A 58,313-nucleotide genomic window follows, 5' to 3' on the forward strand; every position below is an offset into this window, starting at 1 on the left:
CTAGATTGTTCCTGCAAATACGGAATTCTATTGACAGTGAGGTAATTAGCTTAATTAATCACTGTGAATTTGTTAAGGAGTTAATGGAGTATTTAGAATTTTTGTATTCTGGTAAAGGGAATATTTCTCGCATATATGAGGTGTGTCAAGCCTTTTATCGTGCAGAGAAACAAGATAAGTCCATTATGACTTATTTTATGGATTTTAAGAAAACTTATGAGGAGTTTAATCTGTTATTACCGTTTAGTTCTGATGTGAAAGTTCAGCAAACTCAACGGGAACAGATGGCAATTATGAGTTTTTTGGCTGGTCTTTCACCTGAATTTGAAGCTGCTAAATCTCAGATTCTTTCCAGTCCTGAGATCTCATCCTTGCAAGATGTGTTTAGTAGGGTGCTTCGCACAGAGAATACCCAGTCTGTTCAGTCCAGCAGTGCTCTTGTTGGTCTTGGAAAACAGCAATACAAAGGTGGTGGTAAAGGAATTGACACTCGGGGACAGAATGTAGAAGTGGTTGTGTGTTACTATTGTCATAAGCCGGGTCATATGAAGCGTGATTGTAAGAAATTGCAGTACAAGAACCAGAGAACTCAATCCGCACATATTGCTTCTACCAATGATGCTATTAACCATGAAAAGTCTGTTACGATCTCTGCAGATGAATTTGCTAAATTTTCTCAGTATCAAGAATCATTAAAGTCTTCATCTACTCCCGTAACTGCCATCGCTGAGTCAGGTAAACCAAACACATGCCTTGTGTCCTCATCCTCCAAATGGGTAATTGATTCTGGTGTCACAGATCATATGACAGGTAATTCTAGTTTATTTTCTACCTTTCAGCCACACACATCTGCACCTACAGTTACCTTAGCTGATGGGTCAAAATCTCGTGTTCTTGGATCAAGCTCAGTTAACCCCACTCCATTAATCTCATTGTCATCTGTCTTAAGTTTGCCTGAGTTGTCTTTTAATCTAATTTCTGTGAGTAAACTTACTCGTGCCCTCAATTGTTCTACCCAATTGCTTGTTTCAGGATCTTACGACGAAGCAGATTATTGGTAAAGGGCATGAATCTGGAGGTCTTTACATTCTTGACACACAGATACCAAAGTCCATAGCTTGTTCTGGAATTGTAACTCCATTTGAAGCACATTGTAGGCTGGGTCATCCTTCTCTCCCGTTGTTAAAGATACTTTGTCCACAATTTCAGAGTTTGTCTTTATTAGATTGTGAGTCTTGTCAGTTTGCTAAACATCATCGTGTTAATCTGAGTCCTAGAGTCAATAAACGGGCGGATGCTCCTTTTGCATTAGTTCATTCAGATGTCTGGGGACCTAGTCCAGTCATTTCTAAAACTGGATTCAAGTATTTTGTTACTTTTGTCGATGACCATTCTCGTATGACTTGGTTATATTTGATGAAAAATCGGTCAGAGTTGTTTTCTCATTTTTGTGCTGAGGTTAAGACCCAATTTAAGCGTTCTGTACAAATATTGCGAAGTGACAATGCCAAAGAATATTTATTCGCACCTTTTCAATCTTATATGGTGCAAAATGGCATTATTCATCAAACCTCTTGTGTGGATACACCATCCCAAAATGAGGTCGCAGAACGAAAGAATAGACATTTGCTCGAAACTGCAAGAGCCTTATCATTTCAAATGCATGTTCCTAAACATTTTTGGGCTGATGCAGTGTCCACAGCTTGCTTTCTAATTAACCGTCTGCCTTCATCTGTTTTGAATGGTGGGACTCCTTATAACACTCTTTTTCCAAATAGACCCTTGTTTCCCATCGAACCTAAAATCTTTGGGTGTACATGTTTAGTTCGCGACTCTCGTCCCCAAGTCACTAAATTAGACCCCAAATCATTGAAATGTATTTTTCTTGGTTATTTCCGTGTCCAAAAAGGATATAGATGTTATTGTCCTAGTCTCGGCAGGTACATTGTGTCAGTTGATGTTACTTTTCTTGAAAATACACCTTTTACCCCATCCTCATCTCATTCATGTCAGGAGGAGGATAATGATTTGTTAATCTATACTGTCACATCCTCAAGTTCTTCCCCTGCTAAACCTCCAATTACTCAGGTATATTCTCGACGACAAAAGTCTCCTGATGCATGCCCTGAACCGGTTCCTTCGCTACTAGATCCTGTCTCAAATGATGATCTTCCTATTGCTCTTCGCAAAGGTAAGCGTCAATGCACTTATCCTGTGTCTTCGTGTGTATCTTATAATCATTTACCCACCTCTTCTTGTTCCTTTATTACATCTATTGATCCTATCTCCCTTCCTAAAACTGTTCATGAAGCCCTATCCCATCCCAGATGGCACAATGCTATGATAGAGGAGATAAATGCTCTAGATGGTAATGATACTTGGAACTTAGTAAATTTACCTGCAGGGAAGAAGGCCATTGGGAGTAAGTGGATTTTTGCAGTTAAATTTAATCCTGATGCGTCGGTTGCTTGGTTAAAAGCTCGTCTTGTTGCCAAAGGCTATGCCCAAATCTATGGAGAGGATTATTCTGATACTTTTTCCCCTGTTGCTAAGTTAACATCTGTCAGGTTATTCATTTCTATGGCAGCCACTCATAATTGGCCTTTGCATCAACTAGATATCAAGAATGCCTTTCTTCATGGAGACCTCCAAGAGGAAGTTTATATGGAGCAACCACCAGGGTTTGTTGCTCAGGGGGAGTCTGGGAAGGTTTGTCATCTTCGGAAGTCCTTGTATGGACTGAAACAAAGTCCTCGTGCTTGGTTTGGAAAATTTAGTCTAGCAGTTGAAAGGTTTGGGATGCAGAAAAGCAAATCTGATCATTCTGTTTTCTACAAACAGTCTGAAGTTGGTATTGTTTTGTTGGTAGTATATGTGGATGATATTGTTATCACTGGGAATGATGCTGCAGGTATTTCATCTCTTAAAACTTTTCTTCATAGTCAATTTCAGACAAAGGATTTGGGGCTGTTAAAGTATTTTTTGGGTATTGAGGTAGCAAAGAGTAGGAAGGAGATATTCCTGTCCCAAAGGAAATATGTTCTTGACTTGCTATCTGAAACGGGAAAATTGGGGGCTAAACCAGCTAGTACCCCAATGATTCCTAACTTGCAGCTCACAAAAGAAGGTGAATTGTTAGAAGATCCTGGGAGGTATAGAAGATTGGTTGGAAAGTTGAATTATCTTACAGTAACTCGTCCAGATATCGCGTATTCAGTTAGTGTTGTTAGTCAATATATGACTAATCCTACTGTTAGAATTGGAATTGAATTAGAATTGAAATTCTATAGAATTTGAATTCTATGAATTAGAAATCCAAATCCTTGCAATTCTTTCGTTTGGAAAATACATAGAATTGATACGGAATTTATTTGGAATTCCAAATCTTTTGTTTGGATGAGAGAAGAATTTATTAGGAATTAGAATTGTTTTCATAAAACATTTGCTTACATAAAATTTTTCTTTTTTTTATATAATAATTTCTTTTTTTTCTTACATTTAGCTAATTTTTACTAAAAATTTAAAGGAAAAATGCAAATTACTTTCTTTTTTGGCAAAATATCAGCCAAAACCCCGAAATTTACAGTTGAAGAACGGAAAAGAAAGAAAATTTTAAAAGAATCAAGGAAAGTAGTGGTAAAATGAATCAACTACTACTAGTATAGAACTGAAACGTCCAAGTTCCTTTTCCTTTTTCATCCCCCCAAGACACCCTCCCCAAACGCGTGTCATTAACTCTCCCATTTTCCCTTTCTTTGTTTCCTTTTCTCTCTCTCAATCAACACCACAACCACTTCGTCGAGGCACCACCTTGACCACAACTCCGTCGGCACCTACGCCACCACTGAAAATTATGGACTGAATTCCCAAAACTCCTCACCACCCTTCTTATAAGACCTATACATAAACTCCTACTTAACTGGAAAATTAAGATACTAACTATAAAAGAACAAAAATCAGTGAGCCAAAACTCAAAAGCCTTGTATGATGGCGGAGCTGGCTCAATCCGCCGACGTCTACGCGCCGAAGACTATACAAGTTTGGAGAGCACTATTAAACTGGCTGGCTTTCTTCTTCCAGATCTTCGTTCAGATCATCAGAGGCACGTCGTCGCTGACTCAGGTCCTGTCTTACGTTGGCCTGCGCCACTCCTCTCTTCTCTCTTCTTCATCGCCTCAGTTCAAGCCTTTAGTGATGGGTGAAGGCAGCACAAGTGAAGGAGGCGGCGGCAGGAATGCTCCAACAGAGCATTAGATATGGCGATTGATAATGGAAAGAGAAGAGAGGTTTGAGTTTTTTCCATCACTTTTATAGTTGACCCATTTTTTAGATTTTGCCCGTACAAGACCCGCGTGTTGACCCGATTGGGGAGTTCAGTCGTGGAATTAGAATTGGAATTCTTTGGTCCAACCAAAGAATTGGAACCATGGAATTCGATCGATTTGGAATTGCAATTCGATTCTAATTCTACAGAAAAGATAGTATCCAAACACAAGAATTGAAATTGGAGCTCCAATTCCAATTCTACACTCCAATTCTATGGGAACCAAACGTACCCTAAGTGTATTTGGTAGGGAAAATGATGAAAATGTGTAAGTTTAGTCATGATTTGATTTTGATCTCTTTTTTTTTTTTTTTGCTTTTGATTTTGATTGATTTTTTCTTTTCATAATTTTCTTTTCTTAAAATAAACCTACAAAAAAAATGAGAAAAATATACATTAAAATGAAAGAAAATAAATAACTCATCACATAAAAATTTGACAAAAATTTGATGTCTACATACATTGAGTGGAAAAATCAATTTCCACTAGTATTGCTATTAAGGAAATTTTTTATTCATATATGCAATTTCCTAAGATTTTTATTAAAGCTAAACAATGGAATGGATTTTTCAATTCTCTGTAGAAGGAATGTGTGGTTAGAATTTGTAAAAACTAAAGGTAGAGGTAAGCAAGATCATATTCCAAAGTTGGAAAATATTTTCAAATGTTAAACAAACACCAGAAAATGAAGTTAGAAAACATTTTCAATAGGCTAATCAAACACCCAAAAATGATGAAAAAGAAATTATTTTCCTGGAAAAATACTTCCATGGAAAATATTTTCCCATGGAAAACATTTTACTCCCAACCAAACAGACCCTAAATGATTCCAATTCTACATTGTGGAGAAGGAGATGGAAAGCACAATCCCACAAGCCTAATTAGGCATCTTATTTATTCACCAATCTAATTGAACACCAGGGAGCCTGGAAACGGTGTGAAGAACCAAAACAAAATAATCATTATACCAGTACAGTAGTAATTGCACTACTTTTAAATTGAATATCTTAGTTTGCCCTGATTGCAGAAGTCAAAGAATAAGAGTTGCACATAACAATGACTGGAGAAAACTGGGATCCATGGTGACCCTAATGTTTGGGAAGAAGCAAACAAGTTTAAGCCGGAAAATTTTGAAGGGATTTATGATGAAGGGGGATGCAATGAAGGGTACAATTTCTTCCATTTGGAAAAGGGAAGAGAGCTTGTTCAGGAGCTGCTTTGGCTATGAAGTTAGTTGCCTTGTCATTAATGGTTTGCCGTCGCGGGTCGCGGTCGTGGTTGTTTCACATCTGTCACGGCATATCGGTTGAATAGCGGGTGATATACACATTATAGCACATAAAAATTTTCAAAAAATCTGAAAAAATTACTAAAATTAGAAAAAATAAAAAAAAACACAATCTAAAAAAATATCCGAGTGGATTCAGATATATTGGCCGATACCATGCATCACGAATATAGTATTATCCACGATTCGACAATCGGTATCGTATTAGTCTCCTCCGTTCTGATTACGACTCGACTAATTCACATCGTAATCGGCCGATATTGCTAACCGTGTTGCCATTGGGCACTTTTATTTAATGCTTTGAGTGGGAAAGAGTAGGGCCTGCAATGAAGGATTTGGAAGAAAATCCAGGCTCAACTAGGCCAGGGCCAAGCCTCTGGAGTCATTATACAAGCCATGTGAGTGTATGATCAACTTGATCTCTCGGCTTTGGTTAAGTTAGAGATCTTTTTTTTTTCAAAACGATAGGAATATATATATAAGTTAGAGATCGATGTAGTATAATCCGTTCTTCTTTTCACTGAAAAAAAAGATTAAAATATTTCTTTCCAGAATATAAAACTGCAAGTGGGGTAAAAAGAATTAAATGCTCGAAAGCAACGGTGGATAAACTAGACGAACATCCTATGCTCTGCAGTTCAGGCTTTTCAATTAGTAGATACAACAAGCTCATGGAATCCCTTCCTATATTGACAGTTTCATGGCTTCTCATATCAGTTCTTTGCAGGGACTTGCTAGTGGTCACATATTAAATATTCTTAGTATTTAATGTCGCATTCAGACATTCCAATCTACTAAAGGCTTGTTCTAAAATTGCTTGAATTTGAAAATTAATAATGTATTCCCAGTCAGCTTTAAATACACACACACACGAGAGAAAAGGATTGAACAAATATTTCTCTGCAGGGACCTGCCAATGGTCACACATTGATTATTCATAGTATTTTCTCTAGCATTCATATATATTCCAATACACTAAGGGCTTGTTCTAAAACTGTTGGGTGGTAGTTTATATTAGTTTTTGGTGAAAAACATCACCTATTAAATCCAAAATTTTTATGGCGATTATTAAGAAATAAATTAATAGTAAAATTACGAAAGCGTATCTAGATTCATGTTGACAAACTGGCACTTGAATCCTTGAAGGTATTTTTGGGATGGCCTTTCAGGTTAACACGTATTCGCTGATTCTTAAGAGAGCACTTTAGTTTCTCTCTGGTATCTCTCTTGAGGATGGAATATCGAGAAAGGCTATTTTGTGGTACTAGAAAATATGACAATAAGATACGTATGACTTGGGGACCATAACCCTATTTATAGATAACTTTTCTGTTATCTTTTAGATTCCTATTTCAACCCATCATAGAAATAGAAAACACTCTTAAGTCTCTACACATTAAAAACTCACATCCTATTAGATATATTAAAGTGCAAACCATATTTGATCACTTTAATTGGATTTAATCTTATTTGACAGTCTGCAACATATAATTATTCACATATAAATCCAACGTTGGATTAAAGATCCAACAATTTTTAGTTGGACTATATGTGTAACCTTATAATTATGTTTTGCTATTAACTGTATGAGTTCAACTTTACTTTCATTATCAAAATGCATCTACAACCAATTTGATCTATCAATTACACCAACATAGGATCAAAACGGCCTTTGTTATACTTTCATAACTCGACCCATCAATAGTCACATATGATATGATCTGGATCCCCCACTCTAGCCCACAACTCCGTTCAAGTGGTCCAATCACAAGAACTCGTGCCAAGAAGATGCGCGAAGCTCCTCAAGCTCTTGTATGCACTATCTAAGAGAGAGTTGGAGACAATTTGAAGATCATTGAAGGCTTGAAGAATGAAAATTCAACAATATACACCTTACTCCATGTTGAAGAGTCAAATGAAGAATAGTCTTACAAAGTGCCTTAATCAAAGCCGAGGCTTATTTGTCATTCTTTTAGTTATTTATTGTACAATAAATTCGGCCAAACAGCCTTCTACTTGGCCAAATATTAGATAGCCCATTGTTAGTCCTTATCACGGCCCAAAGCCCTAACCTAGCCTAATTTGCTTAAAGTATTTTTAATTTAAATGAATCCAATTCACCTTAAATCTAGTTTAAGTGAATCCAATTCACTTTAGGTTGTCCAGTGTATGGCTATATAAAAGCCAAGGCAAGAGACCTTCATAATCAGTTTTTGAATCAATAAAATTGTGAGTTTTCACTTTTCTCTTTCCAAGAGAGGTCTTTGAATATTTGATAGTCTTTCTCAAGTTATTCAAGTAAACTTATCAATCAAGTAACTCCTTAGTTGTGGCGTTCCTCTACCTATAGTTTGGTTCGCTAATTCGTTAAGTAGTGGGTTGAGATAGTATCAATATTATTCGCTATTTCGGGGATTATATTGGGTCAAATTTCCGCTGCCAAACCGTTGGTGTTTGTTGTCTAGATCGCGTGTCAAGTGTAGATCACATCAGTTGGTAATCAGAGTTAGTCGACAACCACCAGGTTATATCCTTCTTTTCTTTTGTGTTTGGAGTCACATACTCTTGTTCCAAATCAGTTCACGTGTCAATTCAAAAAAAAAAAAGTACTGTAGTATCGTACTGTTCATAGCTACTGTAGCGATACTATTCACCGAGTCGTACTGTTCATCCGAAATATTGTAGCGACACTGTTCATCCGAAAAAAAATTTTGTTTTGCATAACTTGTGTTTCTTTCTTGTTTTGGTGTCTTGTTATATTGTTCTTGAAGTCCTGTGCTGGTTTAGAGTTAAAAAAAAAAAAATCTGGTCACTAGTTTTGTTCTTGAAAGCCGAAATCAAAAGTAGGGTTTTTTTTTTTTTTTTTTTAACAAAGAGGGTTGGGAATTTTGTCGTGTCTTGCACTAAAAGAGACTGTTATATTATTGCTTGAACCTCTTGACAAATTTACCTTGTTTCTTGGGATTCTTGACATCTATCTTGAAGTAGTGGTTTGGTTCTTGAAATTCTTGAAGCCAAGATTGACCAAATCAAAACTTAATTCTTGTTTCTTGAAGTTGGGACTGATCTTGTGCAAAAATCACAAACGAAATTCTTGTTCCTTGTTGTGATTCGAATTGACAAAAAAGAAAAAGAAATCTGATTGCGTTTAAAAAAAAAAAGGAGAACGCAAGAAAAAAAGAAAGTCGGATTCATAAGGAAAAAGAAAACTAACTTGAATTTGGAAATCAAGTTGACTTGGGTTTGAAAAACAAATCCTAGTTGCACTCAAATTGTCAAATTCTGATTGGTCACCTTTGCACACGTGGGATACCAGAAAATCAGCACCTAAACTACCCAAAAACAACCCAAGAAACCTTGTTTACAACTCCCAAAAATACAGCCTAGTGCAATTGGGTAGAGTCCATCTAGGGTTCCAAAAAAAAATTCTGCCATTCTTACCCTTGTTTGAGTCGAGTTGTGCAATCTGTCTCATTTCAATTTGTCTTTTTTTGAGTCTTTTCCACCTTTAAATTCGTGTATAAGGGTTCCACAACAAGTCCAAATCAGTCTTGACTTGTACCTAGTTACTAGTTTCCAAATTGAGTCCTTGTCAAAGTCAAATACTACCAAAGCTTGAGTTACCTTTTGCGGACTAAAATCAGTAAATTTCCAGCATGTTTTCTTGTGTTCTTTGCTACCTTTTGAGTCATTATTCAGTTCTAAATTTCCAGCTATTCATACACTACTTTTGGGGAGAACTTGATTGAAATTTGGTTGAACTACTTGGAGGAAATTTCTGATTTCTTCAAAGGAAGCAATCAAGGGATTTGAGAAATGAGTGGTGAGAACATTAGAGTGTTTTAAACACTTGAATGATACACGAGAGTGAGCGAAACATGTAAGGGAGTGAGTGAGGCCTTTTCTACTAATGTTTGTTGAGTTTTGCAGGTAATATAAGTATGAGACAAACGAATGCTCAACTAGAGATCCACCATCTTGTGCCTAAAGGAGTAAATGTTATGGCCTTGCGTGAGATAACTGAGCAATTGAAAACTGTCAAAGCTCAAAAACATGGCTGGTTTTATACTCGTTATGGTGTCAAAGATAAAACCTGCAGCTTGGCCATTGATAGGAGTTGTGAAGTCAATCTTGCAAGTGCTATCATGGTTGAGACATTAAATCTGCTAACCATTGATCACCTTCAACCGTACAAGTTGTCGAGTGCTCATGGTGATGTTTGGGTTACTAAGCACACACTTGTACTCATTCAAATTGGCAAATATATGGATGAGGTGTTGTGTGATGTAGTCCCAATTCAAGTGACACATGTATTGTTGGGCAAAGCATGGATGTGGAGACGAGAAGTTAATATGATGGACATACTAATAAGTATTCCTTCTTATTTAATGGTCGTCGTTCTGCACTTGTATTACTTACTTATGACCAGCTTTATATTGATCTAGAAAACATGAAAAGTGAGCATGAGCATTATAGTATGAAGAAAGAGCTAGATGAGGGAATTGTAACTGACGAGGTAAAATCTGAGGGAGTTGAAAGTAATGAGAGGAAAAAGTCAGCTATTGAGCGTGAGAAAGAGATTAAAAAGTCTAAGAGTGAGCTGATTGTGAGAAAAGATAAGAGATCTTACGTTTTTTCTAATGATCTTAACTCTACTTTATTTAGTGTTTCTACTTTTATGCAGGTTAAGTAAGGAAAAATTGAGTTGATCTTGGCATGTTCTATTTCTAAATCCATCGGTCAATATCAAACTTTTCATGGAATTTGGGTCTTAAGTGTTGTATGTCTTTGTTATCCATTGATGTTCAATTTCAACCATGAGCCTGACTTTCTTGTTGGGAGGAATAATGAAGTTTCAAAGGGAGTTTCTATACTTGAAAATTGTTGTAAACCTCCTTCTTATTTCGTTGGTGATAATCCTTTTCTCATTGTTTCAAATGTTGATTCCTTACAACCTGAATGTATTTTTCAATTTGAAGGTACAAAAGCTGCCTGTCTGGATCTTGCTCCATTTGTGCAAGATAAGCCATACCAACAACGACTTGCAACGAAATTTGTAACTTTACACAATCATATTCGGGACTTTTCTAACCTGATTGCGTATCACTATAAAAATCCTTATCTTGTGAATGTGAATGGTAAGCTGTCAAGTGATTTTATACCTACAAATGCTAATTGTGTGATTTATTGTGTAGGTCCAAATTCGACCATTCATGACAAAAGGTTGATTAGAGAGCATTGGAGTGGAACCTGAAATTTTCACAAGCTTTATACAAGATGTTTCTTGTCTTGGAGAATGTCTTTGTTCAAAAGCATCATAAGGCTGACCAAACGACATGCAACATGGCTCGTAGTTATTCATCTATTTCCAACCTTATTGTCCTTTAAGCGCACTGTCGATTTGTGGACAAATCGCTTTCAAGAGGAGGGGAACGATATGATCCGGATCCCCCACTCTAGCCCACAACTCCGTTCAAGTGGTCCGATCACAAGAGTTTGTGCCAAGAAGATGCGCGAAACTCCTCAAACTCTTGTATGTACTATCCAAAAGAGAGTTGGAGACAATTTGAAAATCATTGAAGGCTTGGAGAATGAAAATTCAACAATATACATCTTACTCCAAGTTGAAGAGTCAAATGAAGAATAGTCTTACAAAGTGCCTTAATCAAACCCGAGGCTTATTTGTCATTCTTTTAGTTATTTATTGTTCAATAAATTCGGCCAAACAGCCTTCTACTTGGCCGAATATTAGATAGTCCATTGTTAGTCCTTATCTCGGCCCAAAGGCCTAGCCTAGCCGAATTTGCTTAAAGTATTTTTAGTTTAAGTGAATCCAATTCACTTTAGGTCTAGTTTAAGTGAATCCAATTCACTTTAGATTTTCCAGTGTATTAGCCAAGGCAAGAGACCTTCAGAATCAGTTTTTGAATCAATAAAATTGTGAGTTTTCACTTTTTTCTTTCCAAGAGAGGTTCTTTGAATATTTGATAACCTTTCTCAAGTTATTCAAGTAAACTTATCAATCAAGTAACTCCTTGGTTGTGGCGTTCCTCTACCTATAGTTTGGTTCGCTAATTCGTTAAGTAGTGGGTTGAGATAGTATCAATATTATTCGCTATTTCGGGGATTATATTGGGTCAAATTTCCGCTGCCAATCCGTTGGTGTTCGTTGTCTAGATCGCATGTCAAGTGTAGATCACATCAACATATATTGATACAATTGAATGACATGAATCATAATGTGTATGTGTAACATGAAAATTTCATGTAATATGATCATAACATGCCTATTTCTAACTGATCCACCTTAAACATTCATGAGATCAAACCATACAAAAATTAGAGTGTAAATAAATACAAATTTTATTTATGCATAAAATATTCTTAAAACTTTAATAATAAAAAATATTGTAAAAACATTTAAAATAACAAACTCCCATTAAAACTGTACATCACTTAATAACATGACATCCATACGAGCAGTATGCTCATGAAACACTTTGAGTGGCAGTCCCTTAGTAAGCGAATCTACAACCATAGAGTTTGTCCCAATATACTCTATCCATAACTGTCCACTCTGCACTTTTTCTTTAACAGTCAGGAATTTGATATCTATATGTTTAGGTTTTGTTGAACTCCTATTGTTATTGGAATATAAGACTGCTGATTTATTGTCACAAAATAATTTGAGTGGTCTTTCAATATTATCCACTACACGTAATTCTATGACAAAATTTCGCAGCCAAATTCTATGGTTGGATGTCTCATAGCAAGTTATAAATTCTGCAGCCATAGTAGAAGATATTATAAGAGACTATTTAGCATTCTTTCAAGATATGACACCCCCAACTAGCAATTAGATATAGTCTGACATTGACTTCATACTATCTTAGTATCCAACATAATCGAAATCAGTATACTCAATGATCTCGAGTTTATCTGACCTCCGATACATGAGCATGTAATTTTTTATTTTCTGTAAATACCTTAAGACCGTTTGGTTGCCTTCCAATGATCTAATCTAGGATTGTTTTAATATTTACTCAACATCCCAATAATGTACGCAATATCCGGACACGTACAGACCTGAGTATATATTAGATTCCCTACTACTGATGCATAGGAAATCTTTTGTATTTCCTTTTCTTCAAAAGTATTTTTAGGACATTGGTCGAGACTAAACTTATCTCTTTTAGTTATAGGAGTGTCACCTGATTTATAATTTTGCATGCTATATCTTTTAAGAATTTTTTCGATATAACACTTTGTGATAGTTCAAAAATACCCCGAAAGCGATCCCGATGTATTTGTATGCCTAGCACAAAAGATATATCATCAAGATCTTTTATCTCATAGTTCTTAATTAGAAATCTCTTGGTTTCATGCAATAAATCTATATCGTTGCTGGCAAGTAAAATGTCATCAACATACAACATCAGAAAAATATACTTGCTCCCACAAAACTTATAATATATACAATTATCTATTAAATTCATTTCAAAATCAAATGAGATGATTACTTGATGAAATTTGAAATACCATTGTCGAGACGCTTGTTTGAGTCCATAGATGAATTTTTTAAATTTGTAAACCACATTTTTTGGATCTCCCAATACAAAATTTTCTGACTGCACCATATAAATCGTCTTATCAATATTACCATTAAGAAATGAAGTCTTTACATCTATTTAGTATAATTCAAGATTAAAATGCGCCACTAATGTTATAATAATTCTAAAAATCTTTCGAAAAGACAGGAGAGAATGTTTTTATATAATCGATATATTCTTTTTATGTAAATCCCTTACAACAATACGGATTTTGTATTTTTTTTACATTATCTTTCGAATCCCTCTTAATTTTAAATATCCATTTACAACCAATGGGTTTCGCTCCTTCTAGTAATGGGACAAGATTCTAGACATCATTGTCTTTAATAAATTTAATTTCTTCATTCATGACATCGATTCATTTTTAAGAATTTGAATTTTTCATGATTTGATGGAAGTTATTTGGATCATCTTCCATCAATTTAATGTCATTCTTATATTTTTGGAGAAAAATAATGTAATCGTCTGGCATTACGTTTCTTTTTTTTCTAGTGGATCTTTTTAGTGACACTGATTCTTGAAAATGTAGAGTTTGCTTTTTTATAACAGTTTGCTCTTCAATATTATCTTGATTTGTTGTATCATAATCAATTTCAGGAATGAGATCCTGAACAAGATCAATGACACATGTGAAAATATTAATATATTTCTCTTCAAAGACAAGATTTTTAACTGTATCTTCTCCCCCAAACTCAACATCTTCGAAGAATCGAATATTTTGTATTTTTTTTACATTATCTTTCGAATCCCTCTTAATTTTAAATATCCATTTACAACCAATGGATTTCGCTCCTTCTAGTAATGGGATAAGATTCTAGACATCATTGTCTTTAATAAATTTAATTTCTTCATTCATGACATCGATTCATTTTTAAGAATTTGATTTTTTCATGATTTGATGGAAGTTATTTGGATCATCTTCCATCAATTTAATGTCATTCTTAGATTTTTGGAGAAAAATAATGTAATCGTCTGGCATTACGTTTCTTTTTTTTCTAGTGGATCTTTTTAGTGACACTGATTCTTGAAAATGTAGAGTTTGCTTTTTTATAATAGTTTGCTCTTCAATATTATCTTGATTTGTTGTATCATAATCAATTTCAGGAATGAGATCCTGAACAAGATCAATGACACATGTGAAAATATTAATATATTTCTCTTCAAAGACAAGATTTTTAATTGTATCTTCTCCCCCAAACTCAACATCTTCGAAGAATCGAATATTTTGTGTCTCGAAAATCGATTTAGTAGTGGAATTATAAAACTTGTAACCCCTGGATCTATCAAAATATCCATAGAATAATAATTAAACGTCTTTGATTTCAGTTTCTTTTCATTTGTCCTATATGGTCTTGTCTCAATTGGACATTCCTAAATATGTAAATGTTTCAAATTGGTCTTTTTTCCTATCCAAATCTCATAAGAGATTTTGATAGTTACTTTAGTTGAAATTCTGTTAAGAATATATGCGGCAGTTTTAAGTGCTTCTCCCTAGAATGATTTTGGTAAGGTAGAATGACATATCATACTCCTTACCATGTTTTTAAGCGTTCTATTTCGTCTTTCAATTATACCATTCATAGTGGGTGAATCCGGTGTAATATATTGTGGGATGATACCATATTCCTTTAGATATTTGACAAATGGTTCTGGACGTTGTTTACCTGAATCGTCATATCTACCATAGTACTCATTACCACGGTCAGATCTGACGCTTTTAATTCTTTTGTTAAATTGGTTCTCAACTTCAACCTTAAAATTTTTGAACACGTTCAGTGATTGTGATTTTTTAGAAATGAGATATATGTAACCATATTTTGAAAAATCGTCTATGAACGTTATAAAATATTGTTAACAATTTCAAGCAGATGTAGGAAATGACCCACAAATATTTGTATATATAAATTCTAAGACGTCTAAGGACCTATTGATTTCAAATTTCCTCTTATTGGTTTGTTTTCCTTTTATACAGTTAACACAATTACCAAAAACTGTAAATTCAAGGGGTCGAGAATTTCATTTGACATAAGTCTTTTCATTCTTCGTTTGAAAATACGTCCTAATCTCTTGTACCATAATGCAGCCGAATTCTCATTGGTTAATTTTCTCTTTACTCCTCTAGTACTCAAATACAAATATTCATTAAATGAGACAATTGTATCAATTAAATATAGATTATCGTAATGCATTAAAGAACAAGAACTAATCAATTTTAAATCATGAAATAATTTAAAATTTTCATTTTCAAATGAACAAAAATAACCAAATTTGTTCAAAGCAAAAATAGAAATCAAATTCTGTTGAACAGACGGTACAATAAATGTTTCATTAAGATCCAAATAAAATTCGATTTTTAACAATAATCTAAAAACTCCGATTAACTCAACTTGAACTATTTTGCCATCGTCCACATAGATATAGCTTTCCTTATCATTAGGTTTTCGACAATTCAGACAACCCTGCATAGACACACTAATATGAGTTGTTGCACCTGAATCTAACCATCATGCGTGTCTGAGTATCGAAGTTAAATTAATTTCAGAATAAACCAAATTAAGAAGCATACCTTTCTTAGTACGCTAAGCATGATAGTTGGTGCAATACTTCTTTCTATGCCCTTTAACTCCACAGAGGAAACAATTATTCTTTCTCGGATCAATCGATTTTTTCTGTTATTTCTTTTGCGGTACCGTACCTATAGATTATTTATCATTCTTTCTCTTAAATTCGTTATTTTTATTATTAGTGGTTGAGACCAGATAAATACTCTCTGTCTAGTTTTGTTTCAACCTTTCCTATTCCTCTATACAATATGAAATGAGTTCATTTAGAGATCAAGCCTTTTTTTGATAGTTGTAACTCACCTTAAACTGATTAAACTGTGTGGGAAGAAATATTAAAATCAAATGCACTAGTAACTCTTCAAAGAGTACCAATTTAAGTGCATTTAATTTCAAAATAAGATGAGACATCTTCATAATGTACTCTCTGATATTACCTTTACCACTATATTTTATTGAAACTAAGTGTGTCAAGAGTGTACTAATTTCAGTTTTTTCACTCTTGATAAACTTTTTTTTAATGTTTTGAAGGAATTTCTTAGCGGTAACTATCATTTTTGACATTGTTTCTTTGAATGCTTCTGAAACGGCCGTTTTAATGATCATCAAACACAAGTGAGTTGATCTCTCCCACCTTTCCTTAGCTCTCTTTTCATTAGAGGTACTTTGATCTGTAAGAGGTGGAAGAGAATCAACCCTTAACGCAAGGTCGAGATCCATTACTCCAAGTACTATTAAGAGGTTTTTTTTCCAAGACTTGAAATTTGTGCTATTCAACATAGAAATATTATTGATGTTGGTAATAATATTTGTAAGATCATTCGCAATTGAACAGAAAAACATAAAATAATTAAAACAATCTCACATAGAATAAAATAATAATAAATTCAAATAAAGGTAACCCCATCTCAAGATACCAATGTTCCATTAATATTTTATTTTTGATCAAAATATTAACTTCTAAGTGATATCTTGATGCAATAATAAACACTGATAATAATAACATGTCAAAAAATAAATTTTCCTTTAGGTCAATTTATAATTCACATGTAAAAAGTCGAATATTTATCACATGTTTATTACCACAAGTGCACGTGTAATTTTGTTAAACATTGATATTCCTTTGGGCCAATCAATATTCATAAAAATTACAAGTACCCAATTACTTATATTCTAGAATAAATTAATTTTCACAAGAGAGGTCACTTTGGTAGCATATTATTTTAATTAATTTATTCTAAAATATATATAATCATACCAATATTCAAATTTAAAATTACACAAATTACACAAAAATTTTGATCAAAATCAACTTTGGTCAATTCCGATCAAAACGTGATCAAACCTGGTCAAACCAGTCAAATTTGGTCGAACCAATCAATTAGATCAAGACTTATTGGACCAAAAGTCCATATCTAGAGCTTGATCCAAATTTATCATTTAAGTCCAAAATTTTTTTAAAGTTCATAATGCCTTATACGACTATATATTTAATGGGCCAACCTTATGGATTTTATAAGGTTTAAATGTCTTATTTAAATTTATTAGGGTTCATTCAAATTAGAAAAATCCTAATTTTCTTAACATAAATATGTGTATATTGGCTCTTAAACAAGAAAACAAGTCCAAGAATTCAACTTAATAGTCCTAATTTTATAACCAAAGGCATACCCATAGCTGGATTGAAGTGATATAAACAAATTAAACAATTTACTAGGACAAGTAAACTTGATTCGTGAAACACATGCTAATTAGTCATAGTTTCAATCAAAGGCAAATGTTTGAGATTAGGGCTGCAAATGAACCGAACCGCTCGCGAGCGGCTCGAGTCAAGTTCGATTCGAGCTCTTACCGGCATTTACCTTCTGCCCCGACCATGATATATATATTTATTTTAATAGTAAAATTACATATATATCCTTAATATTTTATTATTTATTAAGAAAAAAATATTATTTTATTTATTTTTTAAAAATAAAATAATTATTTTTTATTTTTTCGATCTCGAACTCGGCTCGAATCAAGTCGAGCTCAAGCTGGAGCTTTAAATTATCAGTTCGTCGAGCTCGAACTCGAACTCGAGTTCGAGTTCAATAAAATTAAGTCAAGACTTGGCTTGATAAGGTCAAAATTCGAATCGACTTGACTCGTTTGCAGCCCTATTTGAGATGCAAAAGTAGACAATCGGCCAACTAAAATAGCATAAGGAAACAATGGATCGGCCAAAACAATAATCAATGAAATCAAAGTGGGTTCCACTGAATTCAATGTTAAAACAATGGATCGTACAATTTGTGAATTGACTACTGTCATGAAAACTGCATCATAACATATGCAAACAATCATGATCAGAATAGTATTTAACCAGAATTTTCGTGAATCAAAACTAGAACCACGGAATAATTATGACCAAAAGACTAGAGACAAAACTAACAATCAATTAGGACAAGCCAATTCACACGACATAAATGAGTTTCAATACAATTCGTTTCAACCAAATTCACGCGATTTCCAAATTTGAACAATCGGCCATTACCAGGAGTATTCTTGTTTAAGAGCAGGCAACCATATAACCAAAATTGAATTCGCGAGACAAAAAAATACAAATTACAGAATCCAATTTATTTCTTAATAATTAACCATATCTAGTTCACCACTTATTGAGTGGTAGTTTATATTAGTTTTTGGTGAAAACTATCACCTATTAAATCTAAAATCTTTATGGTGATTATTAAGAAATAAATTAATAATAAAATTGCAGAAGCGTACCTGGATTCATGTTGACAAATTGGCACTTGAATCCTTAAAGATTTTTTTGGGGAGGTCTTTCAGGTCAACACGTATTCGCTAATCCTTGAGAGAGTTCTTTAATCTCTCTCTGGTATCTCTTATGACGATGGGATATCGGAAAAAACTATTTTGTGGTACTAGAAAATACGATAATAATATAAGTGTAATTTGGGGACCATAACCCTATTTATAGATAACTTTTTTGTTATCTTTTGGATTTCTATTTTAACCCATCATAGAAAGATGAAATACTCTTAAGTCTCTACACATTAAATACCCACATCCTATTAGATACATTAAAGTCCAAATCATATTTGATCACTTTAATTGGATTTAACCTTATTTGACAGTCTGTAACACATAATTATTCACATATAAGTCTAATGTTAGATTAAAGATTCAACAAAAACTGCTTAAAATTAAAGGTTAATAATTACTTCACAGTCGGCTTTAATTATTAACAGAAAATGGATTGATCATACTTTGTCCCCTCAAGGTATGGATTAGTCACGCTTTATCACCCCAACTTCACAACTATATAATTTACCCCTTCTTGACCAGTCAAAATATTAAAAATGCTTAACACTGTTAAGACAAAATAAAGTGCTGAGGAGATTAAAGGATCCGTGATTTGTTAGTGAAGGTACAATTGTACTCTTGTATTGGTGCATATGGCCTGCGAAAAAATAAAAGAAAAGTTATTGACAAGTGAAAAAAAAAACTGACAATCGACAACAACTATGATAAAAAAACTCTTGAAAAGGCCCTGATGTACACGGGAGAAGGAGTCAGAGAATCCGCAAGTTAAGAAAAGCACTGCCCGGTAAGAGATGGCATCACCACTTTAATTCAGCCGGTGATCACTTTTGAAAAACATTTATAGAGAATGTTGCAACAAGCAACATGCCTAACATCTTTCACAGTGACAGGGGAACATTCAAATGAAAATAGAGATTTTGGGATGAGAACCACGACTGTACAGCGCTAAAAACTCCTCCCCAGTTGTCTTCGAATTCAATATGGAAAAAATCTACTGCAAAGCCATGAGGACCAGGGCCTGTACCTCTTATCATTTTAAACAATGTGCTTTTATTTTCATCCTGATTGACTAGAGCTCTGAACGTCCTCCTATGACAACTGCTTGAGCTTCAAGGATCTAAGGGCCATTTACCGATCTGTAGATATAAATTCCGTGTCAGCAAACAAATCCATAAGAAACATGAGAGCTTAACTTTGATTCGTTGATAGTGATTCAACCGTGAGCCATACTAATAGTACGAAGTCTATTTCTTTGCAAAGGAAGTTTTCAATTTGATTATATTTTTTTCTTAACGCTCTTTTCCTAAATCCTCTTTAATGCTCCACCTTCTTCCATGAACTCTAGTGGACTCCATTCATGACCTCAATTAAAATTTTGCAGGTACTAGGCTTCAAGCATATTTTATCAGATAAATAGAAATAAGTGGGAGCAATTCATGCCTGTCAATGCTGCATTGTAAGAATACTTCTCATGTAGTTGGCTTATATTAAATCTGTATGCATTTGGATACCATGAGTCTTAAACACAATAACTTGATTCAATCAAAATCCCCTATGATATGCGGTCTGAATTTAGATCCACTACCACCTGGCTGGCGGAAAAAATGTACTGTTTTGTCAGTTTAATCTTCTACTCCTACTCCTATCAAGCTGTGGTTGTTGGCACAACATTTTCCATGGCTGTGATTTTCACCTTTCCTTAATAGACATTTTATCTTGCTGAATCCATAATTATCAACTGCATCTAATCTCTTCTAGATTTTCCTTTGCATATGTCAAAGAGGTACTTCAGGAAATATTTAAAGCTAAGATGGTAGATAATAAATGACTACTTTAAATTTCATTAAAAACACAAATATTTTTATTAAATATAGCAATTGTCACAATATTTTTTCCACAAGGACAGGAAAGGAAACTAAATACCATATCATTAGTTCATGTGAGAAATGATACACCAATGAATGTGGGTGATACATGGTGATACGATTACTTATCACTCTATTCCCCTATTTAGATTTTTTTAACATATCCATAATGAGCACTCGTTAATACATTTAAATTATATTTAACTTATCATATTAATATATACTGTCACACTTACTCTACTCCCATTAGATAATTTCCCATATGAGCTACACTTATACAATTTTAACACTTGAATCCCCTCTTAATGAGTACCCAATGGGCATTCGTTAATCAAACCGCTAAAAATATTTTTGATTTAATTTTACTTTTGCGAATGACTTAATGACTGTCAATATGGTAGTTCCTAAATGACCAAAGTTTGAAAGTTCTCTGACTAAATACACACAATGTAGTCTTTACAAATTTGGATATTTCTCCAATGTAACTTTCAGGAAGGGAAAGTATTTATTAGTGGGTCCAATTATTCAATTGCTAGATATGGCAATCCTGACCTAATGTTTTACTAATTTATCTCCGTTCAGCGTGTGAACTAGCACATTTGCAAAACGTATTGAAGATTATTCTTTAAAGCAAATTTCTTGGCTTTCTGACTTTTTATTGTAAAGCATTTACGTAGACCAATTCACGACTCACTTGTAAGCGAAGATTTTGGGATTTCTCCAAGCCTTTTTGTTGTTTCGGATGTTAAGAGCAACTAGAAGTCTAGGATTTTACATACTTGGACATTCTTTTTTGTGTAACTGGCTTCAACTTCCATCCATCTCTGTTCATAACTTGTCAAGATTCTGTTTTTAAGGATTGGCTTTATCTCTGTTATAGTATCCAAACATGGAAAAGTCCCATGTTGTTGTTTCTCTTCTTCTGGTTCTACTGTTTCATGTTGGCATAGCCACAGCAGTTATAACTGAAGATGGATCAGAAGCGTGGGGCTATGTTCCAGTCAGGCCAAGTACTCTAAATCTTTTCTACAATCTTTATCCCAATTTAGATATTTAAAGGGCAGAGATATATGGATTTAGTTGTCAATGACGAACTTGAATTGTTGTGCTTGTGGCAGAGGTTCACATGTTCTGGTGGTACTACAGAAGTCCAAACAGGATTCATGATCCAAAAAAGCCTTGGCCAATAATTCTTTGGTTGCAGGGCGGACCTGTAAGTATCAGAATTCTTGTGGGATTCTCTCTAGTTTCAATCTTTATTGCTTGTTCATACAATCAACTGTAATTTGTTTACTGAAGGGTGCTTCAGGAGTTGGACTTGGTAATTTCGAAGAATTCGGGCCTCTAGATGTGTTCCTAAAGCCAAGAAATTCGACATGGTTGCAGAAAGCTGATCTTCTGTTTGTGGTAGGTACAAGGTTGCATAACGTTGGTGAATAATCACATCAGCATCAATACTGTTTTACAAAATAAAATGGGAATTCCCTGCAGGGTTTTTCTTGTATCTGCTTATCTAAATTCATTTTTGCCCGTTTCCAATGTATATAGGATTATCCAGTTGGGACTGGTTACAGTTTTGTGGAAGACGTTAAAAACACCACATTGTTTGTGAAGAGTGATATGGAGGCTGCAAAGGATGGAACTAAATTCTTGACTGAGTTTTTCAACAGGAATCATACTCTCCAAAAGAGTCCTCTGTATATTGTAGCAGAGTCTTATGGAGGCAAATTTGCTGTTACTCTGGCATTATCTGCTTTAAAAGCTATTGAGGCTGGAAAGCTGAAGCTAAATATTGGAGGTAACAATTGCTTTTTCATTCTCAAAATTAAAATTTTATTCTCTCTCTTCAATCCTGAAGTCTTGAGCTTGCTGTTACCTTTTCTGCATAGGAGTTGCATTGGGGGATAGTTGGATTTCACCAGAAGATTTTACCGTATGTAGTTTCTGTTCTTCATTCGTCTCATGATTACTTAGTTGGAACAGCTGAATTGAGTTCTGGTGATCAAAATACAGTCTTCATGGGCTCCTCTTTTGAAAGACGTCTCATTGCTTGACAGCAATGGTTTCCAGATATCAAACAGGTATTAAGTTATTATACTTGAAAGATGGCACTATCCTGAATCCACGCCTCAAATGCGTCGATGCTGTGTTTTTTTAGTATTGAAACTTGCGTGAATTTAGCATTTCTGTCTAACCTAATCAAGCTCGACAATTTTAAGCTGTCTAATAAGCCTATTGTTCAATGCAGGGTTGCTAATCAAATTAAGAAGCAAATTGCAGCAGGTAAGTTTGCGGAGGCCACAGACACATGGAATGAATTGGAAGATCTAATTACCAAGTACAGTAACAATGTGGTATGAATTTGAAGAATTTATGTTTAATCACAACAAATTGGTAAGTTTGTGCTTGACGATTCCTTTTGTGGATAAATACAGGACTTCTACAATTTCCTCTCATTTGCAGAGGACGACCCTTCATCGCTGTCAGCTGCTTCAGAGCTAAAACAACGTATTGCAGTAAAAAGGTCCTGTCCTGGAGGTGATGGAGATCTTTATAGCTTGATGAATGGAGATATTAAAAAGAAGTTGAAGATTATACCACCAAATGTTACGTAAGTTTTCTCCTTAGAAAATTTTCAGACTTTTTCAGAGTTCATTACTTATTTGTTATTAAAGGATTAGTATGGTATCAACAGATGGGGAGGGCAGTCCAATAGTGTTTTTGAAGCCCTGAAAGGTGATTTCATGAGACCCAGGATTAGTGAGGTAACTAAATCAGCTGCATTTTTTTTTGGTTAGGAATTAATCACAAAGTTTAGGAACTTTCGTTTTTAGTTTGAGCTACACCAAGAATGTTTTTTGAATTTCTGGATCAGCATTCTTTGACACATCTCAATTGCGATAAGAGCAGTTACCCAATTATATGCAGTAAATTCTAAAGCATTTGATCAACTACTTTTGGCAGGTTGATGAGCTTTTAGCAAAAGGAATAAATGTGTCTATCTACAATGGACAAGTAAGATTCTGTAATGCTTTATGTTGTTTCTCACAATATTCTCCAAAGAGGAATGGAAAAATAGTGTATTAACATTTCTGGAAGAATGGGATTTATACAGAAGCAGTCGATAGATATTCAAGGAAAAACTTGATTTGACTTTCTGGTTGTACTATGATTCCACTGCATAGCATTTGTTTTCAAAAATTGGCAATAAGATAATATGGCAATAATGGAACATAATAATGGTAATCAGGTAAAGGATGATATTTTGGAGTAATCGTACTTGTAATTTGATATTTGCTCACAATAAATTGTGAATTCCAGTGGATAAACTTGATCAGGGCAGCTTTAATATCCATGCTACAAATTTCACTGTTTTTTTTTTTTTATATTTTTGTTTTTGGCTAAGTAGTTCAATTTAAATGTTGTTTTGTTGTTGCTTGTAGTTCGATCTAATCTGTGCAACCAAGGGAACCAACGCATGGGTTGAAAAGCTCAAGTAAGAAAAAAAAAATCCCATAAGTAAATAAGCACCAAAATTTCTTCCCCTGATCAGTAATTTTTTTGCCTATTTTCACAGGTGGCATGGGATAAAAAATTTCTTGAACAAGGATAGAACGCCTCTCTATTGTGGAGGTGACAAGAGTATTAAGGGTTTCACCAAATCGTACAGAAATCTTCATTTCTACTGGATTCTCAATGCTGGCCACTTTGTAAGTCAACAAACCATTGTCATATTTCTGCTGCATTTGTTTGTTAGTTTAAAATTACTGTTACTTTTGCCTACTTGACAAGGTTGAGAACACAACACACACACTTGTCTCAATAGCTTTAGTATGTCATAGCCAATCTCCACATTTGAGAAATGCTAAAGTTTGCATAATATTGTCTTTGTCCAAGAAACCATCAAAGGTAGAAAAAAAAGTAATACTCCCTCCGTTCTATTGAAACGTTCACTTCTCATCTTTGCATGTGCCAAAATACTTGTCATGTCCAAAAGCTAAACATAATTTTCGCTCTCATTTCAAATACTCTTGTTCATTGTCATTTTGGGGAAGACATTTCAAACAATTGAGATTTTACTCTGGGAGCATGAAGCTGAGAAAGCTTAAATAATTATCAGTATCAGTTCCATTGAAAGGTGGATTGCCAAAAAGTGGCAAAACTATGGGATTGAAAGTAGTAATTGCCAGACTTATAATGAAACTTTAGATTATTGAGACAAAGATGAAACTGTGTGTGTATGTGTGTGTCTGAAAGAAGAATTGAATGAATTTGACAAGCAACATCACACTGTATCTACTTGAGGACAATGAAACTGGTTCTGCTGCCACGCAATAACTACCATTTAAGTTAGGGTAGATTGGACTTATACCAATATGTCTGGCATTTATTGGTGGTAAATCTACCAAACCCTGTGGGAATATCCGAATATGAGATGATTAAGAACAAAAGAACATTATGGAACATCTTTGTGAGAGAAATTTTCCATAGAAATTATTTGTTGAAGCTGTTTATTGGTTATAGACATGAGAAGGGCAAGCAGAATGGACATTAAGATTTGCGGCAAATATGTTCTCGCTAAGTAAATACTATATTTGGTAGATTTGTAAGAAAATTTATTTCCCCTTTTCGATTTCTCTATAGGTCCCTGTTGACCAGCCCTGTGTAGCATTAAAGATGATAGGAAGCATCACACAGTCACCTGCTGCTTCAGGGTTGGTGTCGCTTTCCAACTTAGCCAATACAGAAGACAGATACTGAAGAAATATGAACCGAAGAATAACATAGAATTCTCTTTTGATTCTGAAAAAACCATCACAGGAATGAGAATTATTTCAGAGGAAATTGGAAATTATTTTTTAGTATTTTCGTCTTGTGGAGTCTTTATGACATTTTTTTTAGGGCAAGTTTTACTTTATCCCCCTGTGATTTAGCGTTTTTTTTTTAAATAACCCCCCTATGGTTTCAAAAGTTATATATAACCCCCTCATGGTTTGGATTAAAGTGTCAAAGTGACAGGAATGATCATTCATAACGGAGTCACCTAAAATGCCAAAATTACCCTTATATAAAGTTGAAAATTAGGATTAATCACATTTAATCCCGTTAAGGTATACCCTATTTCTTAGTTTACCCCCTAACCTTTTATTTTGCTCACTTAACCCCCTATAGGATAAAATTGCCCTTGCATAATTTTGACTTTTCATTTATCTTGTTTTCCTTTCTTTTATTTCTTTTTCTCTTTCTTCTTTATTTAATTCTTCCTCTTTCTCACAAAAATCTTCACCTTAATGATTGAAATTGAAAAAGAGGAATTGCAGAGATCTATCTTCTCCTTAAATGATTAAAAAAATATTCAAATCACTTTCCTAAAATACAATTTTTTTAGCCTTTCAATTCTTTTAATTTTGGATTTTCCTCTTTCCTTTCTAGTTTCTCATTTTATTCCCAAGAAAATATCTTAAGATGAAATTGTGACTTGATTAATAATCATCAATTGAAATTTGTGACACGTGGCATCATAAAAAAAATCAAAATTAGTTTTTGATGCCTTTTAAATCTTCACCCAAAAATATGCAATTACAAACTCAAAACAAAAATTTTCGTTGAAATGGAATTTTCTATTGGGAATGATGAAAGAGAGAAGAAAAAGAAAAAGAAATAAAAGAAAGGAAAACAATTTCATCTTTTGATATTTTCTTGAGAATAAAATGAGAAACTAGAAAGGAAAGAGGAAAACTCAAAATTAAAAGAATTGAAAGGCTAAAAAAATTGTATTTTAAGAAAGTGATTTGAATATTTTTTTAATCATTTAAGAACTGCAATTCCTCTTTTTTAATTTCAATCATTAAGGTGAAGATTTTTGTGGGAAAGAGAAAGAATTAAATAAAGAAGAAAGAGAAAAAGAAATAAAAGAAAGGAAAACAAGGTAAATAAAAAATGAAAATAATGCAAGGGCAATTTTGTCCTATAGGGGGTTAAGTGAGCAAAATTAAAGGCTAGAGGGTAGACTGAGAAATGGGGTGTACCTTAAGGGGATTAAATGTGATTAACCCTTTATTTATTTATTAACCAAGGGAGGGTTATGTGTATATTTTGAAAACCATAAGGGGATTATATGGTAAAGTATTAAACCATAAGGGGGTTATATAGTAAAATATAAAAATCATACGGGATTAGTGTGTCATGTATTTATAAGGGTAATTACGACATTTCTAGAAGTTCCGTTACAAATGACTATTTCCGTCACTTTGACACTTTAATCCAAACCATGAGGGGGTTATGTATAGTTTTTGAAACCATAGGGGAGTTATGTAAAAAATGCTAAACCACAGGGGGTAAAATGTAATTTACCCTTTTTTTATATAGAAAAAATAGAATTTCATTACTGAATTTGCTAAAAATCATCCAGCAGATTTTGTTTAAGAAAGTTAGGAGGTCCATTTTATAGATATCCATCAAGTTACTGGACTTGACACGATTTAATTTGCATGTCCTTATAGTTGGTGAATAATTCGAGACTTGATATTTGACAAGCTAGTGATGCCTGACGTCGAGAGATACAAACCACAGGTGCTCAAACCGTTTCATTAGGTTTGCAATTTAACCAGAATCAAAAGCTGCAAAGATAATACTTTACATTCAATTTGCCACAACATATAGGCGGATGCATCCTAGACACTCAAGCTAGTTCCTACGGTTAAGATTTGAGGAAAAAAAATTGCAGAAAAAAGTAGCCTACAATTTTGTGCTACATGTCCGAGAAAAAAAAGAAAAAAGAAAAAAGAAAAAAAAATATATATAACTCCTAAAATTCACCTAAAATGCCTTAGATTCAACAGGGTAATTTTTGTACCTTAAAACATCCAAATTGAATTTTAAACATGAAAAAATAGCATTTTGGGAAACTATGAATATTGGAAATTGAGTTAACTATACTAATCCAAATTCTAGGGACCAAAATGCAAAATTAAAATTTTTTGCTAATGTAAATTTGATTTCGACTATTTGTCAAGTTTTCCTTCTGTCTAAAAGAAGAAAATTTTAGTACCACATTTATTTTGCGTGAGACTTTAGAAATTAATTTTGCTCATAAACCAAACATTAGGAATCAAAAGTGCATTTCTCCATTTCTCAGAAAAGGAAAGTAAAACTTCCTTTGCCAATTTGATGAAAATGCTCGGCAATTTTTTCATGCCTTCAACCAATTTGAATTCTATTTTAGTAAATCATTCTAGTATAATTTCATGAGTTTTGTCATAATAACAAAAACTGCCTTGCCTTTCTTTTTGTTCAAGGATAAATTCTAAACTAGTAAAAAGAGGGATTCAGAGTCGAATGAAGGGATCTGACGGTTCCCTGACTAATGTCCTTGCCAACTAGTTTGGGTCTTGAGACAATATAGAGAGACTTATTGTGTAAAACCTATTTTCTATGCATTTGAAATCAAATGCAAAAAGTAAATAAATCAGTAAAGTGTTATCGCCACTGTGCAATTTATGGTGGGTTAGTTCAATTTACTCTTTTTACCTACTTTTAAACAGCCTAACCACTACATGGATATTTAAAAAAATTAAACTAATCGATTTATTGAAAAAAAAAACCTACAATTAGTTAATAGTAGCATGAAATTGGACTCAAAAATAAATAATTGATTAGCAATGCCTAGGCCTCAATTTCACAGCCAATGTGGATTGATCCTTGCTTGGTCATTGGTTATTCGATTACTAGAGTTCCGTTAATATTTGGTTATTTTCAAATAAATTAAAAAACCAGATCCAATACCAAACCAAAATTTACTTCGGTTAGCGGATAATCGATATTGCTATTATCAGTCACTAGTTTAACCGGTTAACAAATCTTAAATGCCTTTTAGTTTTAGGGAGGGGGAGAAAGACATCTCAAATACTCGAACAATAATCCATCCACAATGCAATAAAATGTGTGCCTCTAAAATATAATCAAAAAATAAATAAGAAGTTAAATTTTCACTAGCCTTGTTAAAATATCATAATATCATTTGTCCCTATAGAAACACCTTCCATTATTATCTCTCTCTCTCTAGAACTCAATTTCTCTTTCTTCTCTGCAATTTCTTCCAACCAAAACCTCATTTGACTCTTCTTTGGGAAAGAGATTAGATAATTTGGTCTTTTCTCATGGGATGTAACTTTTCTCTAATTTTATTTCTTTATTTGAATAAATTCACTTTTAAGTTTTCTAGTGAAAGATTATTCTCTTCTAGGGTTTCCTTGTATGAAAATCTTCTATCCTAGATTTTTATGATAAGAGTTTTATTTTCTCTTAAAATATTCTTATGAGAGTGTGTTTTTTTTTTTTTTAATGGGTGAGAATAGAGATTTGGTAGATCTCAAAAACCAAATCAAAAAATCAATTCTAAATTATTTTCTTTGGACTTGAAGTAGTTTTTATCAAATTTGACTATTTAAAGACATGCTTAAAGATATATTGGATTGCAATGATATTCATCTAATAGAAAATACTCTTGGATTGCAATATTATGATCAAGTTTATTGCTTTTTATATTTGTTGTGTCAATTGATTTTCAAATTTGTATGTTTACATCATATTTGATGTACTTGCTATCATGAATGTAGATATTACATTGAAATTATCCTTTTTATCCAAAAAAAAAAAGGTATCATTTGTTCCATCTAGCATGATGAAGCCAACTAATAGCCAACAATAGGCCAGGGGGGCTCTTGGAGGGAAGGAAGGATTGAGGTTCGCCGGATTGTGATGAGATGTGATAAAAAAGGCTGTTCGGTTGTGAAACTCGAAAAAAAAAACAATTGGGCTTAACTTTGAAATGTGTGATTAACTTTGGGCTTAATTCAGATAGTCAATATGCTAGTAGGATACCACTGGTAAAAGACTAGTACTATTTTGGTCGGCCGGCTATTAATCAATAACCAAATAAAAAGTTCATTCAACTATTCGAATATTAAATTTCGGAGTCTAATTTGGTATTATTTAATCCAATTCTTGAGATTCACTTTAGAATAGACAATCCTAATAAATTTCCAATAACTAAGGGTGTGTTTTGAAAACTAAAATTTGAAATTTAAATCTATTAAGTTATTGAATTATTAAATATTAAATCTAATACATTTGAATATATACCACATTTAGTGATGAGTGAATAGTTTATCACTTATTTTTTGGAGCAAATTTTGCTTAGTAAATTAATCCAGATGTTCAATTTTTGGTTATCAAACGCATCTAAATATATTAAAATCTGAATCTATTAAATTTAAGTGCAGAATTACATTATCAAACAGTTGATAATGGTGCAGTCGGTTTTTTTTTGGTTTATTCAAACTGCCCTCCAGATGTGTCGTTCTTATCTTCGAAAATGTATTACATTGTCAAAAAAAAAAAAAATTTTACTTTGGAACTCTGGGGTTGCTTTCTTCCAGTTAGAGAATGTGGAAAATCATGAAGAAGAAAGGGAGGACAGAAACAACTATTTTTTATAATAAAATATTTCTTAAAATTGCTTCGAAGTTGTATACACATAAAGTATGTTATAATCAGTAGTATTTGCTTACGAGAAGAAAGATGGTTAAAATTAAATGTCAATTTGCTACTGTATTGGATAACCTTGAAACTCTAGTCATTGGATGTTTCAATGTTGCACGAATAATATTTGGGTCTTTCTTAACAAGACATTTGGTGTTTCATGAATAGATGAATTGATATCTATTATTCTGCGATTAGTATATGCAAGTTCACTTAACAATCATTTTCTAGGTATAAAACTAGCAAAACATGAAGGAAACACAAACAAGAACCAAGTTTGTATTATAACTAAACATTATAATTAACACAAGAAATAAAGTAATAGGAGAAATGTCACCATTTTCACATGAGTTTCGAAACCTCTATCTTCATCCTCAACTTCATCTAGGCTTAGTTACATACAAGGCTTGAATGAAACAAACTATACTAATCTACACTACCAAACTAATGAACTAAGAAAACTAATGAAGATTACATTTTTTGTGGTATTTCTAGCCTTCAAAAGTTGTTCAAATAAGCTCTCCAAAGGCATATATTTATAGAGAATTCAATATCCAAATGAGTTGTTAAAGTTGATGTAGATTGCATCTTGAAATCATCAAAAGTTACTTCTTGAAGTCTCTATGCTTGCTTGCTCATATCCAGCTGAATTTCTTATAGAAAAATTGGTCAAAAAACTTGTGTAAACAGAGACACAAGTTGTAGAACAAGTTGCAGCCGCAATTAAAGAAAATGCAGGCTCAGAAAATGTGGGCTGAGGTCACATATTTATCCCATGTTTTCCTCTTTTGTGGGTTTTCTCATTTTTGGTCAGTCTTCAACTTTGCTCTATTTTTGTATCAAATTCAACTGATATTTTCTAGATCATAGAACCTGAACTAACTCTTGCACGAAACATGAAAGTTGTAGTCCTTTGAATGAGCTTTCCAATGCTTCAAGAATCATTCAATTTAGAGCTCTGTGTACTGAGAAATGACCAAAATACCCTTAATTAATCAATTCCCTATTTCAGCTTTCAACAACAAAAATGAATAGAGAATTTTAAAAATTTTAAAAAATGAGTGTAAAGGAATCTAAAAAATATTCAATTTAACACTAGAGATAAAGCATGTGTTGTGGATGCACTCTATTTATTTGTTTTGAATACTGTTTTAACAAAAAAATTAAGCATTATAATTTGTACATGCACTTTTATATACTATTATGTACAAATTATGAATTCTTATACCTACCAAGTGTTTTATTTGATCAAAAGTGAATATCTTATACTTATTTTATAGAGTTAGCAAATTTTTTGTCAATTTTTCTAGAACGTTTCTATAATTTTTATAGAACTTTTGTATAATTTTATCATATGATAATAAATTTTATAGATTGTACAAAGCACTAAGACCCAATATGGTCAATTAATATATTTTAGGGGCTACCTTTTTTCAGATTGAAAATTAAGGCACTAATTTGATCAAAATTGAATACGTTAAAGACTACTTTTCTTTTGTCTAAAACTATGAAAACTAATTTAGTCTAACCCATAAACTTTGAGAACTAAAATTGCATTATAAGACAAAAGAGTTGATGCATTTGGAAAAGTGTAAGGGTCTATTTGTTTGGACTGAAATTGTTTTCCAAAAAATGTTTTCTGAAATTTCTGGTGTTTGGCTGTCAAAAAGGTCGCAAAAATTTTTTCTCGTATAAAATGTTTTGCACATGCAAGTGTAAAATACTCCCTCATCTAATTAAACGTATCATACTTTCAATTTTGATTTGTCCCAAAATTAATGTCACTTATCACAATTAGCAATGAAACTTTTCACCCATTTCCATCTCATGAAACGTGTCATACTTTCAATTTTGATTTGTCCCAAAATTAATATCATTTATCACAATTGGCAATGAAAATTTTCACCCATTTCCATCTCATACCCTTAAATATACCACATTCTTTTAATCTTTTGATGGGCCCCAAAAAATTAAAAGAATTATGCTTGGTACACGTGTGTCCCACAGCAAGTGCAACCAATGGTTGTGCAGGATACTTTCCCAAGTGCAACCAATGGTTAGGAGACATTCTCAATGCTTGGATCCCAGAGTCTTGTCACCACTACTTTATCTTTCTAAACATCCAACAAGTTTTAATGCATAGAAACTACAGAAGGTATTGCTAGAAGTTAGACCAGAATCATTTGAAGTCTTAGCACTATTGAAAATAAGTTCTGAGTCTTGAGTGCGACAAATATTTTAGGACAGAGTAACTTAGGGTCTGTTTGATAATATAAAAAAGTGCTAAAATTGAATCTTTTCAAATATTCGGATATTTTAAATATTTGATAAATAAAAATCTATCTGCTGAACTTGTGTCTATTCTTTTCAGCGCTAGAATTCTAATTGAATGTTTAATTCTGATAAGAATCAATAAAATTATTTTAACTATCTTATCTTATCTAATTCTTATCTTATCTTATCTTTTCTACCTAACCTACCATTGTTTATTAATTATGTTCAAAATTCTTATATGATTAAACAACCTAATATTCTCTATCTAACAGTTTTCCATTTCTCTTTTCTCCCTTTTTAATGACTTTCATATCTTCGCCAAACTCCTCATATAATATACTTCATTTTTTGTATTAATTTGATTTAAAAATATATATTATCATTTTCATACCTAACAATTTTAAATTAATTAAATCATAGGTTCTATTTTTTTTGTTGAAAAGATATAAGGGCAAAATTGTCAAATTTTACTTATTCAATATTCAGTTATAAATGTTTATCAAATAATATTAATAGGTTTAGTATTAAAATTCAGACATTCATATATTTCTTTTTAGTGTTTAAAATTCAGCAAATTAATTGTTTCAGTATTCAGATTTTAGAATTCAGACTTCAGAATTCAGATTCAATTTTATCAAACGGAATCTTATCCAAGGAATGTACTGTGGTACTGAAGTTATTTTCCCTTGAACAATAAAACTGTCGGAGCTAATCATCTCACTATCCCTTTAAATATCAAAATTGTACGCATGACAAAACATCCCTCATGAAACTTGCTGAATATCCACTGCCAGCGACCTCCCCTCTTCCTCACAGTTCTCGCTTAACCTACACTCGCAGCCGCAGGCACCACCTGCTAGAGAAATTTCTAAGTTTGTGATGAAATTTAAAAAAATTCTACAAAAAGGGCGATTTCGGTGAGGTATTCCGTAGGGGGGTCTTCGCATTTCAGGAATGCGAGCTCTGATGAGCTCGCATTCCTGGAATGCGAGCTCAGCAGAATTGTTTTATTTTTTTTTTCGGAGAGCTCGCATTCCGCGAATGCGAGCTCTCCCAAATTTAAATTTTTTCGCATTTGCAGCAAAGGAATGGACTAGTGCATACGCAACTGGTGCATGACAAAGAAGGCAGGATATCGTGGTTAAAAAGGATTTTGGCAACTCTTGTTGTATGTTTAATTGACAGGCAAGTTTGTCGTTTGAGTAATAGATGAATTAGTCTTTCAAACTATGTGCCATTGGTGTCCCTAAAACTTCCGCATTCAGCTGTATTTTACTATTTTCCGGTTTAGAAGGCTTGCTTTAAATATGTACAGCTGCCGTGCTATATTTTGTTATAAATTTGCTTGTCATACATTTTAAGGATAATTATAGAAACTTCCCTTAAGATTTTTGATAATTTCACTGGGCTCCCATAAGGTTTGCAAGACTACACCTGCCTACCTTGATTTGATTTAACTAAACATTAAAATAACATTGACTTAGGTCAAAGTTTTAAATGAGTAACCTAAAATGCTGATTTATTATAGTGATAGGATATTTTTTTATGGTGTTTATTAGGGATTGATTGAGAAATTGTTGAAATAATTCTTTTAAAGTTCGTAAATTTTTTGAGTGATAGAATTACCATAATTTGGTAGTTGGGTCATATCTTTTAGATTTATTATAAGTATGACTTTCAGAAAATTAAATTCAAACTTGCTAGGAAAAAAATTTAAAATGAAATTTACGAGCTCCCAAAAAAATGTAAAATTAACTGTAAATGTTGTTTGTTTTGTAGAATTTGTCTTTACTAAAATGCTGTCGGTAATAAAATCTTATTTTAAAATCTGTACTAAAATCTTAAATTTCGGAGAAATGTTAGAGAAATGTTATTTAAAAATCTGTAATTAGCATAGGAATAAATTTTATTTATTTTAAAACTTGCACGTGCCTAAAGTCATCAAATATGTGCTCTAAAAAAAATCATATTTCTTTTATATTAAAAAAAATTGGCCCAAGTTCCGTCAATGCTCCGGCTCCAAGAGAAGAACAACCGGGACCTGCAAAGAGCTTGGAATGCCTAGCACTTGATAAACTAATTAAATTTCGTAAGAAACAAAGTTAAACTGGCAACATTTAGCAACAGTACCTCCATTGAGCCACAGGATATATCACTGAGCAGGACATATCACTGAGCTCGCAGACATATCACTGAGCTCGCATTCGCAATGCCTCCTGAGCTCGCATTCTGCGAATGCGAGCTCCAATGCGAGCTCGCATTCCCGGAATGCGAAGACCCCCATTTGCAGAATGCACTCCAAAAACCGCCCTCGTTGTAGAATTCTTTTTTTTTCCATCATAAACTAAGAATTCACCCCCACCTGCTATCCTCCTCTTACTCACCTTTCTCATACTAATCCATTCCTTTCATACTAATATACAACTATATGCGTGGGATAGAGAAACTCCACTTCTAAGGTGGGTTTTGTCTTGACAAGTTTTTTGGAAGAAAAACCGGGAAAAACGAAAGAGATGCTATTGGATGAAGATCTGTTAAAGAATTTATACGCATCAAATTCGAAGCACTAATTTTGCATATGATGGTTAGAGTAATCAAATTTGAAACGATTTTAATTGACATATCAGTATATAACTAGTATGATATGTAATTGGTTTGAGATATTATGAATTCCCTTTCATGGAGTTTGATCTGATTTTTGGGAAGTCGAAGGATTTGCATTTGGATGGTCAATCAACGTTGAATCGGGTGGTGTCATGCTGGCAGTTGGCAGTAGGGAAGGGAATGGATTGGGTACCTGCCCTAGGCATCATTTCGCTAACCCGATCTGTACCTTACGCATCAGCAATTTTTTGTTCCTTACCCGCTCCACATATCAGCGGGTATCTGCTGAGATAGGATCGAGTCAACGGGTATCCATCTCACCCCGCTTATCATTTAATTTTTGGGAAAATGACCTGTTTCATCCCTCACATTTCGTAAAAATATTCTTTTCGTCCCTCACTTTTAAAATGAAGCAAATTCGTCTCTGACATTTAAAAATTAAATCTATTACATCCCTGAACCTAATTTTCAATCTGAATTAAATCATCTAATAACTCAGTAATAAATTTCGAAAATAGAATTGATAGATCATTCGGTCAACTTCATCGTATTCACATGACATTTATTAAACCAAAAAAATAAAAATTATAACATAAAAGGTCATTCTTTGTCTTGGAATAGTAGAGTTTTTTTTTTATAAATCTTTTCATGCACCATTAGTATATCCGCTTGCAAATCTAGATGTGTATCATAAATATAAAATTTGGTGTTTAAATTTAAATTAAAATGATATGGCGGTACATAAAACTGTCAGTGTATACAATAATAATGTAGAAAAGATTAATCTTTCTTTTTTATATTATAATTTTTTCTTTTTTCTTTTTAGGTTCATTAAATTTTACATGAATATCAAGTTGAGTTAACCAAGTGATCTACCAATTACACCCCCAAAATTTGTAATCAGGTTGATTGGTGGTTTGATTCAGATTAAAATTTGGGTTCAGGGATGTAATAATTTTAGTTTTTAAATGTCAAGGACGAAATTGTTTCATTTTAAAAGTGAGGGACGAAAAGAATATTTTTGTGAAATGTGAAGGATGAAACCGATCATTTTCCCTTAATTTTTTTTTAAAAAAATTAAGTTATATTAATTAGTTTTGTATTTTACATATTCTTCTAAAATTTAATAAAGATTTTTTTTCTCAACAAAAAGTTTTAGAAACAAAAATGCTAAGAGAGTACAAGAAAAAGAAAAAAATTCAAAGAATTCAAAGTAAAAAAATTGAAATAAGTAGCACCTATATGTTTCACATTAATTAAAATCTTTTTAAAAAAATATAAGATCATGACCTCTACAAATGAATCTTGTAAACAAACTATAATCTCCCATATTTATAATGCAATTTGTTCAATGAAATTGCTTACTTATCTCTAAAAATATTGTTTTATTATATGTGCACAAAAATAAAAATTATATATATATATAATGTATATAAGCCGGTATCCGATCCTCTTTTGATCTAATCAAATAATACAGATTGAGTATCTTAATTTTCGGATTGGATAGGATCGGATATGATCGATTTTCGAGTTAACAGGTATTTTTACCCACCCCTAATTGGCAGACGTAAACAGAGGAATCTGAGGGGAATATTCTTGTTTTGATTTTGGGGACAGTGCACCAAATACATGAGAATCGAAGAACTTCCTTGAATAAAATTATTTTCATCCAAAATCTTTTCTTCGGGAAAAAGTTTTACACTCTGACTAACGGACCCTAAGTGTTCCTCTAATTATGCAACGCAAATATGGCAATTTGAAGAGATCTGAATGCTCTCTCCATTGACTTGATTGTGTAACATCATTGTCTATTTTCACTCCTTGCCCTTTTTCAATACCTCAGGGTGGCTTAGCATAAGAGGCATAACCGACTCCAATGCATGTATAGTCAAACAGAACAAAAAGCCCAAGCAAAACAAGAGCACAACGTTATGGCCGACTACAATGCATGTATGGTCAAACAGAACAAAATGCTCGAGCAAAACAAGCGTGCAACGTTATGGCCGACTCCAATGCATGTACGGTCAAACATAAAAAATGCCCAAGAAAAAGCAAAAGGAGAGCACACATTATGGTGAACGGCAAAAGATGTTTAACAAGATTTTGTATTGATTGAGGAATAATGCTTTATAATTGCTGCAACTGACAGTATATTTTTATGGATGCTACCAAAGAAAACCAAACGATTTTTTGTGAATAAAAGTTTCTTGTCAGATTCCATAATGTAATAGAGGCTACTCTTGTCTGCTTTAGCATTTCCAAAATTTCTCTCTGGAGAGATTCTTCAAAACAACCGTTGTTTAGAGATTTAAAGCCTACTTTGGTTTTAAAAGTTGTAAACAGCAATCGGTATTTGAAAAAGAACCTTAAAATTAAATTTCACAAAATAAATTTTTTCTCTACAATGATTTACAAGGAGAAGACAAAATCAAGGAAGGAAACAGTTAAGACAAAGTTTCTAAGTTTTGGCCCAAAAAAAGAAAAAGAAAAAGAGAAAACTAGCTGATTTTAAGGAAAACAATACAATAGCAATCGAAAATGCAAGTTCTTGATTTGTTAAAATGTTTAAATTGGGACCCTTGTCTTAGATCTTTTATTTATTTGGCGACCTATTATGATATAAAAAAAGGATAATTTTATAAACTTTCCTTAAGCTTTCTACAAATTTTGCTTCGCCCCTTACAGATTTCACTATTATATATAATGCCCTTATTTTTCAAATTCAATGTAACAATGGCACTCCATGCATATCAAATGTTATAAAAGCTTTCGATTAAAAAATTATCCTTCCATGGCCTTTAGAAAATTAATATAATAAATTCAACTAAAAATCACGAAAATGCTTCAAATAAAATCAAAGAAATTCATAAAAAGTATGATAGTCCACAAAGAATTAAAATGAGGTATAAAAATAATTGATAGAATAAATATCTAAAGCTAATCCTTGAAAGTACTTAGGGTCACAAGAAATTGAAATAACAAACTTAAATTCTAAAAAGGGTTTGAAATTGCAAAATAAAAACCGGAGAGAAAATTCCTTCATTAACAATAGTTTAATAGGCTACTTGATCACATATACCAATTTCTAAAAATGAACTCTTTAATTATCCCAAGCAACACTAGTATTTTCTTAAGTGTTCCTAAGCATCAGAGTTTAGGTTTTTAATTCTCTATATGGCTTTGTTATGATTTACCTTATTAGATTTTCATGATTTTTTTCAAAACAAAAATAATAAAATCAACTTATCTCATTTTCATTTCATTTTCAAAGTCCTTTGTTGGAGTTTAATTGAATGTATGACTTTTAACATTTTATGTGATTTTTTTGGATAAATGGCCGACTTTGTTGCATTGAAATTGAAAATAAGGAAGCCAGGGAGGTAAGCGTAATATTTCTAGCTTCCCCCACCCCCCCAGCCCCAAGGGAGGGAGCCAAGGTGAAGTTTTACTTATCCCTCAAAAAAAGTGCTAAGTGCTTGTGGAATGGGGTTTATATTTCTAGCTTCCCCCACCCCTTCCCCCCCAAAAAAAGCCCTTATAATTATTTAGATATTTTCTCACATTTTTTCCCCTTCCCTGAAGTAGACAGCTAATGAATCCAGCTCCTTTCCATTACTTATTTTCTCCGATTATCCTCAATATAGCAATATGAGTTTGACATGTGTCCAATTTGAAGTCAATGTCCAGGATTTCTTTTGCTCATAACCAGCATCTTAACCTTGGTTAAGCACAATTTAACATACCATGTTTACCATAATTTGGAGTATTTGAAAAAAAAAAAACCACCTTTTCCAGCCAAATTTTATATGGGAAAAGTAAAATAAAGAAAAGTCAAATCATGGAATTTCATGGGAAAAGAAAAGGAAAGAAAAGTCAAATCATGGAATTTAAGTTACAGGTATATCGTGCCCAAATCATGATCTTGCATCTTTTTCTCAAACTTTCAGTGAATTGGTAATGTTTTTCTCACTTGAAACGGATTTTTTGTTTTGGGAATCTCGAAATTGTTCTCAAAGTAAATATTCAGATTAATGTTAAGATCCAAACGCGGAACACACAACTATTGAGATATTAAGTATACAACAATTCATGAAAAACAAGTCACAAGTATGAAAGATAAACGACATTCAATATTTAATGTGGTTTAGCTCCACCATTAAGTTTACGTGCATAGAGATAAACCTGTTCTTTATTATGAAAGGAAAATCCTATACAAGAATACAACTTAAACCCAAATCCAACCCTTGTATACCATCTCTTATCTCTCAAGAACCCTATCTGACTCCATGGATAAGGCTACATGTTGCCTCTTGTGTGCCCCCTTGTGTGTCTCTTTATAGTATGCCAGCCTACTTATTTACAGGGAACATTATTTGGTCAAAACCCAAATAACAATAGGAAACCAATTCTAATTCTTAGACTTATACAGAATAGGAAATAACTTCTAATCTTAAACAAAATACGAAATTTCTTGGCTACTACTTCAAGTAACTAAAACCAATTAGAAAACTAGTTACTTCCACACAAAACAAGAAACTTGCCTAAAAGAAATTAAGTCAATTTCTTAACAAATCTCCACCTTGGCGAAAATTTCTTTTAACAACCATTTGTTTTTAACTACTAAATAATATGGTACCGAACTACACACCCGAATCAATACAGTCCTTGCACCAAATTGATTCAATCAGCAAATGAACATGTGTAGTTATTCCAAATCTACCTTCCAGTTGACTCGTGAGAAAGTGCCTCAATTCACCATCTCCGTTTGCAGGATTTCTTCTCACCACTACTTATAATCCGAGATCTCCTTCTGTGAGTTTTAACCCTGATCATTGAGGCAATCAAGTGATAAAATTATCATATTTCTTTTCATCCTCAGGACTGTCTCGCCACGTGTGATTTTCAAGACTTCGTAAAAAACGAAAAAATCGTAACTGTCAAAGTCTTCTGGGACGTACCACACCACACCACACAAAGAACTGTCAGAGACTTCTTTGTTTCTCTGGGACATACCACACCACACAAAGAACATAACCAAAATCTAAAATCCACTGGAACGCAGTTTTAACCTTTGGAGGTGTGAGAAAGTCTCTACCGATTCACGTCCAAAATCAAAATTGGACTCTACCTTTTTCCTTACCCTTGAATCACTTGGCTAGATTCACCGTTAAGCGCCTCCATGCTTTTCGACTTCCTATCCTTCACCATCAATTTTTTTTGTCAAGCAATTGAAACAAGGATATCACTCATTAAATTGTCCAATTAGTAACAGCTACAAATTCACTTGATCTCAATAGTTAACCAAGATTCAACCTTGAACAACCAAACTTTTGATTCAACCATTCAGTTTGTTGGAATCTAAGTGCTTGTGAGCAATCCAATCTCACAACCAAACTCTGATACCACTTATTAGGATTCAAGCGCGGAATACACAACTATTGAAACATCAAGTATACAATAATTTAACGACAAATAAGTCACAAGCATGAAAGATAAATGACACACAATATTTAACATGGTTTGACTCCACCATTGAGCCTACGTCCACAGAGAGAAACTTGTTCTTTATTATAAGAGGAAAACCCTACATAAGATTACAACTTGAACCCAAATCCAACCCTTGCATACCATCTCTCATCTTTCAAGAACCCTCTCACACCCCATGTATAAGACTATATGTTGCCTCTTGTGTGCTCCTTGTGTGTCTCTTTGAAGTATGCCAACCCACCTATTTATAGGAATATTATTTGGCCAAAACCCAAATAACAACAGGAAACCAATTCTAATACCTGGACTTATACAGAATAAGAAATAATTTCTAATTCTAAACAAAATAGAAAATTTCTTGGCTACTATTTCAAGTAATTAAAATCAATTGGGAAACTAGTTACTTCCACACAAAACAAGAAACTTGCCTAAAAGAAATTAAACCAATTTTCTAACAATTAATCATATCATTCTCATCTTTTTATCTTATTTCATCGTCGATTTTCTTGCTTATGTAATCGATTTATGATTTTAGAACTTGAGTCACTAGAATAAGTTCCAAAAGGACAAGATATTCTAATTATATAGTTGCCTAATGCATATTAACTTTTTCTTGAAGCACAACATATGCTAATTGGACATATAAAAATTTTTACATCTTCAAAAGCGAGGTAGTGAAACTGAATTTTACTATTCAGTTTTAGAATTTGGAAGAACTGATAATGTTTAGGGATCTTCTACAGTGGAACGGTAAAATGAAGAAGCTGATTAGATGAATACAGAAATGAAGGCCTAGAATTTTGCTTCTACTAATTGGATGTATTGAAGTCCGTTAACTAATGTTAAGTAAATAAATCTTATCCCTCTAAATATTGTAAGGACAAGTGTCAGAATATCCAAAAGCATATTTAGGGAAATGGAAAAGGTATTGGGTGGGTGTGTGTGTGTGTGTGATGGAGAGGAGCCAAATCCAATGGGTAACTAGGCGTCTAGGACAAATCACCCATGTAATATATCTAATCGAACTTTCTAAGTCTTCGACTTTCTTCAATCCTTGCATACAAATTTGCAAAGTCTGTTTGTCAGGATCAATTTTATCTATCTTTTGTGTCCGAAATGGAAAGGTCAGACATTGTTTCTCTTCTTATGGTTCTATTTCAGGTGGGAATAGCCATAGTAGTTGGAAGTCAAGATGGATCAGAAGCGTGGAGATATGTTCAAGTCAGACCAAGTATGTTTCTGATGTTTTAAATGCCAATTAAAAGGATCACTTGTCAATGCTGATATTGAGTTCTTGTGTTTGTTTCAGAGGCTCACATGTTCTGGTGGTACTCATGGTTCGCCATATCAGCCGATACTAATACATATCAGCCGAGTCGTAACCGGAACGGAGGGGACCGATACGATACCAATCCACGAATCGCGGATATTACCATATCCATGACGACTTGCTCTGACTCGGTCAATATTGGTCTATTCGAATCCGTGATGCATGATATCGGCCAATATATCCGAGATAACTCGGAGTCAACTGGAATATTTTTTTAAATTATGCCTTTTTGATATTTTCTAATTTTAGTAATTTTTTTGAAATTTTGGAAAACTTTCTTGTACTATAATGTGCATAACACCCGATATTCAACTGATATGTCGCGACGGATGTGGAACAACCGAGACCGTAACCCGTGATGGCGAACCATGGTGGTACTACAGAAGTCCAAATAGGATTCAAGATCTAGAAAAGCCTTGGCCAATTATTCTTTGCCTGCAAGGCGGACCGTGAGTATCAGAATTCTCGTGGGATTTTTTCAAGTTTCAATCTTTGTTGCTTGTTCATACAATCAACTGTATTTTGTTTATGAAGGGTGCTTTAGGAGTTGGATTTGGTAATTTTGAAGAATTTGGACCTCTAGACATGTTTCTAAAGCCAAAAAAATTTGACATGGTTGCAGAAAGCTGATCTTTTGTTTGTGGTTGGTACTAGGTTGCATAATGTTGGTGAATAATCACATCAGCATCCATGCTGTTTTTCAAACTGAAATGGGATTTTCCTACAGGTTTTTTCTTGTATCTCCTTATCTAAATTTATTTTGCCTGTTTGCAATCTAAATAGGATTATCCAGTTGAAACATGTTACAGTTTTGTGAAAAACGTTAAAAACACCACATTATTTGTGAAGACTAATGTGGAGGCTGCAAAGGATGGAACTAAATTCTTGATTGAATTTTTCAATAGGAATGAGACCCTCCAAAAGAGTCCTCTATATATTGTGGCTGAGTCTTATGGAGGCAAATTTGCCATTACTCTGGCTTTATCTGCTTTAAAATTAAGCTATTGAGGCTGGGAAGCTAAAGCTGAATCTCGGAGGTAACAATTCGTTTTTCATTCTTAAAACTAAAATCTTAGTTTCTCTTCAATCCTAAACTCTTGAGCTAGCTCTTACCTTTTTTGTATAGGAGTTGCATCGGGGTATAGTTGGATTTCACCAGAGATTTTACCATATGTAGTTTCTGTTCTTCATTCATCTCATGATTACTTAGTTAGAAGAGGTGAATTGAGTTCTGGTGACCAAAATACAGTTTTCATGGGCTCCTTTTTTGAAAGACATCTCGTTTCTTGACAGCAATGGTTTCCAGAACTCAATCAGGTATCAAGTTTTACACCTAAAGATGGTACCATCCTAAATCCAAGCCTTAAATGCATCAATGAAATATGTTTTTTACTATTGAAACTTGTGTGAATTTAGCAACCCCACATGTCTGACCTAATCGAGCTCAAAAATTTTAAGTTGCCTAAGAAGCTTGTATTGTTTAATGCAGGGTGGCTAATCAAATTAAGAAGCAAATTGCAGCAGGTACGTTTGCAGAGGCCACAGACACTTGGAACGAATTGGAAGATCTAATTACCAATTACAGTAACAATATGGTATGAATTTTCGCATAGTCTAATTGAACTTATGTTAATCACAACAAATCGGTGCATTTGTGTGACAGCCCCACCTCCCCCTAGGGCGTACCCAAGGATTTGGCGGATCGCTTGCCCAACTCTCGCCAGGACTCAGTCACAATTCATGAAAATTTACAAATAGAACCTCAAAATACAACGATCTTAATTACAGCCATCAATATAGATACATTCATGGACCTCTAATGTTCATACAGTCTATAATACAGCCAAAGAGTCGAACTTGCTAAAAATCAAACCAAACAAGTCGGCTAGACACCTATGCAGTGCTTACACGAGCAACTAACAAATTTGGAAGAAATCGAGACCTTCCTCAATTCAATCTCTCAAGTTCTCATCCCTGTAAGGAAAACAAATGCCGTGGAATGAGCTAAAAATCTAGTGAGATTTCAAGTAATTAAACAGGTAAAATACAAGACAAGATAGCATATCCAGACATCGAGAAACAAGTCAAACACGAATGGATCATGACTCAGTATATAGCTAAACAAGTAGCCAGATAAAACATGCAAAAGGGTACAGTAAGAAACACATTCATGTCAAGGATACAAGTTGCCCTCTGGAGCAAGTTCTACAGTAGCTTGATCAAGGTCCGTTGACTCTCCGTTAACCATGGAAGTATAACGTCCGTAGATCTTCACTTTACACCAATTCCGTCCACCTATCAACCACCTTACCTGGCCCGAACACCATAGGAGTACCCAAGGTTCGTCAATCTCATCGACCAAGCCCTTGCTGGCTCGATTCGACCAACTAGCCCTATGTTGGACTTATAGTCCCAGATATTCAGATTGGAGACGTTAGTTGTCACTTACGCTCCATATTCAGAAATAAACAGAGATGGTATTACTCTAGCATACCAATAGTCGAGGAGATAACACTCCACTCGACAAAACAGAACAGAGGTACGTACGGCCGCTCAGCACTTACAGGTAAAGCACAAGCATAAACACAAGTACATGTCATCTACAAATCAAGTTACTTGTTCATGTATGAAGGGGATATCAAGTGTTTAGTCACATCAAGTTAATTGAGTGTATATAAGAGCATCCTCGCCTACACAAGTTTAAATCACAAATAAGTTCAGCATATCATGTTTCCAAGCATTTCAAATATTTCAAATCCAAACAATTGAAATCAGGTGATTAAGAACCCTGTTCAAACAAGAAAACTTGAAGGAAGATACAGAAATAAAAAATTCTCTCAGCGAATCTGGCCACCAATCCGGCCAGGTTTTGGCCGGATTTTCAGGGGAAAACTTAAAAACTTTGAAGCTCACTGCCTCAAATCCGGCTGGCAATCCGGCTGAAAATCCGGCCTGAAAGTGACCGGATTCTGGCCACTTTTCAGTTGTAACAAAACGGCTAACACATGTTTTAACAAAATATCACAAGTTCAATTGAGCTAGGTCAAGTGCGATAAAGTACACACTTACTTATGAGACGAGAAATCAAGTACCTAGAATTGTCTAACAACAATGAGCATGTAACACGTAAGTCAAGGGAATAACCACTCGAGTGACCAACAAGTCAAGTGCAAGCAAAGCAATTCATTTCCTATCAATATCACGAAGTGAACTGCATAGGATCGAGTATGATAAAGTACATCCTCATCCCAAAGATTATCAGTTCAAGAACAACTACTTAAACCAAGTAAACATGTCATTCAATCAAGCAGACATTCCACGTAAATATTTTCATGTACTTGGAACACTCACCAATCAAATGCAACCCTTCACTTTATCCCTAGTTCGTCCTCTTGAACTCTCTCAAGTCCTGTGGTTATATACTAACGTGCAATATAAAGCCAAAATACATGAAAAAATTAAAGTTTCTAAGACTTCATTTCCTTTCTCTTAAACCTCAATTCCACTCATAAACCATACCCAAAATGATTGACCAACTCCAAACTTAAAGTGGAAAATAAAAGTACAAATGGTTCTAAGAGAACAAAATTTCTCAGCTTTGCACAACACAATTTTGAAAAATCATATCTTACGCTTCTTAAGTTCAAAATTGATAAAATTTATATCGTCGGAAAATAGACTTAAAGGGCTACAATTTTTCAGAATGCACTTTTGTAAGATTCAGACCACAAGTCAGTCAAATTCAAGCCACAAATTGCTGCTTCATTCAGTAAAAGACAGAACAGGGATGCAATTTCGGTCAACTTTGAAAAAACATAGATATTCATAGGAATTGAGAAAAAGGATGAAATTTTCTTAGTTGATACTAGTTTCAAATGCAATAAACAGAACTCAATTCCAATTTTTCTACAACAAGATATAGTAGATTTGCTAAGGCTGTCCACGGGTTCCTAAGGACAAAATTTTCAGCAGCACCCCCTTTGTGTTTACTACTTTTTCCAGCCAATTCAAGGCTTCATTCTTACCACAAAACAGCCTCAACTCAATCATATACATACCAAGCCAAAAACTCACTAAATCAAGCATGTAACTATCACCTACTCAAGCTAGAAAATGAAACCCTAAGCTGAAATTTATGCATACATGCTGAAATTTCCTTTAGGCAAGTTAAACTAACACATAAAAGCTAGCTATTTCACATAGCAAAGCTACCAAACCATGGCCAACACTTAACCATCGTGTGTGGGCAGATAATTCACCATAAAAACTGAATTTTTCCAGAACATCACTTCAAATCATAATATTTCTCATAAAACTACCAAAGTTGAAACCCTAAACCACTAATTGACAAATATTTGAAGTAGAGAGAGTTTCTTGCCATAAATACCTTGTAACTCCAAGATAGATGGAAGCTTAGTGCTTTTCCTCCAAAAATCTCTCCACTCAAGCCCTTAATCTTCCCTAGCGAACCACTTTTATGGAGTATTTTGCAAGCCTGTGGATTGAAACTCAAGATTCAAGCTAGCAGTTGAAGTGGAAGATGAACTTTTCTCTTGGTTTCTCCCTCTCAAAATTTCGGCAAAGCTAGTGCAAAATGAAGACAATTTTTGGTCAAATTTGATTTTAAGAAAGTTAAGAAGACATGGTCAAAGTCCAACATCCAATGGTTTCGCGACACTTGGCTCTTTAGGGTTTTGATCTCATCCTCTTGTCTTCCAATGGTTAGTCTATCTAGCTGACCTCTAATTATCCCCTAACACCTTGTAAACTAATGTTCCTTTATGCAAGATTTCACCTAGTAGTCAAAAATTTACCGCACTAACCGTACTAGCAAGTCCCACGTCCATAATGCACTTCAAATTTAACGTGTACTAATTTATACCAAGAAAATGATTTTAAAACTTCACTCACTTATAAAAATATCAAGGAAATTAAGGCAATAATTTAAAGTAAAGAAAATGCACTCAAAGAAATAAATAAATATAACCTAATTTTCCAGGGTCTCATAGTTTGTGCTTGATGATTTCTTTTGTGGATAAATACAGGACTTCGAACAATTTCCTCTCGTTTGCAATGGACGACCCTTTATCGTTGTTAGCTGCTTCAGAACTAAAACAACGTATTGCAGTAAAAAGGTCCTCTCCTAGAGGTGACGGTGATCTTTATGCATTTATGAATGGTGAAATTAAAAAGAAGTTGAAGATTATACAACCAAATATTATGTAAGTTTTTCTTCTTAGAAAAATTTCAGACTTCTTCTGAGTTCATCACTTAATTGTCATTCAACGACTAATAATGGAATCAACAGATGGGGAGGGCAATCCGGTCCTATTTTTGAAGGCCTGAAAGGTGATTTCATGAGGGCAAGGATTAGTGAGGTAACTAAATCAGCTTTTTTTTGTTAGTAGTTAATTATAAAAGTTTAAGAACTTCAGACGTTTTGGTTTGAACTATACCAAGAATGTTTATTGACTTTCTGGATTAGCATTTTTTTACACATCTCAATTGAGATGAGACTAGCTTATCCAATTATATGCAGTCAATTCTAAAGCATTTTTTCAACTACTTTTTTACAGGTAGATGAACTTCTAACAAAAGGAGTAAATGTGACTATCTACAATGGACAAGTAAGATTATGCAACTCTAAGCAAAAGAAATCTAAATCTTTATGCTTAGAATGTTCTCCAAAAAAATTTGAAAAAAAATACTATTTTAAGATTCATGGAAGAATGGATATTTGTAGATATCCAAGAAAAACTTCATAGGACATCGTAGATTATTGGCTGCAATACAACAGCGTGAATAATGGAACAAAATAATGGTAGTCAAGTTGGATGGGATTTTGAAGCAGTCGTAATTAGTATAAATTTGATACACTGACATGGTCTTAATCAAGTTGAAACATTTTTTTTGTGGTCACAAAAAATTGTGACTTCTAGTAGATAAACTTGACCTGGGATTTTTTATTATCCACGCTATGAATTTCACTCTCTCCTTGTATTTTCTTTTTGGCTAAATAGTTCAATCAAAGTGTTATTTTACTATTGCTTGTAGTTTGATCTCATGTGTGCAACCAAGAGAACAAACGCATGGCTTGAAAAGCTCAAGTAAGAAAAAAGAATCCCACAAGTAAATAAGCACCTAAATCACCTCCTAAGAAGAAAAATGTACAAAATAAAAACACCCTATTACCCTAATCAATAATCTTTTGCCTATTTTAATAGGTGGAATAGGATCAAAGATTTCTTGAACAAGGATAGAACGCCTCTCTATTGTGAAGGTGATAGGAGTGTAAAGGCTTTCACCAAATCATACAGAAATTTACATTTCTGCTGGATTCTTAATGACGGCACTACAACAAAAATGGCTTTTCTTGACACGTGTATAAGGACACTTGTTGGTTTGTGTCATTATAGCACTTCTATCATGACATTTGTTATCAAATCAATAAAAAATACTTTAATTTTTTTTATTTTATCTGATATAAAAATAATAATGTGTCTTTAGATTCCCTATCATGACACTTGAGAAAATGTGAGATACACCAAAAAAATTAAAACATAAAACGATGTCGTTTGATTTTGGCGGAAGATTCCTTTGCCAAAACACTTAGTGAAATCTCAAAATTTCATTTTGCCGGCCAGCAAAATTTTGGCTCTTCTCATCTCTCTCGGCAAACTATCTCTCAAAGCTCTCTGCCAAAATTTTCCTTTCCCCACAAAGTTTTTTCTGCTGAATCTCTCTGCAATCAAACTACCTTTGCTTCCCTATTGAAGGTATGTAATTGCATGGTTACTTTTTGCCCTAAATTGTACAATTTTCTGATTTCCTGCTCCTGCTCTGTAAACCAATTGATGTGAAAATAATTAACTCCTGTAAGCTGCAATAAGATTCTGTGGTATGCTAGTTCAAGTTCGATACTGATTTTTCTTCTAAAAGTTGCTTCATTCTCAATCTTGTTTTCATGATTTTCTGTTTCGGCTGACAGGTAAGAACTATATATTAGTTGGCATGGTTCACAAGCCCAATTAATTATAATAGATGTAGAGCTAATCAAAGAATTACTAACCAACAGAGAAGGCGCTTACCAGAAAATGGATATGGAAGGCATTGCAAAGAAATTATCAAATTAATAGGTGAGCCGCTTATAACAAATGAGGGGAAAAAATGGGCAAAAGTACACAAACTGGCTAACCACTCATTCCTTGCAGAGAGCCTAAAGGTAAGCCTTCTTCTATGTTAATCACATCACGAGTCAAGAATAAGAAAGTTCGTTGTCCCATATATGAAAATGGGAAGTGAATTTGGCATATAATATTGCTCGAGTAATTCCCTATACATGATTTGCTTCTCATAAGAATAACCTTTTGCACAGAGCAAGGTACCAGAAATGATTGCTAGTGTCGAGGCGTTGCTGGAAAGCAAAGGTATCAGCTCTCGTCTTATGCCAAAAAAGCTCCTCTTGCCCCCTGCCCTGTACCCCGGCTTCTCCCACATAAGTGACCACTACCCTTTATACTGGATTTGTCGTCCATAACCTGTTCGATAAAATGTCAACCTTCTTTCCTTTGGTACTGATATTAATTTACTCAATAATATATAAACTAATAGAATTATTGTAATTAAGATGCTTTATCCTCTTTCATATCTGTGAGCGCATTTGATGTGTTTCTGTTGCTTTGACATATGCTTGTTTATTGCTGATCTCTTTCTTCAGTCTGTAATTAAGAAGAAGTATGGCCAAGATGCAACAAATGTTGGTGATGAGGGTGACATTGCTCTAATATCCAGGTTAGTTCATGGCATTTTGCTAATATGCTTCCTGTTCATTGTTCAATTCGGTTGTCATATGTTTTACAACTTTGTGACTTTGACATTTCAGGAGAACAAGGAAGGTCTTGAATTGCTTAAAACAGCTATTGCTAAAGCTGGTTACACTGGTAAAGTAAGTATTGGAATGGATGTTTATACTGGTTACACTGTTCTTGAATGCTATGGGTATATGTTTTGCTGGTGAAAATGGAGCAGATGTCAAAGGCGGATGTTTGTATGGAAGCAGGCTGCATCTAAGCTTAGGGGTGTACAAGTTTTTACTTACACAGAGCTTGAGATTGCAACAAACAAATTTAGTGCAGCAAATGTGATAGGAAATGGAGGGTATGGGGTAGTGTATAGAGGGATTTTGAGTGATGGCACTGTGGCTGCAATTAAGATGTTGCACAGAGAAGGGAAACAATGAGGAACGTGCCTTTCGGTTAGAGGTTAGTGGACTTCATTTATTGCTAGTTTTCATATTATCCAATTTTTTAAGCTACATAAGCTTGTCAATTAAACTCATCTGTACACTCAATTGAAGATTTTTTTTTATTTTTTGGTATTTTCCCCTCTTTGGCTAAATACATTGGGGAATAAAGGGAAGTGGTGAGTGAGAATGGAAGTGAGATATTTGCCTAAAAAATTAATGGTACTTCTGGCATTGGTCCAGCCATTGCTTTCTTGAACATCCTAATTGAACTTATTTGATGGGTGCTTGTCTGTGGTATGGTTTATTTCAACAAGTCTGTATTGAAATCAGTTTGAAGAGTTTGAAATTGCTGCAGGTTGTGATTGGGATGGATGTGGCTGCTTCTGAGTTTTATGGTAAAGACAAGACTTATGATCTAAACTTCAAAGAAGAGGTATTGCTTTTTCACATTTTCTCCCCAGATTGTTATGTCAAACGTTCGAATTCATTGCTAAGCCAAAGGATAAAATTACATCTAGATTCATAAATTCTAGTCTTCTAAAGGGCGGTAATTTCAATCATGACATCTATCTTTTTGGTCATTCTTCTTCTTTATTTAGTATGTTTGCTGCTTTAGTAGTATGTTTGGTGATAGCAAGTAGAAATTTCAGTGCAATGATGGCAACTGGATCAGTGTGTTATTCCAAAACCTTTTGATATACAAGAAAATATAACTTGTGTTATCACCTTTGCTTTTGCCAGTTAAGTTTTGCAAACCTGCTTGGTACCAAAATTTGGCTATTCAGCAATCAACTTTATTTCGAATGAAATGAATCCTGTTTGGTATCGTTACTTTACATTAGAACGTAATTGCTAGGTGCTGATATCTTTAATTTATTTTTTTATTTCTGGTCTTTCTTTGCAGAATAATGATGGCTCACAAAAGATATCAGGTTATGACTGAAGGCTCTCATTTCATTGGAAAGTTTGGAAGCTACTGCAAGTTCTTTCTACTTGCTAGGGATGAGAATATTTTAGTTTGTGCACAAGAGAATCTTTTAAGTTTGTGCACATGAGAATCTTTCAAGTTTGTATTTGTTAGGGATTTGTTATGTTAGTACTTGTTACTGACTTTTAGTTCAACAAATTATATTTGAGTATTGACTTTTGCTTTAAGATTACTATATGCATTCTGTTCTTTGGGATAATTTTACAAGTCCTTTGGGTTTCTGATTGACGGAATGTATAGCAGGGAGCACTACCTGCAGGTTGCTTCTATATAAAAAAAAAAAAGAAAAAAAAACTCCTGGCAGTTAAAAGTGTCAGCATAGCTCAGTTAAAAAAACTCCTACTTGTTACTGACTATAACTATCCTGACACTTTCAATTATCAAGAAAATGGAATTTTGTTGGCAGATGGGTTGCTATAACAGCATAGTTTTCCTGACACTTTGAATGCTACGAGCCTATCCCCACATTGGAAGGGACGACACTCGTCCAAGATGTGAGGAAAGGTAAAGTGTCAGGTTAGATTATTTATACTGACACTTTTAAATGCCGTTAAAGGTCATTTTTGTTGTAGTGTTCTAATGAAAATTCTTTTACAATGTCCTCAGTTCTAAGTTGATTTGCTTTTTCCTTGGGTATAAAGGGATCCAAATTGGTTGCTTGAGCCACCAATTTTTCTTTCCCTTTGAGGATGGCTATATAACATGTCCTAACCACCTCAAGATCTCCATGAACCTCTGCTGTCCCACTGGAAGTCAGAAACTTCATGCTCAAATGTAAAGTTGAGGTATTGGCTTTTAAAGAGTTATGAGTAGATTAGCCAAGGAACATATTGCATGATGAAGGTCCTTTAGCAACCACGAAATTGACTGGAACAATTCGATATCTAGGGACTTTTCCATTAGTTACCATTAGAGTAATCATCTTTCAGGTTTTATAGGAGGGCTAAAATATCCTACCTATGGCCTCCTTACTAGAGTAAATTGCCTATCTTTTAACTTAAGGTTCTTGAAAGTTTTGTAATATGATACATCTACTATGCTTCCTGGATCTATAAACACTTATCTGAAATTATTAGTGATCACATCTAGATAATTGGCTCTTGATGGCTTGATGCCAATGAGACAAAATCCTCAGGTCCATTTATGATTTCTCATATATGTTCAATTCATTGGGTAGAATTATCCTCTTCTAGTAGAGTTTGGTTATTTTTTTGGGTTGAATGACTATTCTCACTAGTAGGTCCTCTAGCTATTGCATTGATGACTCGAACTAGATTTTGTGAATCAAGGTCAAGTGAACGATCTCGAGGTGATCTCTGTTGATCTCGTTTGTCGTTTTCTCCTTTATCATTTTGATTGTTCGGACTATAATCTTTTCTTTCTCCCTAGGAAGCTTGGTTATTTTGAACGTACTCTTTCAAGTTTCTCATTTGATCAACTCCTCTATTTCTTTTTTTTAATCCTTGCATTTCTCAATGTCGTGACCGATATCCCTATGAAAGTACAATAAAGGATTTTATTCCTTTATTTTTGGAACCAGACATCCTAGGAGACCTTCTTTCAATATCTTTTGCTTCCATTACTGCCAAGATTTGAGATCTTGGTATTGATAAGGGCGTGAAATTCTTTTCCTGAGATGGACTCTTCCTTTTAGAAAGTTGGTCAAAAATGTTCCTCTTGATCTGCCCAACTTTAAGGTCAATGGTTCCATTCTTTCTTCATCTGTCTTCAAAGTCTTTCTCAGATTCTTGTTTAAGACGAGTAGCCTTCTCGGCAGTTCCATCTACGTGAGCTCTATTCAATAGTTCTTCCAATGTCATAGGTGGTTTCTTGGCAAATTTATAATATAACTCGTTACTTCTCAAGCCATTTATAAATGCTACCATCATCACCTTATCATCTTTATCTCAGGTTTGGAGACTCATTATTAAAATTAGTCATATAATTCCTAATAGATTTATCATGCCTTTGTTTTATCACCATTAATGTGCTGCATTCTTGTAGTAAACTTTGGAAGAGACGAATTGTGCTACAAATTGCCTAGCTAGTTCAAGGAAAGACTTGACTAATCTTAGTGGTAATAGTGGAACCAAAGCTGAGCCCTTTCCTTCAAGAACATAGGAAAGGTCTTGCAATGATTCTCATCTATAGTGCTTTGCAGTCATATATGAGTAAGAAACACAAACAGGTGATCCTCTAGATTTGTAGATGCATCATACATATCCATGAATTTTAAATCTTTTTGGTGGAGGATATTCTTCAATTTCCTTGACAAAGGGAGAAAACTATGTAAAGATCTGCATATTGATTTGGCTGCAGGATTAGATCGAGTTCATCCTGAATTGGATCCTTAGGCATATGGTATTCCAAATAACTTTTATTAACCGAGGATGAGAGCAATGAGAGTAGTGCTTACTAGTTTTTGAGATAAAAATATGCTTCCTAAAGGGAGAATAAACCCATTTCCTCTTAGGGGGATGATCATCATCAGAGCTATTTTAGGACGACAAAGCTTGCCTTTCTATCATCTTTATCAGAGCTTTTGAATTTTACACCTCTTCTGCCTTATTTTTCCTTTCACCAGGCTGACAATATCATCAAATAAAGGGAAATTATTTGGTACAAAATTCATAATTTTCTCTTTCTTCTCCTCTAAAATCTAATAGTCATTGTTACCCTAAGTTTGCCCAGGGATGTCATGAGGTTCTTTGGGGTAACTTTAATTGGTATTGCCTATAGATTACTTGGAGGCTGTCTTTGTCATAAGGAAGTTATATTACTCCACTTCCCATAGAGAGCGCAAATTGTTGAAGCAGTATTTCCTTCCACTGAGTTGGACTAGACAGGTAAGAAGGGAGCTCAATCGCATAAAGGTAGAACTCTCTAAGAAACATACAAGGAAAGTACCAATTCATGAAGATCCTCGGGGTCAAGTCTCTAAGGTCACTCTGATTCTCAAGTCATTTTTTGACTTGAGGAGAAGAATATCCTCCTAATTAGGTGTTAGGTATCCCTATATATAGGTTTTCGTACAAGAGAGTGATAAGAGATTAAGACTAACAAGATAAAGAGACAAAGATTACCTCTTTTTGATTAGTTGAATAGACATTAGTTCATATGATGATTTTCTTAAGATTAGGATAGTTATTATCACTAACCAACTCAGATCACCCTTATTTTAGGAAGTCAAAAACTTATCCTACCCCTAAAGTCTTCAGTGTCTGAAATGGAAAAGTCAGACGTTGTTGTTTCTCTTCTTATGATTCTACTATTTCATGTGGGAATAGCAATAGCTGCTGGAAGTCAAGATGGATCAGAAGCGTGAGGATATGTTCAAATCAGGCCAAGTATGTTTCTGATGTTTTAAGTGCCCATTACATGTATTACTTGTCAATGTTGATATTGAGTTCTTGTGTATGTTTCAAAGGCTCACATGCTCTGGTGGTACTATAGAAGTCCAAACATGATTCAAGATCTCGAAAAGCCTTGGCCAATTATTCTTTGGCTGTAGATAGGGCTACAAATGAGCTAAATCGAGTCAAATGTTGATTTAATTTTAGCAAGTTCGAGGTTGAATTCGAGTTCGACGAGCTCTCAATGTAAAGGTCGAAGTCAAACTTGACCTCAAATTTGAACCAAGTCGAGCTCGATCTCGAGTTTAAAAAATAAAAAAAAAATTATCTTATTTTTAAAAGAATGAATAAAATAATAATTTTTCTTAATAAATAACAAAATATTATGGATATATACATGTAATTTTATTATGTAAATAATATATATATATAATTGAGTCAACTCACGAGTTAACAAGTTGATTATCTTTGTATTCAAGCTTGACTTAGTCAGTTCAAACTCGACTCAAGTTCAGTGTTGCCCGACCTCGAGTTGAATATTGATTCGAGTTACTCGTGATCAGTCATGAGTGGCTCTACTTGTATGCAGCCTTAGCTGCAAAGTAGACCTGTGAGTATCAGAATTCCCATAGGGTTCCCTCAAATTTCAATCTTGATTATTTTTATGATAAAACAATCTGTTTTTGTAGTGAAGGGAGCTTCAGGTGTGGGAATTGGTAACTTTGAGGAGATTGGGCCTCTAGATGTTTTCCTAAAGCGAGGAAATTCAACATGGTTGCAGAAAGTTGATCTCCTGTTTGTGTAGGTAATGGTTGGTACATTAATGTTAGTGAATTATCTCATTAATATGCAGCTTTTTCAAAAATCAATATGAGATTTTCCTGGAGGGGTTTTTTGTATTTTCTTACCTGATTTTGTTTTCTAGTAATTGTGCATAGAATTATCTAGTTGGGATGGCCATAGTTTTGTGGAAGACACGGAAGACACCACATTGTTTGTGAAAAGTGATTTTGAGGCAACAACTGACGAAACTACATTCTTGATCGAATTTTTCAAAGGGAATGAGATCCTTTAGAAGAGTCCTCTGTACATTATAGAAGAGTTTTATGGAGGCAAATTTGCTATTAAGGCTTTATCTGCTTTAAAGGCTATTAAAGCTAGAAAATTGAAGCTAAATCTTGGACTTAAAAATTGAATTTAGAGCCCTAAAATTGAATATGGAGTACCTTTTTTCTTAAATCCCAAAGTATTGAGCTATTACCTTTATAAATATAAGTTGCATTAAGGGATAGTTGGATCTCACTAGAAGATTCTTCAGTTTGTAGTCAGTATTTTTTTTCTTTACTTGTTCACTAGTGTCATGATTAGGGCAGCTGAATTGAGTCTTATATTGAAATGCAGTCTTCATGGGTCCTCTTATAAAAGATGTCTCGTTGCTTGACAGCAATGATTTGAAGAAATCAAACAGGTCTTCAATGTTTATGCTTTAAACTAGTAGTACATATTAGCATAATTCTCTAATCTAATCAAGCTCAAAGATTTTGGTTCTCTAATAAGTCTATATTTAATGTAGGGTAGTTCTTCAAATTAAGAAGCAAATTGCAGCAGGTAAGTTTGCAGAGGCCACAGAAACATGGAAGGAATTGATAGCAGTCATTAGCCATTATAGTAATAATATGGTATGAATTCTTTTGACTTTTTTCCTAGCCTATCTAAACTTAAAGGTAATCACAATAAATTGGTAAATTTATGCTTGCCGATTTCATTTGTGTATAAATAGAGTATTTCTACAATTTCCTCTCAATTTTACATGAGGATGAGCCTTTATCATTATCAGCTGAATCCAAACTAAAACACAAAATTGCAGTAAGAAGGTACTCAGTATACCCTCAAAGATTGAGGTGCCCTTCCGAAGGTGATGGTAATGATGATAATGTTACCTAGATGAATGGTTATATTAGAAAGAAGTTAAGGACTATATCACTGAATGTCACGTGAGTTTTTCTCCTTAGAAAATTTTTTACTTCTCAGAGTTGGAGAAGTAATAATGGCTAGAACAGATGGGAATTTTCAACTTGTTGCTAGAGCCATCCAAGGTGATTTCATTAGGACATGGATTAGGGAGGCAAATATATCAGCTTTTGTGTTTTAGTTGAGAACGAAAAGTCGGGAAGTTTTCAGGAACTATATCAGTTTGTAATTTTGAATTATACCAAAAATGATTTTTTTTCCTCATTTGATCAGCATTCTTCAATCACATCTCAATTGAGATAAGACCAGCTTATCCAATTACATGCAGTAAATTCTCAAGCATTTGTTCAACTACTTTTTGCAGGTCGATGAACTTTGAGCAAATGGAGTAAATGTTAATATCTAAAATGGACAAGCACAATTCTGCAATGGTTTAAGAAATATAGAGCAGGAATGATGCTTTATTTTCCATGCTATCAATTTGACTTTCTTTAGTTTGATTAGAATGTTATTTATTGTTGCTGATAGCTTCATCTCATCTGTCCAACCAACGTATCCAATGCCCACATGGGTTGAAAAGCTCAAGTAGGAATTAATTAATCCCACAAGTAATTGAGAACCCAAATCCCTCTTTCTAAGAAAAACACTCTCTTATCAAAATCAGTAACTTTTTTCCTATTTCATTGGTGGGATGGGATCACATTTTTCTTGAACATGGATAGAACTCCTGCGTATTTTGAAGATGACAAAGAGTATAAAGGGTTTCACCAAATCATACAGAAATTTACATTTCTACTGGATTCTTAATGCTGGCCACTTTGTAGGTCAACTAACTATTGTCATATTTCTGCTGTATTTGTCTCTGTTGGTCTAAAATTACTATGACTCTTGCCTACTAGAGGCAAGGTTGAGAAGACAACACATCCAATAGTTTTAGTACGTCATAGCCAATCTCCTAATTTTGGAAGGCTAAAGTTTTGCACAATTTTATCATGAATGTTGAAGAAAATGTAAGGTTTGCTTGGCATCCATGCTTTTTGCTAGTTTATTTTGGACAAATTTTTTCCCCAACTTTAAGTTACACTTTTAAAAATAGGGTTATTATCACTTTAATGGAGTTTGTTAATTCAATTAAAAAGACATGTTTAGCCCTTAAAATTATTATCATTTTCCTTTCATAAACTATAGCTTTATTATCAATTTACCCCCTAGAATTATTTTTTAGACAATTTATCCCACAATTAAACCAATTTAGTGAGTTAAAAAACTTTAGAAAAAAAGTATTCTCCTCTTTAAATAATAAAAATAATAAAAAATTTAGAGTGGTTGTTCTCTTTTTTAGTATCAAGAGAAAAAGTCAAAGTATTAATCTCTTTCTTCTTGGTAATCTTATTAATACTAAAAAAAATAGAAAGGTTGGGAAAAGAGAGAGAGAGAGAGAGAGAGAGAGAGAGAGAGAGAGAGAGAGAGAGAGAGAGAGAGAGAGAGAGAGAGAGAGAGAGAGAGAGAGAGAGAAGAGCTCAATTCTTATTTTAAAAAATACAAATAAGAAAGAATTCAATATTTTTATTTTTTTTAAAGTTACTTTACTTTTTTGTTTACTATCCAATTCTAATCCTAATCTCGGTGATGTTAAAGTAATACGATAATATTAGATTCTTTCTTATTTTTTTCTTTGCAAAATCTAATTTTTTCTGTCTCCTTTTCTCCTATCTCTTTTTCTTTTCTTAGTATTAATAAGTATGAAAAAAGAAATTTGAAAAAAATCATTTTTTATGTTTTTGGAACTCTTAGAGTGAGAAAAAAAGGACGAATAATCATTCCAATTTTTTTTTAATTATATATAGAAAGAATAGATACATTAATATTTTTTTGAACATACTATTGTGGCTAATAATGGAGTAAAATGCCTAGAAAATATTGTTAGGAAGTAAAGTGATTGTATCACTGTAATTTAAAGGGGTGAAATGATAATGATAATGTAGTAATGCTAATAAATAAAAGGGTATTTTTATCCAAAATTTGTTAACATGTTGAGTTG

General features: G+C 33.7%; 1 protein-coding gene, 1 long non-coding RNA gene and 2 pseudogenes across 3 annotated transcripts; all 4 read left to right on the plus strand.

Annotated features, from left to right (window-relative positions):
• Positions 1-21,366: 21,366 nt before the first annotated feature.
• LOC113737397 (serine carboxypeptidase-like 51) lies at positions 21,367-25,244 on the plus strand. Its single transcript, XM_027264638.2, has 13 exons — positions 21,367-21,487; positions 21,596-21,690; positions 21,777-21,884; positions 22,026-22,275; positions 22,367-22,410; positions 22,491-22,558; positions 22,726-22,831; positions 22,913-23,088; positions 23,173-23,242; positions 23,442-23,492; positions 23,921-23,973; positions 24,055-24,187; positions 25,122-25,244. The coding sequence occupies exons 1-13, from the start codon at positions 21,367-21,369 to the stop codon at positions 25,236-25,238; spliced, it is 1,392 nt and encodes a 463-aa protein (XP_027120439.1). The 3' UTR covers positions 25,239-25,244.
• Positions 25,245-41,501: 16,257 nt separating this feature from the next.
• On the plus strand, positions 41,502-48,236 carry LOC113737405 (serine carboxypeptidase-like 51; annotated as a pseudogene).
• A 101-nt stretch (positions 48,237-48,337) lies between these two features.
• On the plus strand, positions 48,338-51,120 carry LOC113711880 (uncharacterized). Of its 2 annotated transcripts, none has more exons than XR_003453184.2 (7): positions 48,338-48,491; positions 48,791-48,937; positions 49,091-49,142; positions 49,433-49,506; positions 49,598-49,660; positions 50,316-50,393; positions 50,865-51,120. It is a non-coding gene; the product is annotated as an uncharacterized lncRNA (long non-coding RNA). The 2 variants fall into 2 exon arrangements; XR_011815911.1 differs by having other exon boundaries at positions 48,477-48,491; positions 48,791-48,851.
• Positions 51,121-54,174: 3,054 nt separating this feature from the next.
• On the plus strand, positions 54,175-56,295 carry LOC113737412 (serine carboxypeptidase-like 51; annotated as a pseudogene).
• Positions 56,296-58,313: the final 2,018 nt, after the last annotated feature.

Source organism: Coffea arabica, chromosome 1e (genome assembly GCF_036785885.1).
Source record: "Coffea arabica cultivar ET-39 chromosome 1e, Coffea Arabica ET-39 HiFi, whole genome shotgun sequence".
Lineage (NCBI taxonomy): Eukaryota > Viridiplantae > Streptophyta > Magnoliopsida > Gentianales > Rubiaceae > Coffea > Coffea arabica.

What these genes read in the sequence shown, in the direction of transcription:
- LOC113737397 (XM_027264638.2), top strand. Translation starts at nt 21,367, where the DNA reads ATGGAAAAGTCCCATGTTGTTGTTTCTCTTCTTCTGGTTCTACTGTTT. An exon ending in GCTGAAGCTAAATATTGGAG is followed by an intron (nt 22,276 to 22,366) that starts GTAACAATTGCT and finishes TTTTCTGCATAG; the next exon opens with GAGTTGCATTGGGGGATAGT. An exon ending in TTTCACCAGAAGATTTTACC is followed by an intron (nt 22,411 to 22,490) that starts GTATGTAGTTTC and finishes ATCAAAATACAG; the next exon opens with TCTTCATGGGCTCCTCTTTT.